Source organism: Leguminivora glycinivorella, chromosome 8, assembly GCF_023078275.1.
Source record: "Leguminivora glycinivorella isolate SPB_JAAS2020 chromosome 8, LegGlyc_1.1, whole genome shotgun sequence".
NCBI classification, from domain to species: domain Eukaryota; kingdom Metazoa; phylum Arthropoda; class Insecta; order Lepidoptera; family Tortricidae; genus Leguminivora; species Leguminivora glycinivorella.
Genome location: NC_062978.1, coordinates 14357359 through 14419681, shown reverse-complemented (window position 1 = coordinate 14419681; position 62323 = coordinate 14357359). Strand labels below are relative to the sequence as shown.

Sequence of the window (62323 nt, the reverse complement as noted above, 5' to 3'; positions counted from 1 at the left end):
ACTTTACAAACTTCATACGAAGATTAGAAACATACATGAAACTTAATATCTGTGAAGATTCAAGAACCCGCACGCTTATGCTTTTAAGCTCTATACCCCCGGACTTACACCAAAAAGCCTACGATTTATGTGCACCTAACAATCCATGTGAAATGGATTTCAATGATGTTGCCAAAATTTTGAAAGAATACGTAGATCCAAAACCCAGTGTTTGGGCATGCCAACATAAATTTATTACACGAATTCAAGATACGCAAGAATCAATCATGCAATATACTTCAGAATTGAAACGTTTATGCCAAGACTGCGAGTTTTCATGTAGTCATTGCAAGAAATCAACCTGCGATCAATTTCTTACTCTACAATTTATACGAGGTCTGCGTGACAACGATGTAAGAACAAAACTCTTACAAGAAACAAAAGTATCAAGTTTCACAGACGTAGTAAAAACTGCTACTACACTTGAACTGGCAAAATCTGACAGCAGCTACATGTCACCTGCGCACTGCTCCACACAGGAACCTCAAAGTCAACACTTAATTAAAAGCGGACAAAATCGTTTTAAACTTAAAGTAAACAATAAACCTCTTTCGATTAAAGATTTAAAAGGAAAATGTTTTCGGTGCGGAAGTCAAGAACATCAAGCAAATACTTGTCGAAGCATAAATGACACATGTAACAAATGCAAGCAAAAGGGTCACCTAGCTCGAGTTTGTTTACGATCTACGCGAGAAACAAAACAAATTGAACAGGAACTCGAGGAGGAAAGTGATCCGGACCCGGATAGCGCATCCGATACAGTCGATGACAATACACCCTGGGATATGAACTTGATCGAATCACATAATACAGAAAAGTTTATGATAAACGTGTCTCTCAATAACAAGGAGACCGTCATGGAAGTCGATACAGGCGCGGCTCTCTCCACCATGTCTTACAAGAACTTTCAGAAACTAAATACAGGTTGTAAGATATACAAAACTAAAACAACGATGAGAACATACACGAAAGAATTATTCGTACCATTTGGCGTTGCCTATGTTACATGCAAATACAAAGATATAACATTTGATGGAAAACTTTACATTATGAAGCAAGATTTTGACACCATTTTTGGCCGAACATGGATACGCACTATTAAATTGTTTGACGTGAAAAATATTAATCAAGTACATTTAGATACACACCCAGAAATTGATCAACTTATCTCTGAATTTTCCGACGTGTTTGACGGTACCCTAGGTTGCATACCTAGCTACAAAGGTCGCTTCATCTTGAATGAAAATGCAACGCCAATCTTTGTCAAACCAAGACGCATTCCATACGCTCTAAAGGATAAAGTTGATAAAGAGATAGAACGATTGTGTCAACAAGGAGTCATTACAAAGATTGACAACTCAGAATGGGGGACACCCGTAGTGCCGATTGTCAAACCAAACGGGAGCATACGGTTGTGTGCAGATTATAAAGTCACCCTTAATAAAGCCATCAAAGATGAACACCTATTATAGAAGACATTCTAGTAGAGATGAATGGAGGAGAACTGTTCTGTACATTAGATCTTAGCCAAGCCTACCTACACATGATGATGGACGAAGAAAGCGCCATGATGCAGACCCTTAGCACACACAAGGGAACTTTCAAAGTAAACAGACTCATGTTTGGGGTCAAAGTAGCCCCAAATTTATGGCAAAAATTTATGGATCAACTACTTCAAGGAATTACAGGTGTCAAATGTTTTTTTGATGATATCATCATCCAAGGAGCTTCAAAACAACAACTGCTGGCGAGATTACGACAAGTACTACAAAAATTAAAAGAAAACAATCTGAAACTTAACAAGGATAAATGCCATTTTATGAAAGACAGTATTGAATATTTAGGACATATTATTGATAAAAATGGTTTACATAAAAATAAGAACAAAGTAAAGGCTATTGCAGATACTAAACCGCCTAGTAACGTAAACGAATTAAGAACCTTTCTTGGCATGGCTAACTACTATAATAAATTCATACCGAACTTAGCTTCAATTTCTACACCTTTAAATGACTTACTCAAGAAAAACGCACATTTTGTCTGGACACGACAATGCGATGAAAGCTTCAATAGAATTAAAAAAGAAATACTCAGTGATAGGGTTCTGACCCACTTCAATCCAGAAAACCCACTGGTTTTAGCTACAGATGCATCACCTACAGGACTGGGAGCTGTCCTATCACACCGCTTACCGGATGGTTCTGATAGACCAATAGCATTCGCCTCCCGCTCATTGACAAGTAGCGAGAAAAAGTACAGCCAAATAGACAAGGAAGCTACATCGATATTCTGGGGCCTTAAAAGTTTTTCCACTATTGTTACGGGCGGAAATTCATACTTGTGACTGATCATAAACCACTAACCACTATTTTTCACCCACATAAGACCTTACCAGCAATGAGCACAATGAGGCTGTTTCACTACGCACATTTCTTATCCGGCTTTGATTATACAATTGAATATCGGACTTCTAACGATAACAGCAATGCAGACTATTTGTCAAGATTCCCAGTAGACACAATAGCTCCTAATATAATTGATGTACACACTGCATTTCAGCTAAATCAAATTAACACAATCGCGGTTGATCGTTTGAGAATTGCTGAAGAAACTAGAAAAGATACAGAATACAACTACATATTACAAGCATTAATGGCAGGTACAACCGTTCGCCGATATGGTTATAATGACAACGAACTGACCATTCAAGATGGTTGTCTGTTAAAAGGAGAACGAGTTATGATACCGGTAGCGCTGAGAAAACAGGTATTAGATGAATTACATTCAGGACACCTCGGTATGGTGAGGATGAAATTACTAGCTCGAGGCTACGTTTACTGGAGAAATATCGACAAGGATTTAGAAGATGTGGTAAGAAACTGCCGTGAATGTCGACTACATCAAAACGAGCCCCCACCAGTTACATTACACCACTGGGAACCTCCGACTGGCCCGTGGCAGCGACTCCATATTGACTTCGCGGGACCCCTGAAGGGATATTCATTATTTATAGTGGTCGATGCCTTTACCAAGTGGGTTGAGGTCTTTCCAACCAAAACGACAACCAGCTCCTGGTGTATAAAAAAATTACATGAAATTTTTATTACTTTTGGGTTCCCATTAACACTTGTTTCTGATAATGGACGTCAATTTATTTCATCGGAGTTTGAAGATTATCTTAAGGATAAAGGAGTGGTACACAAAACATCCGCACCATATCATCCGGCTACTAATGGTCAAGCGGAGAAATATGTACAGACCATTAAAAGGGCTTTAAATTGTATGAAAGCTGAATCAGGGAATCTGCATGACAAGGTCCTAGCCATAAAGGAACGTTTATTAAGAACACCGAGTACTACCACCGGCAGGAGCCCGTATGAACTCATGTTTAACAGAGCTATAAGAAACATGTTGCAAGTGAAGTTCAAGACCAGGGGGGAGAATGCGGGGCAAAGTCCCGAAGAAAACCGACCAACAGTGCGGTGCTTTGCCATTGGTCAGAGAGTTCAAGCAAGAGATTATGCTAACGGACATAATAAATGGCAATTTGGAACAATAACTAAAACCTTAGGCCGGCTTCATTACGAGATTAGAACGGACGCTGGAGATATTTGGATAAGGCACATAGACCAGACATTGGCTACCGTAATACCCATTCAAGCCGCAGAAAACCGACCTTAGGGATTTGTGAGGGAGGTGTTATACCAATTTCGTTATGTTACCTATTTCGTACTATGAAACCTCTACGGCCGGTAGAGAAAGTATTGTATGTCATGTCAGAATTGTCACACTTGTCATTCAATTAAAATATTGTAAACATTAAGTATGTTATTATTTATATAGAAGAATGAATACACAAAAACGACCGTGGCCATTTTATTCAATTTTCGATGTGGATAAAATGTGCGTAATAATTTAGACGAATTTTGTCCCATTTGTATGTCGTTTTCTATTAAAATATGTCACTACTAAGACATTGTTATTTAATGTAGCTTTGAAATCCCCAAAATTTTAATTAAACCACTTTAAGAACTTGGTATTATGAAAGAATGTACGAAGGTCATCTATCTACTTTAGCTTTCGCATGCCTTATTTGGAACTCATCTATTTTTGAAAATCGGAACTTTTGTTACTTAAGCCTGTGATAATACATATATCTTAAGACGCTCTACAAAACGAGTATATAATTTCAAACATATAATTGATAAATAATAACGAAACAAGATTTCAAAGTTACCTCAGTTTTTTTACGAGACGGATTTCATACCCAATTTTAATACGCTTGTAATTATGTAAAATCTCAATGCAAAAGTGTAATTTTATTACCTTTTCTGATGTATATCCATGTATATGTTTGTAAAAAAAAGTGTTTTTCTTAAGAGTAGTGCTTTTTCTGTATTTTTTAGTCTGTTTTATACAAGAATCCGGATTATTTTTCCTTGGTTTAGGTTAAAATGAGGATTTGCTAATTACTTACATATCGACAGCAAATGTTTGTCAGTGTAATTAAAAGCCTATTTTATGCACATATTAGCGTCAAACTTTTTATATACAACTTTCATACAAAAATAAGAAACAATCATTAAATTTGTATCTCCCGCCAATATCTCGCTGATCACCGTTCAGACCAACTTCAGACCCTCTGGCACTTGAGCATTTTCGCGCGAAATGGCGCCGCCACCTGACAGCTATTTGACGTATCCGTGCTGCCACCCGAAGGGTTATGAGGGCTTTCGTGTTAAAAATAGTGAAATCGCAACCGAACGCTCGATCATACTGTGTGTGGTATCAAATTAAAGGGCTTTGCGAGTAGTTTATAAATATATATCACATTATAGGACTTTTTCTACTTGGTCTAACAAAATATGAGAAAATGTCCAAAATTGGGCTGATGTAGCAACACGCATTAGATTAAAATAAATATGTGTCTTTGCTAACAAATAAATATGTATGTAACGATATATACGTAAGCCTTTAAATAAGTTTGAATATTTGTTGCCTGCGCGCCTCGCTCCCGCGCCGCGCGATTTGAACTGCTCGGTACACTTCGGGCGCACTCGTGATAACTCGTGCGCGCCCGGCATTCCCTTCATCCCTTTGCTGGCCCTCGCCAGTCGGTTACGCTACTCGGCGCCGGAAGGCTGCGCGCAGGCTATCCGATCTGTGTTACGAATTTGTACGATCGCGTTAAGCACTGTAATATCTATAAATATTAATAAACTTTTAAGTATCAAGTACTGTTCATATTTGGTAGTATAGTACCTACAATTTGGTGACTTTCCGACGTTTAAAAACTGAGTGCAGTGCAGTGTATACTGTGTATAGTATAGGTGGCCGATTGAACATTGATTGCTATAACTAAATACGAAACGCGTCATTATGGGACCGCCTATAACTATAACCGACACTACGACTACGACAACTACGAGTACAACTACTCCGCCTGTTGTTACTACGCCGAAGACTACGGATTCGAACGTTAGTGCAGTTGGCGTCAAAGTGCCGCCATTTTGGCCAGAGGAACCAGCTTTGTGGTTTGCCCAGTTAGAAGGCCAGTTTGTTTTGGCGAATATTGTGTCCGACACGACCAAGTTTTACCACGTAGTGAGTAACCTCGAACACAAATATGCCGCGGAAGTCAAGGACATAATTACCAAACCGCCGACAACGGAAAAGTACGAGAAGTTGAAATCTGAGCTAGTTTACCGTCTGTCCGTGTCCAAGGACAAGCGAATCGAAGAGTTGGTGTCTCAAGCTGGACTGGGAAACCGCAAACCCTCGCAGTTTTTACGTCATCTTCGCGACCTGGCCGGTGCCGACTTGTCAGACGATTTTCTGCGCAGCATATGGGCTAAACGTTTGCCGCCGCACGTGCAGACCGTCATTGCTACGATGTCAGATGCCGGTTTGGACAAGATTGCTGCGCTGGCCGACCGAGTGAACGATATTGTGATACACACACCGCACGTCGCGGAGGCTTCGGGATCAGCTGTTCCGGTTCTCGCGCCGTCGTCTATACCTAGTACGATGGAGGAACGTCTCAACCGCCGTATAGATGACCTCGTGCAGCAGGTAGCCGCCTTGGCGACTGGCAATTTCCGTGGGCGCGCTACATCGCGTTCGCAATCCGAAGGCAGAGGTCGTCGCAGCTCTAGCTCAAGAAGTCGCGCGGGGAAAGATGGCAGATGCTGGTACCATGATAGGTTTGGACCCCGGGCGACCAAATGTCGCGCGCCGTGCAATTGGACCGAGGGAAATGGCAGTGGCGGTCACTAATGGCGACTAGTGACTGCCCAGTTACTACAGGTCGTCTTTTTATCATGGATAAAAATACTAAATTGACATTTTTAGTAGATAGTGGTTCCGATCTATGTGTATTTCCTTTTACGTCTGTAAATCCGCAATTACGCAGGAAAGATAAATATCAATTGTTTGCCGCAAATGGTACTCCTATACCTACTTATGGCACTATTAGTTTGACACTTGATATCGGTTTACGCCGTGCGTTTCACTGGCGTTTTGTTTTGGCTGAGGTTACGAAACCAATTATAGGTGTAGATTTTCTAGGCTATTATAACCTGTTAATAGACGTAAGGCATAAAAGACTGATAGATTATTGTACTATGTTAACTGCTCAGGCCTACTCAGCCTCTTCTTGTACTGTGGCCAGTGTTAAGTCGATTTCAGGTATAACAGCGTACCACGCGTTACTGCAGCAGTTTCCCGAAATCACGAGGCCGGCGGGTGAACCGACAGAGCGAGCAGTGAAGCACAATACGGTTCACTACATCCGTACCACTCCTGGCCCACCAGTGTACTGTCGCCCTAGACGGTTGGATGCAGAAAGGCTCAAAGTAGCCAAGCAGGAGTTCGAAGATATGGTGCGAACAGGTATAGTACGTCGCTCCGATAGCCCTTGGTCGTCGCCCCTTCACATGGTTCCGAAAAAGAACAACGGCTGGCGACCTTGTGGCGACTATCGCGCATTAAACGCGCGCACCATACCTGACAGGTATCCCGTTAGGCATCTTGCCGATTTCTCGCACAACTCACAGGGCTGTCAAATTTTTAGCACGTTGGATTTGGTTCGTGCCTACAATCAAATTCCAGTTTTTAAAGATGACATTGCTAAAACAGCAATCACGACGCCCTTTGGGTTGTTTGAGTTCGCGTTTATGGGGTTCGGATTACGCAATTCTGCTCAGACATTCCAGCGATTCATCGACGAGATCCTCGGTGACCTGGAATTCTGTTTCCCATATTTAGACGACATTCTCGTGGCTTCTTCTTGCGCCGCTGAGCACGAGAAACACCTTAAGCAAGTATTTGAGCGACTACGCGAGCATGGCGTTCTAATAAACACCGCAAAGTGCGTATTCGGGGAGCCTGAGGTTAAATTCCTCGGCCATCGTATCTCCAGCACAGGTACGTCACCTTTACCTGAGAAGGTGAAAGCTGTCATGGACTTTCCCCGTCCCACCAACATCAAATCACTCCGTCGTTTCTTGGGCATGCTGAATTTTTATCGACGCTTTATACCACACGCAGCCCAGAAACAGGCGCCGCTAAATGGTTTGTTGGTTGGTCATCACTGCAAGAGCTCTGCTAAGATCGAGTGGAACGCTGACCTCAATGCATCTTTTGAGGCTTGCAAAGCGAGTCTAGGTGAGGCTACTCTTCTTGTCCATCCACGTCCGAATGCGGTTCTGGCTCTGGTCAGTGACGCCTCGGACATAGCGATCGGTGGTGTGGTGCAACAGCTGGTAGGTAATACGTGGGAACCATTAGGCTTCTTTTCACGTAAACTGAACCCGGCCCAGCGCAAGTACAGCCCGTACGACCGCGAGTTACTCGCAATTTACGAGTCTGTCAAGTACTTTCGGCACATGTTGGAGCTGAAGCCGTTCAGAATTTACACAGACCACAAGCCTATCGTGTACGCCTTCAGCAAGCCCTTGGACAAGTGCTCACCTCGCCAGTTTCGTTACCTGGATTTCCTCGCACAGTTTTCCACCGACATCCGTCACATAGCAGGTGAGGAGAACGTAGTCGCGGACGCACTCTCTCGTCCTGTCGATGCAATCAGCAGCAAAGTCATTGACTACAATGCGTTAGCCGCTGCTCAGGAACGCGATGCCGAGTTCCAGCAGTTGCTAAAGACCGGATCGTCGTTGCAACTTAAAAGGTTAGTCGTTCCTGGTCAGTCTGGTGACGCTGCAGTCAACTGTGACACGTCTGGACCAATGGCTCGTCCGTAAGTACCTGACTCCAGAGTTCCGTCGACAAGCGTTCGATACCATACATGGACTGAGTCATCCCAGCGCCAGGGCTACGACGAAGCTTGTTACGGAGCGATATGTTTGGCCTGGGGTAAATAAAGATTGTCACACTTGGTCTAGAGCATGTCAACACTGCCAGCGATGTAAAGTGTCAAGGCACGTACGCTCGCCTGTAATGTCATTCGCGACTGAAACAGAGCGTTTTGCACACGTCCACATTGACCTGGTAGGTCCACTACCGTATTCACAGGGTTTCCAGTATTGCCTGACAGCAGTGGACCGTTTTACAAGATGGCCGGAAGTGATACCAGTTTCCGACATTAAGGCAGAAACTGTCACTCAAGCGTTCTTCTCCGGGTGGGTATCGCGATTCGGATGCCCCAGGCGTATAACAACTGACCGGGGAAGGCAGTTCATTTCTGAGACTTTTAATAGTTTAGCGAAGTCCATCGGAGCTGAACACATTCAGACGACTGCCTACCATCCGGCAGCAAATGGCATGGCGGAGCGTTTCCACAGACAGATGAAGGCTGCCATTAAATGCCATACGAGCGAGGATTGGCTTGAAGTCCTGCCTCTGGTTCTGTTAGGAATCAGAACGGCATGGAAAGAGGACTTGGCCGCTTCCACCGCGGAATACGTGTACGGTCAGCAACTACGCTTGCTAGGTGATTTCTTTGAATCCTCTGGTCAAGATACACCAGCTGATTACACTGACTTCCTCACTCGTTTGCAGCTTATCATGCGCAAATTACAGCCTTCGCCAGTGGCCCGCCATGGATCACACAAAGTGTTCGTACATAAGGATTTAAATACGTCAACGCATGTATTCCTTCGTAACGATGCCGTACGAAAGCCCCTGCAACCAACGTACACTGGGCCTTATCAGGTGGTCGAAAGAGGAGACAAGTTTTTCAAGATCCTTATCAAAGGTAAGCCTAACAATGTCTCTATTGATCGGTTGAAGCCTGCTTTCATGTTAGACGAACCTGATAGTCCAACTCCTGATCAGCAGCTCGCAGCGCCACACGTGCCACCACCACAACCAGCCACACACGTGCCGCAACCACAGCCAGCCAAGGCTGAACGTAAGACTCGCTCAGGACGTGTTGTACGTTTTCCTAGTCATTTGTTATCGACCTAAAGGTCTCCGAAGGGGCTGATGTAGCAACACGCATTAGATTAAAATAAATATGTGTCTTTGCTAACAAATAAATATGTATGTAACGATATATACGTAAGCCTTTAAATAAGTTTGAATATTTGTTGCCTGCGCGCCTCGCTCCCGCGCCGCGCGATTTGAACTGCTCGGTACACTTCGGGCGCACTCGTGATAACTCGTGCGCGCCCGGCATTCCCTTCATCCCTTTGCTGGCCCTCGCCAGTCGGTTACGCTACTCGGCGCCGGAAGGCTGCGCGCAGGCTATCCGATCTGTGTTACGAATTTGTACGATCGCGTTAAGCACTGTAATGTCCTATATTGATAATAAACTTTTAAGTATCAAGTGCTGTTCATATTTGGTAGTATAGTACCTACAGTTGTTAATAATTGTACCGGTGAAGGCTCGTTTTCAAAAAATTGGCAAAAATCAATAATAGAAATTTATAATCACTAAGGCATAACAGCAATTTAAGTAAACGTTGCAGATTAATTTAGTACAAAACTCACTTCGATGTGATGTAGATTTTCAAAGAAATTGTCACTTAATTTTAGGTAATTTCTGAAAAAAATTGAATTCGTCTTAGGCTAGTTTACTCTTTTTCAAAAACTTAAAATAAAAATCTAGTCTGAAATGATTGTGGTACAGGATATACGAATTATAAATTTACCCGTTTTAATATTCAAAATTGTCCAAATTTTACAAATAAGATCGACTGATTCAGCTCTATACGTGCGTTTTTCTAAACGTGCATTAGAGAAAAATTCATAATAAATTTAGTGAGTTAGTTTTCAAAAATCCAGTCTTATAAAAATCAAGATAATAAGATGCTCTAACTGGAACTTGATTTAAATAAATCTATTGGATAACGGAAAGTGTAGTATTTCACCGACTAAAACTATCAATTTTACATTCTTTTGACGTTTTTTTTGAAAGCAGCCTGAAAAGTTGCGTCTTGCGTCGCTTCGTGAACGCACTTTCATACTAGCCCACAAAAAAGTCGTTTCGAAAAGTCGCCCGTGGGTGCACCCTCTTAGGGTGGGACAAAGTTGCTCTGCGACTTTTTTGTCGCTCACATCCAGTCTATGGGATAGTATGAGAGTGGACAGACCAGCAAGTGTGCGCACTCTCATACTAGCCTATAGACTAGATGTGAGCGACAAAAAAGTAGCCAAGCAACTTTGTCGCCCGTGGGCGCGCACCCTTAGTCAGAGCTTGCCCGTGGATCTTGCAATGTCTTGAATATCACCGTCATCGAAACGTCATCTCTATCTCTAATGTTGACAGATTCACTCGCTCACCTCATCTAATTTGCTAAATAAATTTTCAAGATAAAAAATATTTGTCGGACTGAATTTGGTGTTTTGGAATTTTATAAACGTGTAGATCAAATAATTTTTTACAAAAGTTTTGTTAAATATCGCAACTTTATAAAATGTAAGTTAAGTCTTGTAGTGTTCAAATCGCATTTACATCTTGGATGTTCCCTCTATTTCAAGAGCTTTCATCATACCTTTTAATTAAATCACACCGGTGATGTTCGCAAATTTGTGGGATTTAAAACACTCCTTGCGATCGAGATGTAAATCGACACAAGTTCAATAAAAGAGAAAACATGCATTCGTGTGTTATACATAATTTTGTTTTACAACTCTATAAAAATGCTGTGAAAAGTAAAATATCTATTTCATTATATTTACAAAAATAAATTTCAGGTCATTCCAATCACCAATGCCTAGCCGGGAGTTCTTATGGGATATATTTAGAAGGTAAGAATTTGACTTTTGTTCCTATTGACAACATATTTTAGTTTTATTTGTTGAACGAAAATAATGTAATGTTTCTTTTTTTCTTTAATAAGTTACTTGTAGTTTTCCATCAATTTTATTTTTGTAAACAGAGTGGACAAAGACCGCAGTGGGTATATATCAGCTGATGAGCTGCAACAGGCTTTGTCAAATGGTACCTGGAATCCGTTTAATCCTGAGACAGTAAGACTTATGATTGGTAAGTTTAATGTATTTTTATGTTGATAAAAAATGTAGCCTCTTTCAAAATATACAATGTGTTGGAGCATGAATAGGACCAACTTATATAGCACATGCAGTAAAATTTATGTAAATGAAAATGAAATATTTATTTTTTAAGTAGGCATATCACAATATGCATATGAACATCAAATAAAGCTATGCTGGCTCTAACCCTACGCCTAAGATTACTGGAAGATTATGGATTATTTACCATTGCATTATTTTGTATTGTACCCAATTTTTAAATTATTAATAGAAAGGCCTTGAATTGAGGATTTCGTCAATTTTACCTATTAAAGCATTGAGTAGATGGATCACATATTTTTCCAGTGTTTCTTGCAAAGGACATATTTAATTATTTACAATCATGGCTGTGTCCTACTTGACATCCTCCTACTCTCTTTAATTGTTTTGAAGAAATCAACTGACATAATTGAGATATCTTACATTTTGTCATATATGTATGCACATATAAAGTAAAACATACTGGTATTTGATACATGTATTCTAACTGTAGAGCATATTAATATAATAGACATATTGTAAATAAGTATTAGCTTATCATTACTGGACTGGGGTTAACATTTCCTTAATTACTCTATTTATCTCAATGAGAAAAATACATCACAAAATATTACTTAAACCAATTGTTGTCAAGCAATCTTTGTGTGATAAAAAAATACATATGGTAAAGGACTTCCTCCACTTTGAACTAGTTTTAAGCAGGATAGCTATGAGTTTTGTTAAGTATATCCAAACATTATTTTCAGGTATGTTTGACAAACAGAATAGAGGTGTCATATCATTTGAAGACTTTGGAGCACTATGGAAATATGTCACAGACTGGCAAAACTGCTTCCGTTCCTTTGATAGGGATAACTCTGGGAATATAGACAGGCAAGAACTGAAAAATGCACTCACAGCATTTGGGTATCGGCTATCTGATGAAGTTGTGGGCACCATGGTTCAGAAATTTGATAGATTTGGACGAGGCACAATTTTGTTTGATGATTTCATCCAATGTTGTGTAACTTTATATGTAAGTATCATTACCAGTTACTGATCCACAAAGCAAGTCATCTTCTTCCTAATGCTAATTTCATTAAACACAAAATTAGTTGTTTGGATCTAACTTTAAAATGATTATTTTTTCTGATATATTGATAACATAATGAGTGACAGCATTAAGAAACAACCATTATTATGAGGTTTTATTTTATTACTTGTAGATATTTCCAAGTTTTATTTATATTACAAATTGTCATTTCAGACATTGACATCGGCATTTCGTCAATTTGACACAGATCAAGATGGAGTGATCACAATCCACTATGAACAGTTCTTGAAGATGGTATTCGGTCTAAAGGTATAAAGTGTTAAACATGGTGATGATTTAAACCACCTAGGTTTCTGTAAAATACCTACATTACGACAATCAAGCAAAATCTTTTTATACAATTATTGAGGTTTACACATTTATCAATGTTATTATGCGAGATGTCTATCCATCACAACCTCTTTTTATAGCACAACGCATTAAGAGTATGTATTTTTTTCTATGCCATTTTTATATTGACAAAGAGAATAGAGTAAACAGAGTTTGATATTTTTTTAGTGACATGACTTTGCTAACTATAAACCATCTAAAGACGCATGAGAGGATTTACAGTAATCCGCCCTAATTTCCGAATTGTTTGGAGCATATTGCGGAGCAAGGGAATCCATAAACGCTTCTGCCCATTCTAGAGACGGTGGGTGGGAACGGGATGAAATTTGTTGACAGCCTCTAAATTTTCTTATGTTGTTCCATAAAAAGCGAGCTGGAGTGGAGGGAGATAACGATGAGCAGAAGGACTTCCAACCCTCTCGTTTCTTTGAACGAAGAAGGAGTTTTGTTTCCGCAATGCATTTGTTAAGTTCAATGTATTTAGCCATGCAAATGTTGTTACGATATTCTAATTCGCATTTCTTCCTTTTTTTAATTGCCAGTGTGCAATGCGGATCCCACCAAGGAGGGGAGCTAATTTTCCCTGAGGGAGGGTTCTTTACTGGGAGGACTAATTCTGCACATTGTAGTAAAATTTTAGAAAAAGCCTCGGCACAGTCGTTAATGTTTTCTGGGAAAATCGGAGGAAGAAGGGAGGCAGATTTGTTTAATTCATTTTGAAATTCAGGCCAATCAGCATTAAGTAGATGAAATTTGAGGAGTGGAAGAGATGGAGTTTGGAATTGTTTAGACGGCACAAGTGATTTAATTAGAATAGGAAAATGATCGCTGCCAAAAGATGAATCAAGAGTTTCCCAGGAAAGAAGAGGTGTAAGACTGGAAGAACAGAGAGAAATATCAATCGCACTAGCTATCTGACCAGGGCGGGAGCGTCTCGTAGGAGAGCCAGAATTTAGGATACAGAGATTTAAATCATCAATTATTTTCAGAAGTTCGTTACCTAACACGGAGTCAGACTTGCTACTACCCCAAACTTGATGATGGCAGTTAAAATCTCCTAGAACTATAAGGGGGGAGGAAAGGATTTTAACATGGAGGATAAATGGGAAAGAATTGTTATGGAAGGATTAGCTAAATAAACCGATACATAAGTACAGTTAGCAACACGAGCAGCCACCACATCAAAATCAGCAGGATGGGTAACATTAATTTTATTTGGTATAAGAGAGTTCCTAATTAGTAGAACACAACCAGCGTAACCATCAGGTCTGTCATCCCGAAAACATGAAAATCCAGGAACTCTGAAATGATGTTCTGGTTTTAACCATATTTCCGAAATCGCAAGAATGCTAAGATTATATTTATTGATTAGATAAATTAACTCCGACTTCTTATTTTAATTACTCTTACTATTCCATTGGAGAATAGTTTGGTCCATAATCAGGGGAAGAAACAAAAGAAGAAAAGAGAGAGGCAACGTGGGACATCATACTATTATTATTGGGGGCTGAAAATAAATTCGTTAAAACAGATAGCAGTTTTAGAATAGCAGCAAGCACTTTTTCTCCCTCTGAAGAGGAAACGGGATTGTGAAGAGCTGTTCCATTAAAAGCTGATAACGGGTTATCATTCACCATAGCCCTATGGGCTTTTTGATCATAACCACTTCTACGAGGGGGAGGAGAGCGGGCTCTGGAAAAAATCGTTTTTTTATAGGAAGAATTGTTGGTAGGAGAAGCTAGGATGTTGGCATAAGACTTGCCTCTCATAGGATGAAGTTTGTCAGCTTCTAAATATGAAATATTTGTCTCCGCCATCGTTTTTTTAATATTGCATTGCCTTACGTATTCCGGGCAAGATTTACTTGAAGCTAGGTGATTAGCTTCTCCTTTACAATTAATACATTTAGCATCCTCAATTTGACAAGTCTCACCAAGGTGGTCTCCGCTGCAACGGAAACAATGAGGAGACGACCGACATTTTTCTTTAGTATGACCAAACCTGCAGCATCGGAAACACTGGGTGGTGGGAAATGTATAAAACTCCACCTTTAAAGAATTATAACATACAAATATCCTGGGGGGAAGAATTTGACCATCAAAGGTGATAACTACTGTCTCAGAGGGGACCCAATTAAAAGTACCGTCTTGATAATTCGTTTTTTTATAGTTCAGTCTACGAGATTTCAACACTCGACCGCATCCCTCCGGAACCTTCACGAAATTGATGATATCTTCTGGAGACCAATCTGTCGGGATACCTTTCACCAAGCCCACTCTGGTTACGTTTGAAGAAGGGATAAATGCCTTAAATTTTTTGTTTCCCAAGGTGGGGGATGTCAGGAAATCATTTGCGTCCTGATAAGTGTGGAAGCTCAACGACACTCTGTTGCGTCCCAATCCTTTGATAGAGCCATCAATGACGTTAGGGAACTGTCTTTGATGGAGATGTATAAATTGTCCGAAAGAGACAGGGTGAAGCGATGCTCCGGGGGATATGTTGTCATATTGAACGTGGATGGTGAAGGGACCTGGGTCACTCTGTTCATACCTGTCTCTTTCCTGAGTCGTAATCGAGGCAGATATATTAGGAGTTGTCACAGCCGATGATGGGGGGAAGTTTGTAGATAAGCAGGAGGGGTTACCTGCGATGGGCCAACTTGCGAGTTGGACTTTTGGCCGAGGGCTAATTCGGACTCTTGAGAGGAATCTTGACCAAGAGGAAGACCCGAAAAAGAATTTTTATAAATACCTTCAGTAATTCCACTGCCTATTTCTTTAAAATCCGATTCGGTATTTGGGGAACTGCGAGAACGGGAATTTGAACGTGATCTATTCTTTGTATTTCCAATTCCTGAACCTGCTAAAATTTTATTCTTCGTGTTAGAATTAATATTATATCTTAGCTTGCGAGCCAGAATATCACGATTTTCAGTTACGGTGACATAGGCGCCGGGAGAGGGAGGGGTACGACCGACTGAGATTTTCGACCCACCAGGGTCACCTGGGGAATCTTTCTCCATTATTGGAAAAAATTATTGTTCTTGTGCCCAACTAAGCAAAAAATATATGACAGCTCAGAAATCTAATCAATTAAATTAAATTTCAAATTTGATATTGAAAAATAACAGTATTGACGTTCCGCCAGTGACAGCCACCTATATTTATTTTCTATTATTGTTTAAAACGTTGCAAAATATTTTCTTCTCACTCAACTGCCAAAACCAAACGAAAAAAATTTTATTTTCTTCGGTGGAACTAAATATGGTCCTAAACCGAGTCAAAGATTCATCTCCAGGACATGACGGTATCCCCTACTCATTCATTAAGAACGCTCCCCCAAAATTGACATCATATTTTCTGGACCTCATCAATTCTATTTTTACTCACGGCGTAATCCCTCGACTCTGGAAGCAACAGCTAATAATTCCCATCCTTAAACCAAACAAAGACCCTCTCGACCCTTGTTCTTATCGCCCTATCGCCTTGTCTTCTGTACTCCTTAAAATCTTGGAACATTTGATTAAAAACAGACTTGAGTGGTTTGTCGAGTCTAATAACCTTCTTTCCTCCTCACAATTTGGCTTCAGAAAGGGTAGAAGTACAATGGATAGTCTTGGAATATTTACTACCGACATTCGTATTGCGTTTAGCCAAAACAAATCTGTGGTTGCTGCGTTTCTGGATCTCAAAGCCGCTTATGACAATGTACAACTTCCTATCCTTCGTGAGAAGCTGGTTAAATTTAATCTTCCCCCCAGATTGAGAGATCTTGTTATTATGATTCTCTCAGATCGGTTCATCTCCTTCAGAGGAAACGATCCTTCTATTGCCCCTTCAAGATCCATATGGAAAGGACTACCTCAAGGGTCAGTCCTTAGCCCATTGTTGTTCAACATCTATTCGGCTGACCTTCATTCCGCCTGCAATCAAGCAAATGTCCTCCAATATGCTGATGATATTTTATTATACTCTCTCAATAAGTCGATCCCTTCTGCTACTGAACTTCTCTCTCGCTCCCTAGAATCCCTTAATAAATGGATAGAACTCCACGGTTTTGAACTTTCTCCTTCCAAAAGTAACATTGTTATTTTTTCCAGAAAACTGTCCGTCCCTGCTATACAAGTTTCCCTTAAACATCAGAGCATTCCTGTTAAACCCCATATTAAATTCCTTGGCTTGGTGCTTGATTCCAGACTCACAGGACAAGCTCATTGTGACTATATTGCCACAAAATGTGAGCGTAACATCAACGCTCTAAGATGTCTTGCCGGCGTTTGGTGGGGTGCCCATCCTTTTGCATTAAAGTTGTTATACAATGCTATAATCAGAAGCCTATTAGACTATGGTACATTTCTCCTGGAACCTGCTAATGAGTCTTCTCTGCAAACTCTCAACCGCATACAGGCAAAAGCTCTTCGTATAATTACAGGTGCGATGAAGTCTAGTTCCACCATTGCCCTCCAAGTGGAATGTGTTGATCCTCCTCTTGACTTACGCCGCCAATTCCTCTCAGACCGTTTTCTCTTCCGCACCTTCCAATTTTCAATGCATCCCATTTACCCGAAAATAATTCTTCTTAATGATCTTTACAATCACTCGCCATTTTGGGCCAATAAAAACCCTCCTTGCTTAGTTACAAGTTTTAGAAGGTTTAAGTCCATTAAAGACCCTATGTTTCACTCTCCTAACCTTCCCATGTTTGATCACTCATATCCTGTGACCATATTGCAGCCTCGTGTTCTTTTGAACTTTGGTTCTTCCAAAGGAGACATTTGTGCAAGAAATCATTTTCAGTTTACCTTAGGAGAAAACTGGAAAGGATGGCACACTTTGTTTTCTGACGCTTCCAGATTGTCTCCTGCCGGCTGTGTCGGAGTCGGTACTTTCCATTCCCAATACGGAATTGTTCAGAAGGCGAAGTGTCCTCCGGAAAGTTCGGTTTTCTCCGGAGAATGCATGGGCATTCTGAAATGCCTAGAATACTGTCGTGTAGCAAATCTCAATCGTTCTCTTATTTTTTCAGATTCTAAAAGCGCCCTCCAATCACTTCTTTCGGATCCCTTTTCTTCTAAATTACACAGTCCCTTAATCTTCCTCATTAAACAGGAGATTGCCAACGCTTACTCTCGAAATTCGAAAATTGCGCTCGCTTGGATACCCAGCCATTCTGGTATTCCAGGAAATGAAATGGCTGATCAAACGGCTAAAGAGGCTGTCTCATGCGGGGACAAAACCCCTTTTAAAAACTGTGCCTTTGATCTTTTGGCTATCCCAAACAAAATTCTTCGCAGCTCTTGGAATGCTCGCTGGCATATTCGCAGCAGAACCCAGGCAAAATTCTTTGCATTGTTACAGCCCGACATTGGACAAAAACCTTGGTTCCATAAAATTCCCTTGAGCAAGAGGACTACCTCATCTATAATCCGGATGCGTCTGAACCACTGCCTCTCTCTAGTTCGATTGCATAAACTTCATCTCCGGGACTCATCCCTATGTGAGTGTGGCCTGGATGATGGAACTCTCAATCACATTTTTCTTAACTGCCCTCGTTTAAATCATGTCAATCTTTACTCTGGCCTTATTTTTCAAAAAATCCCCCTTCCGACTCATATGCCTTCACTTTTAATCCCTAACCCGCCCATATTTCGACTTCTTTCCAATTTCATAACACTTAATCACCTTAAATTATGACTGCTCATTAATATTTCGACTTTAATTTTCTTCAACTAATTTTCCAAAATCATTGACGTGATGCTGGCAAATGCCTTCGTGGCGATAGCCAAGGAAAAAAAAAAAAAAAAAAAACTATAAACCATGAGACACTGTGTGACATAGGCTCATCAGCTGAATAGCTGCTGGTCTATAATTTTTGACGTCCCTAACAGATTATATTACAGTGGTGATTGTATATGTGATATGTGATGTAGGTATATTTTTTCTAATTTTATCAACATACATTTACGTATATTCACTATGTAGTCAAAGAAATAAGATATGCTCTTTTCATTTAAGTATTATCTGTTCTGTTACGACACTGGATCAATAAAGCACTACACCACATTAGATTCTATGTTGAGAAAAGGGCTTGAATTGCTTTGGCAGTATTTTAGTGTATTTTAATGTTATTTTATTACAATACACAAGAATGATCATGTAAATTACACTTACATTTTCTAAATTATTATACCTATTTATATTACTTATAAAAAACGCTAAACGAATATTAACCTACTTGATTTTATAAATGTTATTAGATGTATTTATTGAATGTTTCATATGACGTTGAATATCGTAAGGTATAACTTAAATATGTTGTCTTACTATAATATTCACCATATTTTAGGTAGGTACGACATTGACATATTACATTATAAACGCACAGAATCAAACAAAATTACCTTTATAAATATGACGCTGACAATGACCAAATAGAGTTGTAGATAAGCAGGATTCAATTTAACCAAATTTGAAAAACAACCCTATTTGTACTAGGACACGATTCAGTTTGATAGAATTTATATTTTACCATTTGTATGTCGTATCGTAATTAACTATAATATAAGCCATTATAGCTTCGCATGGGGACAATTTGATCTCTATATTCGTAACATTTCGGCCAAGTCGTTTGTCTTGCGGATGCTGGTCTAGTTTTAGCCGAACGCTCGTTCGGTTCTTTTGTATGATTCGGAACTTAATGAGTGACTTTGTAGTCAAACGGCCGGTTTTCCTACGGCTCTCTCCGGCAAAATGGGTCCAAAGGACCCCTTTTAATGAGCCGCCTTTTTTACCGATATTGTAGATTCTACGTATTATAAGAGTTAAATGCTTTATGTCGATTGTTAGTCTGTTGCTGCTGTTAGTCTGCAGCTGTAAATGGTAGAGGTTTGTTGGTATACTTATGTTGTGTACTCTAACCGTGGACTTTTTTCCGTCCAGTGTTGGCCGTAAACTCCGGATTTCAATGTTGCGCCTTCAAGACTTGGGAACACTCCAACATGCAAAAAAACTAGATGCAAAATTTGCACCACCTACTAACTGGTATCTGGGATATTATATTCATAATTTTGACATGTGGTCTTTACACTTTATCATAATTAATATACTTATTATTGTAATAACCGCCTAACTGGTCACTAAGACACGTTACCTTAATCACGTTAGTAAATGAAGATACCAGTCCCTATTTAAACCTAATTAAGTACCTCTTTCAATTTCTAGATTTTTACACAATTTTAATGAATCTACATTTACATGAAATATGTAATTAATATTATAAAGTTTGACGAAGACATTTTTATAACATGCCTAAACCTTTGTACCACCTACACAACAACCACTTGCATTTATAAATTATTACTTTGCTTATCCTCATGGAGTATCTATTTCTATTTAAATGTTTATTTTCGTTATACATTATATAGTATGTATTATGTATTGCATTACTTCTAAGTGTTGTTTATGTCTCAGTCTCAGCTCACTTTGCCAAATTTTTGCGTAGAAAAGCATTTTTGTATGTTGCTCAATCAATGAGCTTATGTGCACTAAGTCACATTATATTTAAGAATCTCTTTCGCGGATTTTTTGTAAGTACATATTTTTGTATTACCTACCAATGTCATCCAATGTCGTGACTATAACACGAGCTAAATTGTACTGAAAATTTTATAAATTTCTCAATTAAGACTGCATGTTATTGTTCTAAAATTATATATTGGTAGATTATTAATTTACATTGAAAATATATGTTAACTTTCGATTAAATCGATCTTAAACGTTTAAAATTTGCGTTTGCGTTTAAATAAAAAGGAACATGCAAATAAAAGATATCTAGACTTTTATTTATTCCGGTGATAAGAAATGATATCAGGTCCTAGAAACAATCATCTGCCGCTGTCGTTTATCGCGCAACTGAGTATTTCGTGATTCATACCACCTCAGCAAAATGCACTAATGTACCCCTAATCCTAGTATAGGTACCTAACTCGTGCTGCGTCCGTAAGGCACTGGTCCCACCGCGAGCTAGTAAGCTATGAGCTATCGGCTATAAAAACGAACAAAAGATAAGCCCTCCCGTGCAAATAAAAGAGACACGGCGATATTGATAGCTCACCGCTGGGCGAGTAACTATAAACATCGCCGTGTCTCTTTTATTTACGCGGGAGTGATTATCTTCTGTTCGTTTTTATAGCCGATAGCTCATAGTTTACTAGCTCGCGGTGGGACCAGTGCCTAACAGCCATTGAACAAATAGAAGCACTAAGTACGATAATAAACAATTGCAGGAGCACGAGGTTTCTTATGGCTCTTACTCGAGGGGCCAATCCTTTTTGCGTAAATAGTTTAAATAGCTTTATTTACTTAAACTAGGGCTCTGGATATTCGTTACTACCCGCCGATCCGTGCGCCCGGCCCCTTAGCCCCGGCGGTGCTAAGCGTCCGAACTACCCGAACCCGCCGAAGTCCGTTCCCGTGTAGTGCCGTTCGCGCGTGTAGTGCCGAATCGGCGTTCGGGGCCGGACGGCCGGACGCACGGACTTCGGCATCGGCACCGTTCGGGTATTGAACACACGAGGCGGCCGGCGGACCGATCGACTTATTGCCGTGCCGGTTTGTATTTAAAAAAATACTTAGGTGAAATTTAAAATTTATATTAATTTAGCGAACGAATACGAATTGGTTTTATACATACTCGTTTTATTTTGATCAATAACGTGTTAACTATATTTTTTGTACTTGTTCCCGTTACGTTGTAGGCTACTCGTACAGATTAGATAATATGGAGTGATATTCAATACAAATATTACAAACGTATTCCTATTCCTATAGGTCCATTATTCGCCAGGCACACTAGTCTACTGGTTTTTTTTTCAATAAAGTTGCTTAAGACAATTGCGAAAAGTAGAGTTTAATGGACTTTATTTGTCTCTAGGTTAACTAATAAAAGTCTAAACAGGGTATTGGTTTGTGTGAAAAATACTATATTAGTTCTATTACTTGATTGTTTTATAATGTTCATGGTGCCTTACTATAGGGACCATACCACCTATAGTATAGTTATATCTATGTCTCATAGTTGTAAAATAAATAAATAAATATTGGGGACATTACACAGATCGACTTAGCCCCAAACTAAGCAAAGCTTGTACTATGGGTGCTAAGCGACGATATACATACTTAAATAGATAAATACATAACTATGGAAACGGATTAAATTGCGTATCCTGAATTTACTATTCATCCCGACGTTTCGAACACTTTACAGCGTCCGTGGTCAACGGGTGACACTCAGTTTCCACAGTTTTATTTCATAAATATCTTTCAAATTAAGGAAATGTATTTGAACTGTCGAGTTATTAGTTTTTATCTAAGAAGTTAGTAGAATTAACGTCGCATGAGAAGACAAAGGTATAATAATAATGACTTGTGGGCGGCACAATAACCAATACCCGTGGTGATTTTTACTGATAATAATGACACTCAAACCTCACACTCGGCTTCCCTTTAACATGGACAAACCTTTTGTTTGAAAAGTTCTAGATGTAGCCGCGCTGTTTTACAAATACCTAGATAAGAATGGTATTTTTTTTGTTATTTTGGAGGGAACCACTTTGAAGTGAATATGTATCCATAGTCCTGGTTCTTAACTTGAGCTAGTCGGATAGGGTGTGACAAAAAGCATGAGATTTGACATGTATATAGATAACTTACAAACACTTAACAAAAAAAAATAAAAGTACGCAGACGCCGAAATGTCAATGTTTCCCCTCTTTTCCCTCATTATATCATTATCTTCAGTTTTTTTTTATATTGTCATGAAAACCGTGAAAGCTATAATCACGATATTTAGGAAAAGTATATTCTCCATAAAAAATTTCTACAATACTGTCTTTTAAGGTATATAGCTTTAACTCATCATTTTTAAATTATGCTTAAGTCCCCCGCATAATAATTGTGTTTAACTACTAGTGGGATGAGTAGGGGTAGCACTACCGACTGTTAGTAATATACTTAAAATGGAAATATTGTAGAGAATTTCATGGTACTTCTCCTAGACATATTTCTGGTAAGTACCTACTCGTAATATTTACTTATCAAAACCTTTAATAGTTTTCGTGAAAATTTTAAAACGCTAAAAATGGGATATAATAGTGGAGGGAAGAGATTGACTCCTCGGCGTGTTTCTACTTCTATTTATTCTTATGAACGTCAAAGCTATGTGCACACCAAGTTTCATGCTTTCTGACATCATAATAATTTAGGCCACTGAAAACGCGTGCCCTATATAATAATACCTAAAATGTAAAACATGGAAAAAAATCGAGTAATTAAAATTTGTCCCCCATTCACAATTGCTCCGCTGTCCCTTTCTCGTTTTAGTTATTAAGGTTTTATCATTTTTGGTTCTTTAAACTGATTTTCATATTCGCTTGAACCAAGAACGCGAACGATCATCAAGCATCACTATACGTCGAGAACGGATCGGACCCGCGGGTTTTTAGAGTCCGTCGATCCGGACGCACGGACTACACGGGTACCCGGACCTTAATTACACGGTCCCTAATTACCCGTTCCAAACGGGCCAGAAATCCGGATTCGTGTAACACGGGAACGGATACCCGGCAACGGGTACACGAAACACGGACGCGACCGGGAGCCCTAGTAGAGACTAGAGACATTTTCATACAAATTTGAACTTGATGCCCAAAACTGGCTGCTAGAATTAGCGTTTAAATGATGATATTGTCATCATACATCTTCTATTTAAAAAAAACAGTCGAATTGAGAACCTCCTCCTTTTTTTGAAGTCGGTTAAAAACTAGCCTATTGACTAATAACTATTACCACCCTCATAAATTATATCATCTCGTGTAAACTGAATGTTTCAGGTTATAGATTTATGTATAGATATTAATTACGTAAGGTGCCAATTATACCTTTTCCAAATAAACGTAAATATCTTCTTTAGTGTTTGTTTTATTATCAATTCATTGTTTTTTTATACAACCGAAAAAAAACTGTCTATCCGTTGTACCATCGAAAGTAAATGCAGGTAATATTCGACCCATCTACCTAAGTGAGTCTTCTGTTATTAATTTATTTTATGAAAGAGACTTATTTGTAAGTAACAAGTTATGAAAGAATGCGTCTCACCGAAGCCGAAAATGGACAATATGCCTATGACGGGTCAATATACGAAATAGTAAGAAAACAATTGAAAATAAGTAAATAAATATATTTGCTCATTATTCAAATATGTTGCGCTTACCTATTATTAGATAACACTATTAAGCTTAATAAATTATTATTATTTTTTGTCAGTTTTGATCTTCCAGGCGCCCAGTTGGTACTTGAGCCAGATCAGGCCGAGGTCGCAGCCCATCTGAATCCAGGAGATGATCGGAGTCACCTTGGAACCCTCGATCTCGGTCCATCTGACAGGGATCTCGAATATGGGAATGTTCAGTTTTTGTGCTATGTAAAGTAGTTCGACATCAAATGCCCTGCAATAGAAAAACCACCAATTATGGCATGTCATTCATGCGTGGAGATAGATGCCCGATAAATCAATTTACACAATTTATCTGTGTTAAAAACACAAAGTAGAAAAAAGTCGTCGTTCTTGTTACGAAACTCAACTACTGAAGTTTATGATCAATATTAGTCCTATCGATTTGTAAAATATTAAACAAGTCCACATAGAACGAGCCCCACGAGCCTTGGTCTGTGGAGACCTCGAGATGTGCCTCCCCCAAGCAACCCGTGGCACGTCTACACTAACGGACATTCAAAATCATTATTCAATCGAATACCTATGAACCCTATGCGTAATTTCTCTGTGACAGGCACCAATAATGATTAAATCATTTTTCTATACAGCTAGAATGGCGAACAGGGTACAGTATGTACTTCAAAGAATCTATGACTAACCATCTATTGACGTGCAGACTGCTGAAGGCGATGGCGGCCGCCCGCCGCGTGAACAGCTTGAAGCCGCACTGTGTGTCCCGGATGCCGCGCACCGTGAACAACCAAACCAGGAAGTGGAAGCCAAACATGAGTATGTTCCTGAAAAATGGGTAGGTAATCATAGGTAGTATATGTACTTATAGTATTGACGGCGACAGTATAGGGTGCTCCAAGGTGTCTCATTGTCAGTATGTAAAACCGGGCTAGCTGTTCATTCGAATGAACAAGTGGCCGAGGGGCGCCACGCGCCCGCCTGTGTAGTCACGACACGTACCTACTATTCTTCTGAGTTTTACGTAGTAACTTACCAGTATTAGTTAAATAAAGCAAATAAACTAAAGGATCAATAAAATAAAGGATCTGTTATGTTAGTAACTTATTAATAATCTGTGGTAAAACCATGATGATCTAGGCTATTTGCATAATACTTAAAACTTAAGGTGCTGTAATTTTCAATGCCTTGATACTTTCGAAGTCCATTTATGTATTCTGGATATTGAGTTGTTCTTAAAAACTTTCACTGTCTAGTGTCCCCACATATCACGGCTATTCCAAAGTTACAGTTTACAACTCATAGACAGCAAACATGTTAAATTGAGTTGGTAATTTGATATAAAATTCAGAAATACCTGAAAATACTTCTTGTTGCCAGGGATTCTTTTTCTAAATGTGCCCTTGATCCAATAACAATGGCGAGGCAGTCACCAACCAGTCCCGGCTGAGTGTTCACATTAGCCTTCACATGTTGGTTTAATGCAAGTTCTAACTTAGTTAAGTCTTCAAACGTTGTAGCACCATCTGCGTCTGCAAATAGTATTGCAGCACCCCTAGCCCGTTGTATTCCCTAAAACGAATTGTCTTTTGTAACATCACAACATGTAAGGCATTCAATATTTCGGCAATTCTAGAACACAAGACTGTAAATTGAGTTCAGATGTAAACATGTAAAGACCTATACCAACTCTGCCAATTCAATTATGAAATAATGAAGGCTGATATATTCAATTGTAAAATATGAAAGTTCTCAATTTGTGTCATACTTTCTAGCGGTGACATGGTATCGTATGGAATCCAAAGCTACATCAAAAAAATGTACGAAAATTGTACTAAATTGTACGCTAATTAAAAAAAATAGTACTACACGCATTTACAAGAAAACAATGATCAATATGTCACCGCCAGAGAGCATACTTTCTGGCGGGCGCTCTCTATTTCACTATGTAACAGTCCAGTTTTCAGCTTTTTTATGAATCAGAAAAAATGTACGAGAATTGTACTAAGCTGTCCGATACTTAAAAAAAAAATAAGTACGCATATTTACAAGAAAACAATGATTTATATGTCACCGCTAGGAAGCAGACTTTCTGGCGGGCGCTATCTATTTCAATGTGTAACAGTCCAGTTTTCAGCTTTTTTATGAATCAGGAAAAATGTACGAGAATTGTACGAAGCTGTCCAATACTTAAAATAAAAATAACTACGCGTATTTACAAGAAAACAATGATTTATATGTCACCGCTAGGAAGCAAACTTTCTGGCGGGCGCTATCTATTTCACTGTGTAACAGTCCAGTTTTCAGCTTTTTTATGAATTAGAAAAAATGTACGAGAATTGCACTAAGCGGTCCGGTACTTAAAAAAAATAACTACGCGTATTCACAAGAAAACAATGATTTATATGTCATCGCTAGGAAGCATACTTTCTGGCGGGCGCTATCTATTTCACTGTGTAACAGTCCAGTTTTCAACTTTCTTGTAAATCTGAAAATATGGACGAGAGTTGTTCTAAATTAAAGTAAAAGTAGTAGTAGTAAAACACTTTATTGTACCAGAAAATAATACAACACACAGGAAAAAGAGCTTATTATAAGTACAAAGGCGAACTTATCCCTTTAAGGGATCTCTTCCAGTTAACCTTTGAGCAATTGAGGGAGAATTGGAGATGGTAGGCATTAAACGACAATTCTAGAAAATGTTCATCACATATTTACAAGAAATTTCACCACGTCAACTGGTACGGTGAGCTACATAAGGTAGGTAAATATACCTGTATTCAATTTTGACCTGCATTCTTCCCAAGTAATGTTTCGATATGTATAGATATTTATAGACGAGACTGTAAAGGCCCATTTGAGTCTTCGAAAACAGATAGCAAAATTGCGTTTTATCCACAAGAGTGCAAAGTAATTTCATACAAAATTTTAACTTGATGTCTGCTGGCTGATAGAATTTACCTGTGTATAAATGATGATTTTGAATCATAAATTATAAATAAATTGATGGATTTCATTTAGGCTGCCTTTACACATGTAAGTTTATACTTACGTAAATCTTTGGTAAGCGACTGATGGTACCATTTACACCTATGAAAAACTTATCGTAAGTTTCGCTTACGGAAGTTTTGTGGTTTTCAACTTACTAAAAGTCTACATTGTTCCAAGCAAGCAAAGTTGAAATGAAAAACAAACGACCGCCTTGTTCGTAAGGCCAAAACTTATCAATTTATTTCGATAAACTGTGAGTCGCTTCCGTAAGCAAACTCGTACTCATCTCACTTAAAAGTTTTCAGCTTACGAAAGTACCAAGTCAAAACTTACCGTAAGCTGCATATACAAAAACCACCATTTGAAAGTTTTACATAAGTCGCTTACGTAAGCGGTAAAACTCACAGGTGTAAGGGCGGCGTGCTACCCACCAAAAACATACCTGTTAAAAAGGGGGCCAAGTTCATATCGGCTAATTGGGTATGTAAAGTTTTCCTGATAGAATACTTTATAACGATCTTGGAAAGGTGGCTTGTTTGTTTTTATTTCTTATTATTTATTAATTATCTTTTTTTAAGTGACCGAAATGACGTTTGTGAAATTTAATGGCGGATGAACTATGAAGTGACAATGCATTTGCGTGTTCTGAATGTATGAAATTTCCAAGAAATTACCACATACAGTTCTCCGTTTCAGAATACTTCTAAATTTGACCTTGGCAGGTTTTCATGCTGTACGTAATTATTTAAAAGATTAAATGAATCTATTTATACAAATAATTAAATTAACCTGCCAAGTTCAAATTTAGAAGTATTCTGGAATGAAGGACTGTGTGTAGTAGCGCTGGCGAGTCTTGAGAATGGAATAGGAACTGAGCTACAGGGGGTCAAAAGTGGGTCGAAACGGTTCGTGTAAATAGTGCATGGCATGTGCGCCGCCTGTTGCTGGAACTTGGCCTGCGCACTACCATGCGTGTGTTTTTGTTGCATAGTAACATAGCAGTAACCTATAACAATTTATTAGAACAAACTTGTAATTATTTCTACGCATGTCAGGGGCACCATTGACCTATTTCATAATGGTTATATATATAATTATCTTCGTCAAGTTAAAATTTGTATGAAATTACTTTTGCACTCTTGTGGATAAAACGCAATTTTGCTATCTGTTTTCGAAGACTCAAATGGGCCTTTACAGTCTCGTCTATAAATATCTATACATATCGAAATTTAAAAATGCACTATTCAAATGGCTAATGGCAAAACTGTTCTACTCGATTAAAGAATTTGTGGATAGTAATGGGGAAGTATCAACAGAGTAAGATATGCTGTAAATGTTGTACATATTGTATACCTTAGTTTAATAATAAGTAATTAAGTTAATTTTTAATGTAGTTTTAGTTATTGTATTATTTGCATGCTGCCAAAACACAGCTAAAAAGTTGGTACACACAATTTATGTAAGACCTATCATGTTAACACTTTTTAAATGCGAATAAAGAATTATGAATTATTACTTGGGAAGAATGCAGGTCAAAATTGAATACAGGTATATTTACCTACCTTATGTAGCTCACCGTACCAGTTGGCGTGGTGAAATTTCTTGTAAATATGTGATGAACATTTTCTAAGATTGTCATGTAATTTAGAACAATTCTCGTACATATTTTCTGATTTACAAGAAAGTTGAAAACTGGGCTGTTACATAGTGAAATAGATAGCGCCCGCCAGAAAGTTTGCTTCCTAGCGGTGACATATAAATTATTGTTTTCTTGTAAATACGCGTAGTTATTTATTTTTAAGTATCGGACAGCTTAGTACAATTCTCGTACATTTTTTCTGATTCATAAAAAAGCTGAAAACTGGACTGTTACACAGTGAAATAGATAGCGCCCGCCAGAAAGTTTGCTTCCTAGCGGTGACATATAAATCATTGTTTTCTTGTAAATATGCGTAGTTATTTTTATTTTAAGTATCGGACAGCTTAGTACAATTCTTGTACATTTTTTCTGATTCATAAAAAAGCTGAAAACTGGACTGTTACATAGTGAAATAGATAGCGCCCGCCAGAAAGTATGCTCTCTGGCGGTGACATATTGATCATTGTTTTCTTGTAAATTCGTGTAGTACTTTTTTTTTAAATTAGCGTACAATTTAGTACAATTTCCGTACATTTTTTTGATGTCGCTTTGGATTCCATACGATATCATGTCACCGCTAGAAAGTATGACACCTCAATTTATGGAGAAAATTGTGTTTCTTAATTTTTTGAGGACAACTGTGCAAGTTTAAAATTTGTTTTTTTTTTCGTGATGAAAGGGGGTATATACAGTTTTATGTCATTAGGTCAGGGTCGAGATAGTCATGATGAAATTAGTAAAATACATTTTAAGGAATTTTCATAACACATACACTTCAAGCACATGTTGGACACTGGCCATCAAATATATGAAAGAGGCGCGTTCCTAGCATACATTCTAAGCTCGTGTAGGTGAACGCGTACTATGCTTGTATGAGTGAGATATGACAGTTCGACTGTTCGCGTTTTTGACAGGCGGTAACTGTGAGGTTACCGAGAGGGGGTGGGCGGCACTTTTAGCGGGGAGCGGGAGTGGCCATACTGTACGATAGTACTCTTTATTATACTGTGCTAAGTTATTCTTTATAGAAACACATTTTTTGCAACTACTAATGATTTTCGAAATAGGTTTTTGTTTTCTCTTGATTTTATTTATTAAAAATCTTTATAAGGTGAAAATGCCCAACAAATTTTATGGTGTTTACCACAGAACTAAATCAAGATAGAAGGAAAAAGTGTATCTACTTCGCGTGCGGAAAAGTTAAATAGCGAGCAACATTGTTCGCCGCGCAAGTCAGTCTGCTCCCGACCGCTGCCCGCGAGTGACATACAGTGAAAAATACAAAATGGGTCGGTATTCGATAATTAACTGTTCAAACACCACCAATAAAAGCAAGGGTGTTAAACAAAGTGTTTCCTATCATCGGTAAGTACCATTTGTCCTAAAATATTTTTTATTAAATAAAAAACACGATTTTCCTATTTTTATCATCAAAACATTAGCTGACGTACGGCCGTCAAACTAGTTTTCCATTGCGGCTTTAATTTGACGAGTCCGACTTGGCGTGCGTTTAAAAACAAGCGATATAAAAATAGGCTATTCAAACTGTCGAGACAAAGTGAAGGTAGATTTGTTATTTTGTCCGTCGAACTCACGTCGAACTTAAGAATAGTGGTGCACCACGGAACTATATCGTCATGTATGCTGCGATTTCCTTATTCGATTTAAATCGATTTTGCGAAGCAGTGGAAATTATAATTATGTTTTTATATTGTTATGAAACTATACATATAAAGTACCAGTGAAAAGTAAATTTAACTTTAAAATAGGTTACAGTTACGGTATTAACGTTGAATTTGTGGTCGGCAGAAAAACAAATACAAACATAATACGCTCTATATTTATTATGAATAAAAATAACTCTAAAAATGTGTTAATGGTTAATTATATTTATATATTACTAAAAGTTGTAACAAATAACATGAGGATAATGCTGTGAGTACATGGTCGATTTTCTTAAAAATATTACGAAATATTAACTAGTATTAATACCTACCTACTAAAATCTTTGTTCCTGGCCTTAGGCAAATTATATACCTACTAGTGAATTGTTTGTCATCACACGAATACAGGTATATACTTACTTCATTTCACAACGAAGATGAACATCCGATATTTTTAACTTCGGCGGGCATCCCGCACGCAACCTCCACAATCGATCGAATGGGTTACGCGGCGACAACGTTCCCATCACTAAAGTACACTCGTGACGTCATAGGCTCGACACAAAACGTTACACGCTCGGTTTCGCTGTTAATCGCCGAGCATTTTCCATCTTCTATCTTGATTTAGTTCTGTGGATCTTTTATACTTAAAAGTATTTACTTACCAAAATTAAAAATGTTGCGGCGCTCAAAACGCCATAGAAGATAAAAAACCATAATAGAGAAACTATGTCCATTGTAAGACAAGGAATGTTGACCGTTTGGGTTAGTTCTTTTAAAAATTAGTCTTCAGCATTTAATGGGAATGAAATATACGGTATATGTTACAATTTGATAGTAATATGCAACTTAAATTGAAACATTTTGCTCTTTTAACGAAGCGAAACATACATTGCCGTATTTGCGGTTCACTTGACGTTTTGTGACAGTGACAACAACCTGACAACTAACTATGACATGTCAGTAACAGACTGGCGTACCGCGTATACCAGATATTGATGTAGCCGGTCAAACACGTTTGTCATTATAAAATGGCGCGAAATTAATTTTTCCCTTTCAAGTGGTTAGCAGTTTGATTGCCTTAAATAACCTGAACCTTTCAGCGAAACCGCTCTAACGATTTCGCTGAAATTTGTTGTGGGGGATTAAGGGGGTGAAAAATCGATCTAGCTTAGACTTAGGTCCCGGAAAACGCGAATTTTCATTCGTTTCTCTTTCGCGTTAGTAAATGCAATGGTCGCTAATTTCGTCGTCCGCGCATCGGCGACGCGTAGCTCCGTCGTAACATGGTCGGGCTAATATTCGCAGGTGGCAGGGTGGTTTCGAATCCCGGCCAGAAAGTTTTTTTTTTGTATGTATTTTTTTTTAAATATATGTAATATAATAGAGAACCGAGCGAAGCTCGGTCGACCAGGCACTTTAATTTACAAAATGCCAGCCCTCAGTCCCACTCTTTAATCGTAATAAACGACAATGGACTACATCATCGTCAAAACAAAGTTGAAAATGGCATATGTGCCTTTTTCAGAAGGGTAGTTATTCTCGGTTGTCAATAAGGTGCTATTTCTATTATAGCCTTCTGTTGAAATCGAACTTATGATCTTATCGTCAACCGAAATGTGGTACCTTTTGATTGAAAATCAACACCCTTAGGAAAGAATAAAGAAGTAAACGTTTACAACAGGTACAAAAGTTTTATTTAAAATGTCAAGGTTATCAGTCGGTTTAAGTAGGCGTTTTTATTACAATTAGGACAAAAATAATCTTTTTAATTTCACTAAGGTAAAAATAAAATAAAATTTACGAAAACCACCATCCAAATTATTTGCTATAAAATGGACTTCTGCTTCCAATTTTAATTTCACTGAGAAGCTTCAATTGACAATTTAACAATTTCAACCCTTATTGCATGGATAGATTCGAAATAGTAATTTTGTAAAAGATTGCTTACTTAAATCATCTTTGTTTGTGGCGGACCATGTTTAAAGGGCCCTAATGCTCTGAGTGCAATAAGGACCCTTTATGCGTGGAATACCACAATTATATTACAATCAATATTGTAACTATATACACATATTTCTAATTGGTTAGTCTTATCTTAAAAATTACAATGCGAACGAAATTTTCCTTAAAATAAAACTATTGAGGCACACACAGTGAATTAGCACCGAACAGAAGTTCACCATAATTTGTAAAGGGGAATATTTGGCCAAGTGAACTGGGAGTTAAGTTTGATCAAAAATAAACGTCTCACTCTACCATTAAGCAAAATGATAGGCACCAATACAAATTTGATGGAATACTACCGTAATTAGTGGCACCATACTTATTGAAGTCAATCATTGGTAGAGCGCTGTTTTGCATAGTTATCTTAATAATAGTGATAAAATTTTATATACATTTAAGGAAGGCGTAAAGCGACCAAACATTCCCTCATTCCTTTCTACTTTCAATTACCTATAAACGTATAACTAGTACCTAAGTAATCTACTTTTTACAAAGAGTGTGCGTTACAATTCACTCGTTATTTCGATGTTATTATACAGTATTGGCACATAGACGTAACATGATATTGATATGTGTATTAGGAAATTAAGCACACAAAATCATTGTCGGTGCATTCCACAAGAAAGACCTTTACGAAATGCTTTCTGCTTGCCTTGAATGGCAGCTACTTCAATCAAATCTGTAAAGCTCGAGAAAATACTACCCATTTGTTAACTGAGTCATGAAACATTTCGAACACAAAATCTCTTTCTTAGCGTTTTCAGAAGTATGAGAAGAATCGCATATCGTAAGAAACATTCTCCTGGAGTGCCCTTGTTACTTATTCAATTGTTTTAGTGATATGTACATTTATAAAGCGGCATCGCGCGTGATCAATGAAAATGTTCCTCGTTACGGAGCGAAACGTCGAAGCGATCTTCGACAATTTTACGTGAGTTACCCGATTTTACATGTTTAATATGTCAGTGTCTCACGGTAGTTTTATTATTTAAATTATAAAAAAGTGATATCATTTCCATATATGTCCGAAAGATTCACACGAATATGAAGGACCACAAAAAGCTGTAATCTGTGGCTTTTAGAGCTCAGCTAAAAACAAAAATTTCATCATCAGAATGTCGATTGATCGAATACAACCGTTAAATTCAATCTACTTAATTTCTACCCAATTTCGTAACAGTGGCCGGACAAATTCACGGACGCATCAGCGTAGCGATGCGCCGTACGCAAAAAAAAAACTAGCCCAATAAAATTATAAAACCGTAAATGGAGTAGGTAACCCGTACTTAAAATTGTCCCTCCCGGTGGTACCGGACATTTTTGCTCGTTATTGGCACCGTGCGTGACAGACTGGCGCTGATTGACATAAAAGCTAGCGGCGGCCGTAGGAACTAATTGACATACAATTTAATATGGAAAACCTGATAAAATGAGGGCAGTGCCAGTCGTGCGCATAGCGAAGAATAGAAAGACAAGATACATATAGCGGAGCTAAGTAGAACACGGGATTCGACGAGCACGTCGATGGCGCTAAGCTGGCGGTCCTCGCTTCACTCGTTCCGTCGCCGGCGCGGGCGCTCAGTACTGCGCCGGGTCGGGCGAGGGCGGCGCGCGCGCGCGTGCTCGGGCTCGGACTCGGCGGCGTCGGTGGAGGCGGGCGTGGGCGGCGGCGGGCGGTTCATGGCGCGGTAGTGGCGGTAGGCGCGCCGCCGCGTCGGCGCGCTCGCGTTGCTGGCCGTGGCCGGCGACGGTGGCGGGTTGGCCGTCGGCCGCGGGTAGCGGCACAGGCTGTCCGATGAGCTGTCGATGTTCAATATGTTTTTAGGGATCATCCAAAATGGACAGTGAGTTATATACCTACCGGTCGAATCGGAGTTTTAGGTCCTTAAAAAAAAAACCACTATACTACCGTTAGGCCATACTACCGTTACGCTAGGCGTTTCGTTTACTTTCAATCCCTTAACACTTTCGCTACCAAGAACCCGACTGTCGGGCACACCGCTCGTAGAAGCGTAGCCGATTACATGGGGAAACCCGTATGTAGCGAAAATGTCGTAGCGCCGCGTAGAGCCCGGTTTCGAAAGTGTTAATTGCCAAAATTAAAGCAGTTTCATATGCTCCGCTTGCCTCATTTCGGTTTGGGAATACAGATGTGAATTTATGTATGATGTGTCATAGGAAGCTCAAATTAAATCTTTTATTTTTTATTATAAATGGGCTCACTCATACTTTAGTAAACGACATGCAACTTCGTGATGAGAAAAATAAGTATAGAGTCGGGTAGTTACATGGTGGCGCTGGCCCCGATGGGTCTGGCGCGCACGTCGGCGTGCTTGAGCGGCACGAGCACGCGCGCGGCGTGCGGCGGAGCGGCGCGGCGCCGTCGCCAGCGCCGCAGCGCCGCCCACGCCGCCGCCACGCCGCCCGCCGCGCCCGCGATGCCGCCGCACACCGCGAACGCGTTCGACGATCGCACGCCCGGCTGCAAATCACTCAATCGATTAAGACGAAGCATATTTGAAAGCGGTCACATAATAAAAACAAACACACATCATTGGCTTTTGTTTTTATATATGAAAGCGGCCCCATAATAACGTACATTTATAATACCCGACATAACACGATAACATAAAAAAAAAATACATAACATAGCATCATATGGAATAAAGCGTAAGAGTAGGAAAGGTACCGGTGGACGCGGATCGCAGTGCGCGGGCGCCTCGTCGGCGCCGTCCGCGCAGTGCGCCCGCCCGTCGCATAGCAGGCGCGCGCCTAGGCACAACCGCGAGTCGCATCTGTAATCAACATTAGCGATTACTTGTTATCATTATCCATGAATGTATTGAATGAATGAATGAGTGAATTTCCGTGACATGCACAAACGACAAACACCACCGGATACAAATACGGCTTACTTACAGTTGGTGAGCGTGCCCTGTTGGGATGTCTTCTTTGATTTGTAAAAAAAAACAGACACCGATGCAGATCACTGGTAAAAGGACCTTTCCTATCTCCTATAGGTACGAAACTGAGCTGATTTCTCGAACTGAACCTGAAGGCTTCGACCAGGGTCTCGCGGCGCGCAGCAGCCGCAGTCCAACACGTCCGAGCCGCCCGGACAGTGCGCCAGCCGTCGCATCTGGTTCACTAATGTTTGACCAAAACAATTTTAGCAAATGTTCATTTTACAAAAAACGTTTCATCAATATAGTAATTGGCAAATATGTTATTCCGCATATGTATCATTTTACAAAAACTTACTTGACAAATAATCATTTAGTAACTAATACATTAGTACAATGTGTTACTTAATAAACTATCAATTGTATATTTTTCATGTTACCTAATAGTATGTTTGACAAATTGATACATTTACCAAATGTCATGTAATAAATTGTTATAAAGGGGTTCCAGACCTTTCTTCTAGCCTAGGCTAAACTGACCCACTTTTTTAGATCAGTTTGGTTTGTGATGGTCACAGTTCTAACCTAACCTAACCAACTTTTCTAGTATCAGTGCGGTTTTGTGTGTATCACAGTTTTAACCTAACCTACTTTTCTAGTATTACTTCGGTTTTGTGAGGATCACAGTTCTAACCTAACCCACTTTTCTAGTATTACTTCGGTTTTGTGAGGGTCACAGTTCTAACCTAACCTAACGCACTTTTCTAGTATTGCTTCGGTTTTGTGAGGGTCACAGTTCTAACCTAACCTAACCCACTTTCCTAGTATTACTTCGGTTTTGTGAGGGTCACAGTTCTAACCTAACCTAACCCACATTCCTAGTATTACTCCGGTTTTGTGAGGGTCACAGTTCTAACCTAACCTAACCCACTTTTCTAGTATTACTTCGGTTTTGTGAGGGTCACAGTTCTAACCTAACCTGACCCTCTTTTCTTGTATTACTTCGGTTTTGTGAGGGTCAAAGTTCTAACCTAACCCACTTTTCTAGTATTACTTCGATTTTATGAGGTTTACAGTTCTAACCAAATCTACTTTGTAGTAGCATTCCAAAAAGCAGGGACTGAGTAAAAAAATATTGTAAAGATTTTCTATGAAACATTAATATGATTTGATTCGCTATTATGTGTTTCGTTTGACCCATATTATAAATTACTATTACAGATTCACTTGTCAAATAATACATTACAGCAAACATTTTTAGGCTAATCGTAGGTTTATTAGTTAAGTTATTTGTTAAATATAAATTTGTCAAAAATATCCCTTATAAAATGTTATTTTGTAAGTCAAATATTTGGTTATGAGAATAATTTGTCAAAAATGTTTTTGTAAAGTGAAGACTTGCCAAAATATAATTTTGCCAGTAGTTGGTTGTCAAGTGTCAATTTGCTAAACAAGTTTTGGTCAAACGATAGGACACCGTTGCATCTGTATCTGGGTACCTGAAGGCGTCGGGTAGCGGCGGGTCGGGAGGCGCGCAGTAGGCGCCGGTGGCGCAGTCCCCGAGAGACTCGGCGCACGAGCCGTCCGCGCAGCGCAGTCCCGCCGCGCAGCCGCAGCCCGCCTCGTCCGAGCCGCCCGGGCAGTCCGCCTGCCCGTCGCATCTATACACGCAACATCTACTTAATAGAGCGTTGGAACAGGTTACCGTTGCATTTTTCTTCAGAGACTTTAAAAATGTAAAATGTATGTTACCTTTAAATAAAAAATAAAATAGATGTCAACAGATTTTGGATTTCATGTAGATTGACTTAGCTTACGAACACTAAGCTAGTACTTTCATGTAAAAAAATACACTTCAAAGAAATAATTAGACAATAATGCCGTAGACCTTTCGCTTAGTAGACAAGCGACTGAGCTAGAAAGCTGTTACCATAAAGTCACATTCCCCTTTATATTTATTTCAATTATTACAAAAGCTAGGAGAATTTAGTTGCGCATTACCTCCACTCGTTGGGCACGCAAACGGGCGCTTGAGGATCGTTGTCGGCAGCGGGCTCGGGGGGTGCGCAGGCGAAGTGCCCGGGCGCGCAGGCGCGGCACGCCAGGCCGCAGCCGCACGCGCCGTCCGCGCCGCACGCGCCCACCGCGCCGCCGCACGCGCGCCCGCCGTAGCACGGGTGAGAGCGCGCCGGCTAAGGGGCAAAACATTCTTATACCAAACATACTGCGCGGCCAAGCCCTACACCGGACAAAAGACGCAACTGAGCCACGTCATCGCCCAAATAATTGTTTATTAATTTTAATATTGTTCTCTTTTTTTGTTCACTAATTTCACTATGTTTTATGTTATGTCAGTCTAAGTTTCGTGACGCATTGGTTTTACTGTCATGTCATGTAAACGTGTTTTACAAAGAAATAAATAAATAGTAGTATTTTACTATGGTAAAAAAACCGGCCAAGTGCGAGTCGGACTCGCCCACCGAGGGTTCCGTACAAACTTTCAATGGTTAAAATAATCATACTACTCATACTCATATTCATTTATTCATTCAACGCCATTTTAAACGTCAAGATTTGATTTAAAAAAATAATATTCATACAACAATAATACTTAGAGAATAAATAGCCAGAAGATTGAAATTACAAAAAGTTAGGCAATATTCACATAAAAAATGCACAAAAATATTTTTCTAATTAGGTAATAAAAAAATTGTCATAAGTGTAGAACGGGTGCTCGACCAGCCAATTTTTTAAGCGATAGGTAGGTACTTAAAGTTCGACACACTTAGGCGCTTCAACCACATATTGCGGCAATTTATTATAGACGGCAGGGTCCATCACGTGTTAATTTGACCGTAAATTGGATTTCGCCAATTTACGGTCGATACCTACTAACTTTCCGGCATTTCGAATGTTGTACTTGGAACACATGTTGTTAGTTTTGTCACAGAATATATGTATAATAGTACAAGTACAGAAGGCTCACTCCTTTGATGTTCACAAAATGACGCCATTCTAAATTCTTACCTACATTAACAAACGGACCGCACGCGAGCAGCCAACATTGAATTTTTCCCCTCACTAGGTCGGAAACACGTGTTTTGTCCTTTAATACCAGCGGGTAAAAACGCATTTTATCCACTAGTGCTTTAAAATTGATAAAAGTAGGTGAATCTAGTAATAAAGATCATTTACCACCTGTGGAACTACTGGAAGCAGTGATAAAAGAAAATCTTGCAGTACAAAAGGCGGACTTATGCTTTAAGGCATTCTCTACTATGTTGATCTTTCTTTTATGCGGGGGGCTTCGCCCCCCGAGCCCTCCTTTATATGCTCTTAAGGGTCTCAAGAAAACCCTATCCCAACTTATTTTAAATACTACGTTGATCTTTCTTTGATGCGGGGGGCTTTGCCCCCCGAGCCCCCCCCTTTATTTACTCTAAACGGTCACAAGAAAACCCTAACCCAACTTATTTTAAATACTACGTTGGTCTTTCTTTTTTGCGGGGGCTTCGCCCCCGAGCCCCCCTTTATTTCCTCTGGAGGGTCACAAGAAAACCTTAACCCAACTTATTTTAAATACTACGTTGATCTGTCTTTTTTGTGGGGGGCTTCGATCGCCCCTGAGCCCCCCTTTATTTGCTCTTGAGGGTCTCAAGAAAACCCTATCCCAACTTATTTTAAATACTACTTCGATCTTTTTAGTAGTTCCAGTTCATATCTTCCGGCTCCATCATCAGACCTTGAAACCTAATCGTAGTCAAAGTTCATTACAAGACTTTTCTAAGAAACCCAAAAACTACTATGATACGATGTTCTATCATGTAGTTCCAGTTCATATCTTCCGGCTCCATCATCAGACGTTGAAACCTAATCGTAGTCAAAGTTCATTACAAGACTTTTCTAAGAAACGCAAAAACAGCTATGATACGATGTTACATCATGTAGTTCCAGTTCATATCTTCCGGCTTCATCATCAGACCTTGAAACCTTATCGTAGTCAAAGTTCATTTCAAGACTTTTCTAAGAAACCCAAAAACTGCTATGATACGATGTTTCATCATGTAGTTCCAGTTCATATCTTCCGGCTCCATCATCAGACCTTGAAACCTAATCGTAGTCAAAGTTCATTACAAGACTTTTCTAAGAAACCCAAAAACAGCTATGATACGATGTTCCATCATGTAGTTCCAGTTCATATCTTCCGGCTCCATCATCAGATCAGTTCAACAGTACCATATTATTGTACTGTCATCAGAACTACATACAGCTGCCAATTATCATTACGCTACGATCCTTGGAAGATGGTTAAATTAGCCTCCGTAGATTCCATTACATAGTTAGTTACATACACGACGACCTAATAAAAGCGTGTTGTAGCGAGACAGAATAACATTACCACGCACGAGCGCGCGGGCTCGAATACTTTCTCACTCGCACACTACTACCTGTCGCGCTCAGCGGACCGACCGACCCGAGCGCGAGCGAAGTAACTACTCCGAGCGGCGCGGGGAGCGCGGCGCCTCGGCCTCCGGAAATAAAAGCCGCTGCGCGGCCACTGATCGTCAGTTGTTAGCTAGTGGTCTAGCTTGGGAGACGGCCTCTGCTATGCCCCAAGTCCAACCAACAAATGAAGCACGGGTCGAGACCGTCTACACGGACCGCCCATAAGCTTCATAATCGGTTGGCCTTTGGTCTTGCAGTGGTCGTCCCTGAGGACCTTCAACTCATGTTTAGCTAGGTACTCCACTTGTATGATGATTATTTGTAATATTGGAAGTTAAACCAATAAACAACTGGTTCCTACTTGGCGTCTTATTCCGCCACCCTACATTCTGGCGCCCAACTTAAAAACAAGTAGGACAATGGAAAAGTCAAGAGGGAACAAAATCACTACAAGAGGCAAAAACTACGCAATTTCTACGAGTATAGTTTTGGTGCAGGGGGAGGGTTCTGGCGAACACCCTCACTAGCAATGCTGCGTCAACGAGAAACTGGAAGACAATTAGCTGTACATGGATCCTGTTATTCCTGGTACTCTTACGGGACGTCACAGAGTACCAGAGGGGGAGAATGCAGCAAGACAAACTAATTCAGTTGTGACCTACCGGTCAAGCATGAGAGACGGCCCATGCTATGCCTCAAGCCTAACCACCAAATGATCACGACGGGTCGAGACCGTCTACACGGACCGCCCATAAGCTCATATTCGGTTAGCCGTTAGTCTATCGACAAAGTAATGCGTACCGCCCCCGATCATAACTTTCGCCCAAGTCCCATGAATGAAATGTACTATCGGACCAGCTTCACTCCAGGGGGAGGGTTCCGAAGAAAACCTTATCAAGCAGTTCTGTTTACATGACGAAACTGAAGAATTTGTTCTACTCACGTACCAGAGCGAGAGACAACAGCTCCTGCTATTCCTGGTACTCTTACGGGACGTCAAAGAGTACCAGAGGGGGAGAATGTAGCGAGACAGAATAACATTACCACGCACGAGCGCGCGGGCTCGAATACTTTCTCACTCGCACACTACTACCTGTCGCGCTCAGCGGACCGACCGACCCGAGCGCGAGCGAAGTAACTACTCCGAGCGGCGCGGGGAGCGCGGCGCCTCGGCCTCCGGAAATAAAAGCCGCTGCGCGGCCACCGATCGTCAGTTGTTAGCTAGTGGTCTAGCTTGGGAGACGGCCTCTGCTATGCCCCAAGTCCAACCAACAAATGAAGCACGGGTCGAGACCGTCTACACGGACCGCCCATAAGCTTCATAATCGGTTGGCCTTTGGTCTTGCAGTGGTCGTCCCTGAGGACCTTCAACTCATGTTTAGCTAGGTACTCCACTTGTATGATGATTATTTGTAATATTGGAAGTTAAACCAATAAACAACTGGTTCCTACTTGGCGTCTTATTCCAACCACCCTACAGTGTTAATATTAATATTAGCGCCATCTAGCTGAGCCCTTCTTCTGTGTGGTACTGAGGTAAGTACGTTTTATTCTTAGACTTTATCTGTCTATACGGAGTTATATATGTCTTTGACTAGAAGTATAGGTACTCTAATGAGTATTATTGTATTTAGCGCCGTCTCTCGGCAAAATTTACTAAGTAATTTACGCGACTTGAGACTTGTGCGAACCTTTAGGCATGGAAAGTCACATGAAAAGTTGTCGAAACTAATAATAGATGGCGCTGCATTTAAATTTCTTGACTGATAACTCTAATACTAAATTGAATATACTCTAAGGTAGAGCAGAGTCTAATACCTCCGCTTTACAAAAGACCGCAATCAAGTAGCACTAGACTTTACTCATTGTTGTGTTCCTGCCGGTGAGTAAGGCAGCCAGAGCTCAACGAGGGTGCGGTACTCCTTCCTTCCTTCCCCCTCCTTCCTTCAGTCGTCGGCACCCAGGCCCCTTCTAAGTACAGGTTTGTACAAGTTTCTAATGAGTCGAGTCGGCAACGCACATGTGCCACTCCTTGAGTGGCAGGCGTCCATATGTAACAGTCACCGCTTTCCATCAGGCGGACCGTATGCATGTTTGCCACCTACGTGGTACAAAAAAACTCTCGACGAATTCACCTTAAACATTAAAAACTAAATCAAAATCGATTGATTCGTTCGGGAGCTATGATGCCAGACAGACATGTCAAGCGTCAAACCTATTATTATTATAATATTTTTGCGTTGGTGGTTAAAAACAAGAAACCTCCTTCAAAACTATAATAAAACACAACTTTCTATGAAAATCGGTAAAGTGCGAGTCGGATTTCGACATTTGCATACAAAAAGGTCATGAGCGCCTGACTACACTAGATTTGTACTTTAAAGATTTTGCGTATATTTTGGAAACTATAAGAGATAGAGCAAATAGACTTCAGATTTTGGTTGTCGGTGGCACAATTTTTTTGTTTTCGTATATATACACCATTTTTTGGACCTATTGCGGCAATATTATGGTCAGTGCAGTTCTAAACAGTCGTAAGCGCCTCTTTTTTAGTAGGAACTTAAGTCATTTTGGCAAATGCTTAAAATTTTTAACAATTTCTAAACAGAAATGAATTTCTTTCTACCTGTCCATGGCGCTCACAAAATTTCAAAACATTTAGTAAGTACTTGCAGCGGCAGTGAGTGAAAAATCTCAATTTGAGTTTTTTTCTCTTAAGTCCGACTTACGCTTGACTGTAGATTTCTAATAGGTTTTCCTGTAATCTACAGGTAGAGGGCTATCTCGTGTATTTTTTTGAAAATTTTCCGCTAAGTAGTTTCGGAGATAAGGGGGGGGAATGGTAATTTTTTGCTTATTTTCTTAAATTACTTCTAAATTACCAAAATAAAAACTATAAAAAAATATATTTGAGATGCTTATAAAATGCTCTTTCATTTGATATGTAACACAATATAGTTCTAATAACTTTGATTTTTAATTGTCAATTTTACCCCCCAAAAGTGGCCCCTATGATTAAATTTCGTTTAATTTCATTTAATTATATTACATGTCCGTCTTTGGGCCACTTGTTTACATACGTGTGCCAAATTTCAAGTAAATCGGTCTAGTAGTTTCGGAGAAATCGGCTGTGACAGAGGGACAGACAGACACACGAGTGATCCTATAAGGGTTCCGTTTTTCCTCTTTGAGGTACGGAACCCTAAAAAGCAACTATTAAAGTTAATAATCTGTCAATAAATTTTACTAATACCGGATAGGAATAGAATCGATTGGCATAAAAAAAATAAAAGTCTCTCATCAGTCATCTCTTTTTATCCTCTCATTCACTCAAAGGTTAACTGGAAGAAATCCCTCAAAGGGATAAGTTAGCCTTTGTACTGTTCTTTACTGTAATAACTGTGTTTTTTGTTATTAATTGTAGGTACAATAAAGAGTTTACTACTACTACTACTAAAAGTTTTCATTTTCAAACAAACTGCATGGGAAAAGTTTTTCTCGGTTTACGGCATTTCTAGGCGGAATTTGTTGATTTCATGCACGGATTTAATCATGGATAATTTGTCAAAAATAACCTTTTTGAATGAAAACGCCACCTAATTAATTTCAAAACGTTCGAAAGACCCCTTTTGCACTGATCCGCTATCAAAATACACCCTGTAACCGCACACTCACCTTAGTAACCGCAAGCGTGCAGGGCAGACGCGCCAGATGCGGCACGGGCGAGGCGGGCAGGTCGCGGCGGTGCAGCGGCACGCGCATGAGCGCGCGCTCGCCGCCCGACAGGTACAGCGCGCCCGAGTACACGGACAGCGAGCCCGCCCAGCCGCCTTGCCATATTATACGTCTGCAGAGGACCCACAATACTTGGTTATTACTGATTTCTGAAAATAATAGCTGATCCAGTCACAGACTTTTGCGTCTATTGCAGAAGATTAGCCGGGTCTACACTGACCGCACGCCTCGCGAGGAAATCGTCCGTGCTCATGCGCGCACGTTTGCCTAGCTAGAGCAAATTCGCTCGCCAAAATGGCGGCGCTCGGTCAGCTGTTCAAAATAGTTCTGCACATAGTTTCAAGTTTCAATTTGTTTATTGCACTCATGTTAGTATACAGTTCTTAAGATTATTACAGTTCCACATGCACCCTGTAAGGGCATAGCAACAATGTTTTCTTACTTAATATTAACTTAGAATAAGATAACATGCATCACTGGCATAAGCCAATTTGTATGGATTGGTGTATGGGTTTTTCTTAAGCCTGTCTGTGCCGGTAAAATTAATCATCTACACTGTTTGTGTCACTAAAGAATTCTTTTAATGAGTAATACGCTTTATTTATGAGGTAAGTTTTTAATGCGTTTTTAAAGTTATTATAATTATTTATTTCTTTTATTTCGTTTGGTATATTATTGTATATTTTTATTGGCATACCAAGAGGGCCTTTATGGATCATCTGTAGAGTAGAGTTTGGGGTGGCTAGTCTGGCCGTAAATGAGCCGGTCGCGAGTATTCGGGGAAGAGATTTCTATTATTCCTTACCAAGAGGCATGCTTCTAATATGTACATGGAGACTAGGGTTAGAATTTTTAATTCTATGAAGTACGGTTTACAGCTATCCAATTGATGAGTATTTACAAGAACTCTAATACAGTGTTTTTGTAATAAAAAAAGATTATTCATATTTGGACTATTTCCCCACAGTATGATTCCGATAATTAATTGAAATACGGTTGTACTCACGTTATTATATCGCTATTGCTGCGACATGTTTCAATTAATTATTTGAATATGTCTCACGGAAGTTTAACGTGTATAGTATGATTCCGTATTGTAGCCAAGAGTGAGCATAGGCGTAGTATGCATTTGTGGCTATTTTTATGTCAGTACATTTTTTTAGGTTGTATAATCCATATATGAAGCTACTTAATTTGCTGCTTATTTTATTAATATGATCTTTCCAGTTGAGGGCTGAGTCCACGTTAATACCCAAAAATGTAGATGACGATATTGATTCTATTTTGTTATTTTTATAAGAGTAATCGTCTAGAGTCTGTTTTTGAGAAGGCTTAAATTGGATAATTTTCGTTTTTTCGAAATTGACTTCTAAGTTGTGGTCACTGAGCCATGCTACAACTTCTTCTAGGGTCGAGTCTAAATCGCTGTTCAGGTTTTGTTCGGTTTCGCACGATATGACAAAAGAAATATCGTCAGCAAACAAGGTACATGGGCTTTTTATTATCTTGGGTAAATCGTTAATGTAGATTAGAAATAAAATGCAACCGAGTACACTTCCCTGGGGTATGATTGGTTTACTTTTGATATTTGTGATGAAGTGATATTGTATATTGTGTCCGTATCGAAGTTGTGATGCTCTATTTCGACATACTGTACGCGGTTTGTGAGGTAGGACGAAAACAAGTCATGAGCATTCCCTCTTATTCCTATATCTTTTAGTTTTTTTAGTAGTATGTTGTACATCTCGGTCGTAAGCCTTGCTCATATCTAGTAGAACGCCTATAGCGTATTTTCTTTCAATATCTGGGCGACCGAGCTTCGCTCGGTTCTATTTTAATATATCACGTCTTTAGATAAAAAAAAAACTCTTAAGACAAAAACAAAAAACAAAAACTTAAACCTACGATCTATCTGCGTACATTAGACCGACCTCGTACGACTGAACTAAGCGGAATCGATGCGCGCGCGGCGAAATTAACTACCATATTTTACGTTTACTAACGCGAAAGAAAAACTCATGAAAACTCGAAAATTCGCGCTTTCCGGGATCTAAGGCTACGCTAGATCGATTTTTCACCCCCGAAAACCCCCACATAACAAATTTCAGCGAAATCGTTAGAGTGGTTTCCGAGATCGTCGGTATAAATAAATAAATATACAACAATTGCTCGTTTAAAAGTATAAGATTTATTATACTTAGTACTTCTCGAACAAATTTGTACACTGCAAGAGTAGTTGATCTTCTCTCGCGGAAGCCGTATTGAGCGTCGTCAAAGATGGCAAATTTTTCGCAAAAGGAGTAGAGTCGCCTTGACATCGCGGTTTCAAATATTTTTGAAAAAGTCGATAAAAGTGGAATTGGTCTATAATATCATATTATTTATTAGTATCAGTGTAGACCCGGCTATTTACGCATTGCTGGTTAGACGATGGGTTTGGTCACTGTGTAGGCCGATGCGTGAGGGGTACGACCAGTCATATTTTAGGCAGAGAAAACTCATGTGGCTCATACTATTTGAGGTCAAGTCCTAGGTTGCTTTCCGCTGACTTTCTGTGACTGTATTATATTGTAACAAATAATGTATAATAATGTATGTGTACTGACTTGTTGTCGGCGTCGAGGTCGACGGCGTGTATCTGCTTGTTCACAGCCCAGTAGACGACCCCGCTGGCCTGGTCCACGGCTAGCGCCGTGGCGTTTGCTGCGCGTGCTAGCTCCGCGCGTCCAGTGCCGTCTGCACGCGCGCGCATTATGGCGCCCAGACCCAGGTCGTTCCATATTAGTATCCTGTGGTAAAAAACGAGCGATAGACTTTAGAAATAGAGTTATATCGACTGCTCACTTTTAATCATATTAGTAGAATCTAAAAGCATACTATTGGAGATATTGTTGAGAGAAAATCACGGAATCGAGAGGTCCAAATTAAAAACACAGTCCCATAGCCCTGACAGCAGTCGTTGAGGCCGCGTGGCTGACAATGAAGTACTTGAGGAGTGTCGTTGGGGTGGAGGAGTGTGACAACTTTACCTTTTAGTCTGATGAAACGCCAGATGCCTGGGCATCATGTTCTTCCCGCGCAGTATGACGCCGGCAGAAGAGTTGTTTTCTATAGACGTGGCGTTGATGGAGTCTGTATCCAGGCAGGTCCAGTACAGCGCGCGTCCTAGCACGTCTAGCACCATGTGGAAGGGCCTGGACAAGTCGCTGACGACGGTGGTGGAGTCCGTGATGGCCGAGGTGGTGGAGTATGACATTGGAACGCGGCGGATCGAGTGGGAGTCTTCGTCCATCCAATATAGCATTCTGTGAAAGTGAGACAGACTTTATTACCTGATTTAAATATTAGAATAGAATAGAATAGAATAAACATTTATTCGTGAACACAGACAAGACAAAGAACACATAATAACACACACTTGTGACAGAAAGTAATGAAGTGCCACGAAATGGCCTCATCTCAGCGTGTTGCTGGTGACTTCCAGCGCTGATCTTCCGATGAGACCATCAAGTGAGAAAGATTCACGGAGGGTAACAGACAGAAGAAATGCAAAATATATGTGATACAAGAAAAATGGACTACAGTTAAAAATAATAAAATTGAAAATATTACAAGAAAAATAACAACAGGCTGTGATATAAGAAAGATCTAAGTATACAAAAGAATAATAACAAACAGAACACATTAAATTAATAAAAAGAAAAAAGGAAAGCGTCATACACCAGATCGCACACACAGCGTTCCATCGTTTGGTCGTACCATACTATGGCTGTTCATTAAGGCGGCCATTGCTAGTTGCAACTAGCGCCAGCGGTAGCTACACTAACTAAAAGGCAGGTTCTGACAAGACAATAACAAACGTAATTTTATGTGAAAGCTAAAAATCAAAAAATCAAATGTATAAGTTTACAGGATGATAAAAAATACTGAATAACATCGACGGCATAATAATCATGCTGCAGAAGGAGCGAAAAACAAGTGGTAAACATATTAAATGAGTAATTAACTACAGACAGCTCGTGTCAAGTCTCAAGTTTTCTTGACTAAGTTGGTGGTTTAATAAGTACTGCTTAAGCAATTTCGCCTGAACAGTACGCAAGGTTTTCCAGAGCGCATATGGATAATTCAGACGGAAAACGCCATGTTTGTGATTTTCTCTTTAAATGTACGGTGTTTATGCGTAACAAATAAATATGTATCATGAATTTATCGTACTTACTTGTTGTCAGGATCGTACTCGATAGCCCTGATATTCTTCAGTCCAGTCACGGGGATGAATGCGTCGTTACATTCGCCGTTCACTATCATTATGCGTCCCACCGCGTTCTTTTGAGCGAATAAGAGAAATTCTTCCGGTTCTAAAATCAAGACACGATATACGATAGTATTAATAGTACATGCAAGTATATGCGAACAAAGAGTGGCACAAAAACTGGTGTTAAGGCACGATGGTTAACCAAACTTTGCTTCAGAGTGAGACCTAAAATGAGATTGTTCCTCGTAAAATGACACAGTGTCTATCTGACCTCGCAGCCAGAGGCCTTCTAAAAAAACCTTTGTCCAAAATCACTTTAAAATGATTAAATGATACCTAAATGCCTTCCGAGATGTAGTCGAGAGGAGTAGTGTGGTCATGAAAAAGGAGTTTAAAGCTTACCGGAACACGTCTGATTATCCTTGTTGAGCCTGTAATGCGTGGGGCAGGCGCAGCGGTAGTCCTCCCTGGTGTCGGCGGGCAGCGGCAGGCACAGGTGCGAGCAGCCGCCGTTGTCCACGCCGCACTGCGTGCCGGGCTGCGGTCGCCGCTGGTACACCTTCAGGTCCGAGATGTAGTCGAGGGGAGGAGTGGTGTGGATGGACTTCCGGTTGGAACCGTCGGCTTTCTTGGCCGCTTGGATTACGCCTGAAATCGGAGTAGGGTTCAGAATGCTGATACCTACAGAAGTAGTGGGTATGATAATGTTTTCGAAGTAACGTGATGCGACGTTATACATGTGAGCATTTTCAGAATTTGGGTCTCCCCAATTAGCAAAAGTTGTTAACAAAAATTAACTCGCTGTCAGTTTTGTGACGATAAATGCATAAAATCTGTCTAAAAATTTACTTTTTTCACATTCTGAATGTAGATTATCGCTTAAAGTTTATGTAATTAACACAAAAACAATATTTTTATTGAAATTTCATGCTTAATTATTGTTACAAAACTGACAGTAGGTTATTTTTTGTTAACAACTTTCGCTAATTGGGGGGCCCCAAATTATGAAAATGCCCATGTAAGAAAATTGATGATATTTTTAAGTGAAAAGTGTACTAAAAAGTTGTAGGTTATTTTGATTGCACTCAAAAACGAATAATTATTAATTACGAAGTTCCGTAACTTCCGTACAGTTTTTCATATTTGAATAAAATCTCTTTTTCCCACCCACGTTTTGAAACTTTAACATGTTAAACTCACCTGTATTCCAGTCTCCCCAAAACACCCTATCACCAAACAGAGTCAACGCGTACGGCATAGTTATATCGTCAGCCAGCACCTTCCGTCCGGTCCCGTTGAGGAACGCGTACTCTATAGTGGGGGGCTCGAGCGCGGCCCAGTACAGCGTGCGTTTATCGTAGTCGATGCCCAGAGCGTGCACTTTGCCTACTTGGTCGATGAGGACGGTGGCTGCCGTTCCGTCCATTGCGGCGCGCTTGATTGTTTTTGAGCCAAGTTCGGACCAGTACATGTATCTGTAATAAAATTTTAAGGTTAGATAGCGATAAACCCATTCTCTTGCTCTTTCGACATCACTTGGTTTTCGATGTAGCATAGTTGTCTCATCATCCACCTTTTCAGATCATCTCTCGCAGCACGCTAAGGGAGATAAGGTATCTATTGCAAGAAACATATATCTGTATTTACCCTTTTTTAGGGTCCAAGGCAATACTCTTCGGCTTTTTAAGGTATTGCCAAATCAGCGTCCGACGGCTGGAGCCATCTAAACGCGCTACTTCGATACGGTTTGTGGTGCTATCTGTCCAATAGATGTTCTGACCTGACCAATCTATAGCCAATCCTGAAATGAAAGCAACATATTACATTTTTGAACACTGAATGAACACTCTGAAACGAAAGAATTCTATTTCGCACAGATATTCTTACTAGATTAGGTCAAAGTAACATTGATGGGTGTGGGATAGGACAAATACATGCTAAATGATTATACCTTCAACCAAGCCCATCCATTCCACGATCTTTTCCATGTGTGCGCCGTTGATAGAGCAGCGATTGATTGTCTTAGCTTTGCTGTCGGACCAATAGATCTTTGAGCCCGAAATATGGACTGCCAAAGCACTGGAAATATAATAAATATGTTACTTACGAAGTAAGGTACGGTCACGGACTTCAATTGTTGATCCACTTCCAGCTCATTTTATACTGGCCAGTTTATAGATTATCTATGAAATACCAAAATTATTGTAGCCTCTAAATGGCTCAACAATTAAAGACCCTGAGTACATACCTAAATTTTTAATTCATAAAAGATTGTTATAATTACCTGACTTCTTTGATATCTCTTACAGGTAATATGGCATGGTTGTCGATGTTGTCGTATTCAATGCTCAGAAGTCCTATAAAGTTTTTGCGACTGTAAATCAGGAAAGCTTCCGGCTCTGCGCAAGTTTTCTTATCACTTTTTAGTTCTAGGCCTGCAATAAAAATTATATGATCAGGTAGCGAATAAAATTAAATATACACATGTTTATTCGTAAATACAGATTAGATTCCTGCACATAAGAAATACATAGAATGAATACTATCACGAATTTTTTTTTTTTTTTTTTTATACCACGTCGGTGGCAAACAGGTATACGGCCCGCCTGATGGAAAGCGGTCACCGTAACCTATGGACGCCCGCAACTCAAGGGGTGTCACGTCAAATGGCTTCTTCTCAGCATGGCTTTCATCAGGGCTGACCTTCCGATGAAAGACCGTGATCGTTATGGCAGATAATTAAGGTGTTGCTTTTGATGCCTCACAGCGATCGATAAAGTCGTCGAGTAGCCTGTAAAGATGGGATCCTTACCTAGTAGGCAGCGGCACACGTCCGGCGGCGGGCTGCTGAAGCACAGGTGCGAGCAGCCGCGGGTGTCGGCCGCGCACGCAACAATATAATACTGCACGTGTAAGGTCAGGAACTAGCGTCCGTTGACCTAGTAATCGCCTATGAAGACGGTATCCTTACGAGCGGGCAGCGGCACACGTAGCCTTCTAGCGGCGGGCGGCTGAAGCACAGGTGCGAGCAGCCGCCATTGTCAGCCGCGCACGCAACAATATAATACTGCACGTGTAAGGTCAGGAACTAGCGTCCGTTGACCTAGTAATCGCCTATGAAGACGGTATCCTTACCGAGCGGGCAGCGGCACACGTAGCCTTCTAGCGGCGGGCGGCTGAAGCACAGGTGCGAGCAGCCGCCATTGTCAGCCGCGCACGCAACAATATAATACTGCACGTGTAAGGTCAGGAACTAGCGTCCGTTGACCTAGTAATCGCCTATGAAGACGGTATCCTTACCGAGCGGGCAGCGGCACACGTAGCCTTCTACCGGCGGGCGGCTGAAGCACAGGTGCGAGCAGCCGCCATTGTCAGCCGCGCACGCAACAATATAATACTGCACGTGTAAGGTCAGGAACTAGCGTCCGTTGACCTAGTAATCGCCTATGAAGACGGTATCCTTACCGAGCGGGCAGCGGCACACGTAGCCTTCTAGCGGCGGGCGGCTGAAGCACAGGTGCGAGCAGCCGCGGTTGTCGGCCGCGCACGCAACAATATAATACTGCACGTGTAAGGTCAGGAACTAGCGTCCGTTGACCTAGTAATCGCCTATGAAGACGGTATCCTTACCGAGCGGGCAGCGGCACACGTAGCCTTCTAGCGGCGGGCGGCTGAAGCACAGGTGCGAGCAGCCGCCATTGTCGGCCGCGCATGCGCTGTGGCCCAACGTCGCGCCCAGGCGGAAGGCCTTCACGCCCATCATGTTCGCCATCTGGTCCACTACTGCTTGACGATTTACACCTTGTGATAAAGGAAATAATTAACTATGAGAATATGACGAGTCTTTATTAATAAGTATCAGTATGCATAAGTATGCAAGCATGTTAAAGCTATCCAAAAGTCAGAAACGCCCCTAATAAAGCGCCAAAGTGACGTCACGGTTAATGCGAAGCCGACAAGTATGAAAACAAAATAATGCCATTTTGAAAGTTACTAAGATAAGTAAGACAAAACACCAGCCGAGTTTTTTTCAGCTTTAAATGTAAGTACATATCAGGGCAGTCTGAAGTGCGAACGCGTGTGCACACTTGATCTAACTACCGTATTTAATATGTCTACAGAAAACTTGATCACTGTACATACCGGTATCTTTATCAATCCTGTCCAAAGTCCGCCGCTGCATGTCGGACCAGTAAAGATGTTGGTCAAGTAAAGTCAGCCCAAATATGTGCAGGATATCCCTGTTATGCAACTCGTTTCTATCCGTGCCGTCCATATTGCAAACCTAAAAATGTAAATATATATAGCACAAACATCCCATATTCATCTCCCGGCCTTGGACCGCGTACGTTGGGCTTCGCCCGACTCCTTTAGACGGGGCTTTATGATCGTATTGGCTAATAATCAGACGTAGTCGTAGCTTAAGTTTTCACATTGTTGAATATTAACTTGTTCTCAAAACAAACATATTATATGTTTAATCATAAAGTGCCAGTCTCATAAAGAAATAACTATCATAAGATCAGTTACATGGTACCATTATATTGTATTGTCAATGTTCTAAACCTTATGAAAAGTTTCAGCTTATTGGAAAATGGGGCCTAATTAAGCTTGCTTGATTACCATACAGTGACTCAGGTGAAGCTTAAAATAACTTTTTAACAAAAAATAAAACCGCCTTCAAAAAAGCGTGTTACAAAACACGGAGAATCTAAAAAGCCAAAAATAAACCTTCGAATTCAGATTTCTTATCGGATTGCAATAATCTAAACATCCAAATTATAAACAAATCAATTATTTTTGTAGTCGGTACCAGACCTGTTCGTCGCCTTGCTATTTCCTGTTTGCCCCACCCAACCATACGCAGGCTGGCCCCGACTCCAAAAATAATTGATTTGTTTATAATTTGGATGTTTAGATTATTGCAATCCGATAAGAAATCTGAATTCGAAGGTTTATTTTTGGCTTTTTAGTTTCTCTGTGTTTTGTAACACGCTTTTTTTGAAGGCGGTTTTATTTTTTGTTAAAAAGTTAATTTATTTGTTGATTTTTAGTGGTTCCTAGTGATATTATATGTATCAGTCCGAATATATGTACAGTAGTGAAAGAATTATCCTTTAACTCCTAACCATTGAGGAGTTGACCTTCCATCATCAGCTCAGCCACATAAAATTATTACCATCAGGCGTAAATACTGGTGTACCTTTGAAAAGTACACTAAAAACATTACATGTGCCTATAACATTTGAAGAGTTCCCTCGATTTCTCCAAGATCCCATCATCAGACCCCGACTTGGTGGCAATGGGACCATTTCGGCGTTATACCCGTTCGATAAAAAAAAAATTTTGAAAATCGGTCCACGATTCTCGGAGATATCGAGTAACATACATACAAAAAAAAAAAAAAAAATTAAGTCGAATTGAGAACCTCCTCCTTTTTTGAAGTCGGTTAAAAAGTGTGGATAAAGACGGGTGATTCTTAATAAATCTACCAAGCCTGTTGAAGAATCTATTCTGATATTGATTCAATTTTATTGTTGTAGTTTGTTGTTTGATATCTACCTCAATCTTATGTGTCCTGGCGTCGCCCCAGTATAGCTTGTTGTTGACGGTGTCCAAGGCGATCCCGTTGGGCCACATGAGCTTCTCTGATACTAGTAGCACGCGGCCGCTGCCGTCGAGACTCGCGCGCTCGATCTTCGGTCGCTTCTCGTACCAGTCCGACCAGAACATCCACCCAGCTGTCGGGTGCACGGCTATGGCTCGCGGCTCGTACAAGTCTTCGTAAATAATAACCTGACAACATTTTTTTTTACAACTAGGGATCAATTCAAATTATTTTATTGAATATTTTTGATTTGTTCTATTTTCAAGTAGTCACACTACTATATATGAAATTATAAATTGAAATAGATATCACACACGAAAGAAAAACGGCTAGGCCCACTGGTGGCCCGAGTCTTTACCACTAGACCACTAGACCACACGCCCGCCCAGCGTTCCCGGCTCGGCCACCACCGGCCTTGCCGTTTTTTCTTTCGTGTATGATATCTATTTCAATTTACATTTTTTTTGTTTAGCGATTACGGAATGGTAGTTATTTCTAAAGTGTTTTTTGATGCGCCAATTTTGATGTTGACTGTATAACATGATTAACATTCCAGTATCGAACATATAAACTTTACATAGATTATCTATTGGCAATTTGGCATGCCCCTAGTATCTACTCTTAAAAGACGTATTTAAATAAAATGTTTTCCTTGCTGTAAATGTGTGCTACGGATACACTAATCACCAGCAGTTTCGTTGATGGTCATACATTGTCACTACTAAGAATACAAAGTGCAAAATGTTACCTTTCTAACACTTCCATCAAGTCTAGCAACACTGATGGTGTCCGTGACAGGGTCGGTCCAGTATATGTTCCGAGCTAGTGGTTCAATAGCAATACTGTCTGGGACTCCGTTGCTGTGGATCACCACTGATTGGTCACTGCCATCTAAACGGGCCCTGGATATGGTCTTGGCCTAAGAAACAGATTTTTTTTCATATTATGTAATACTTAGGCCCATATGGTTCATTTAATTCTCATAAGTTAAACTTTGGAGGGCTTTGAAATACTTACCATGCTATCTGACCAGTAGATATATTCAGTCTTTGGATCAAAATCAATCGACATGGCTCTCTTGAGATCCTTAAGGGGCAGTGTGGTGGGGGTGAAGTCAGGGGAGTCCAGAGATATCTTGGAGATGGCGGAGCGCTGCGCCACAAGGAGGAGGCTTTGTGGAGAGTTGAAGCAGGTGGTGTTGCTGCCTTCCCGGAGCTTCACGCCAGTTGGGCACGAGCAGGTGTAGCCTGGAATAACAACTTGCACATATTAAAAACAGAACGGGGCCACACAAGGAAGAGAGGAAATAGTCAGATAATTTTAAAAAGATAGGCGGAGCGAACTGGCTCAGGAAAGCGAGAGACCATGATACCTGGAAGGCTTTGGAAGAGGCCTATGTCCTCGAGGGACAAGACTGAAGTTGAAGTTGTCGATGGGAAAAAATAGTAATATATTATATAATATAGTTTAAAAACAAATAGAAAATAAGCAAAGATAGTATACATGTAGATGAAATGTAAAAAGCTTCATAAAGGTTATTTTTCTTTTATTTTATTTTATTATTTTTATTTTTATTTGCCCGTGTGGTGACGGGTTAAGAATTTCACCACCCCCTTTCTTCCCGTGGGTGTCGTAGAAGGCGACTGTGGGACATGGGTTAAATTGTGGCGTAGGCGAGAGGCTGGCAACCTGTCACTGCAATGTCACAGTTTCGTTTTCTTTCAACCCCTTATTTGCCAAGAGTGGCACTGAAACCTGAGTAGTTTCATGTGCTCTGCCTACCCCTTCATGGGACACAGGCGTGATTGTATGTATGTATGTATTTATTTTATTATTATTAATAACAGACAGCAGTAATATATTCTCCTTGTCTTTACATAAAAACTTGCTTGTTAGGATATAATTTAGGGATGTGTTCTCATAAACCCCCTACTACTGTTAAGAGAAGGTGCTAAAAAATCTTACTTGGAAATGTAGGAGCTAACAGGCACAAATGTGAGCAACCACCATTATTAACTTTACATGGGTGGTCCTCTGGTGGCGCTAGTTGTCTGCTGCCATCATACACCCTGATATCTACTGGTACTGGCTCCGACTTGATCAGTTCCTTCATGGGGCCTGTGGTTGATATGTCCCAGGAGTAGATTTTCCTAAAAAATAAAAAAAGGAATATAGGCGAGAGCACACCGAGAGTGAAAACAGTACAAAGTAGTTAAAGACAAACGGGATTTAATCCTGTTATTAAGTCCCATTTGCAATTTTAAATATGTGTAAAAATCATGTAAATTTAAATCAGTGTTAAACAGTACATAGTAGTCATAGCTAGATTCACACTAACCAAGCAGCACTAGCACTATTTTGAACAGTCTCAGTCAGCTGTGCATCTTGTTGAGTGAATTGGCTCTTCAGAGCAGAATTTATGTAAAATTAATAATAAAAAATATAATTTTATATCTTACCAGGTTTTCCAGTCTGTCCAATAAAGTTTGTCATTAAAAAATGTCAAGGCATAAGGGTACTCCAGTCCCCCTTTTATAATTCTCTTTCTCTTTTCCCCATTAAAGTCCATTACATCTACAAACATTAGTTTTGCGTCTACCCAGTAAATTAAATTATTGTTATAATCTATGGTAATGCCATTAGGCCAAAAAATATTTTCTTTAACTATGACTTTACGTGTGGCTGGGTCACCGTTCATGCCAGCTCTCTCGATTTTGGGTACTTCTCCCCAATCTGTCCAAAACAGTAACCTGAAGATAAAATAATAAAAAATAGTATTATTAAAAGGTTATTTGAATATAAGGTGCATTAGGGTAATTCCGATAGTCGTCTAATTACGAGTCACATCAAAATCACCATTATTTCCATCATATTTATTAAGATTCCCCTTTCGGAATTATTCGAAGATTTCTGTCATTCGGAATTACCCTAATGCACCTTACTTGCTTCTTAATACGTACAATACAAAGTTAAGGAGTCAGAAATGAACCAGACAAGTTGGAGATTACTCCACTGACAAGAGCACAACTCTTAAGTGTGAAGAAGAAGCCTCATTTCTATAGATAAGAATGAAAGATATATAGTGACATGTAAAAACAATACAAACCCTTCCTTAGGAACAACAGCTATGGCTCTAGCCAGGTCCACTTCAGACCAAAATAAAACTTTCCTATACTTCTGGTCTATGCTTATCACTTCTAAACGGTTTGTGTCTCCATCTGTCCAGTAAATTTTATCTGTGTACCAGTCTATAGCAATTCCAGTAGGTGTGATAAGGCCTTCTGAGACAATTCCCATCTGCAATAGTTAAGTTATATACAGTATTATTAAAATGGCATTAAATTATAATTACTGATCATTTGTTAGTTATTTATCCGCTTGACCGTCCTATGATAGCATAGTATAAAAAAAAAAATATGCAGCAGACCATCCGCAGATACCTTACCATCCCAAGGAGGGGAAGGGGAAACAGTTGATTAGTATTCTATTATTAAAACCGAAATAAATTACACATATGAAAGAAAAAGTGACCAAGTCCTCTGGTGCCTGAGGCTGGAATCGAACCAGCGTACTCTCCAATCAGAGGACTTGGTCACTTTTTCTTTCATATGTGTAATTTATTTCGGTTTTAATTTATATACATAGTAGTGTGACTACTTTAAGACAGCACAAGTTGAAATATTTTCAATAGATTATAATTTAACTTGTGTTCATTAGAATATTCTATTATTATCAGTTGATTATTATCTAGCGAAATATTGCAACATTATTTACTTATTCTCTTGATACAATAATGTAGCCTAACTACATAGTTTGCTACTAAAAGTATAGATGGTAGTGTACGCTTGTTACAGTCAATGAAAAAATATATCTGGCAGTGCCTTGTCAAACTCCGCGTGTTTGTGTTTGATTTTGAATGTTTAATTTTTTTTGATATCTTCATGAGAACTGTATGTGTTTTGGTTGTGGTATCATTATAAAGGTGAAATAGTATATTTCTCTAATACATAATAAAAAGAGAGGGTCGTCTCTCAAAATTTCCTGTAATAAGTAATAGTCAAATAAAAAAATTCTTAAATTTTTTACCGAATACATAATTTTAACCTTGATTATAATCATAGATATTTATACTATCACTATAATTGTATTTTAATTACTGTACGTTAATTTATGCCTAAGTTGTTTTTTTTTACTCTACCTTGTGTAGTTTAGAAGATACAGACATTTTTGTAGAAAGTTGTGGATGCACAGCGCACATAGCTTAAAAAACCCGGACGGTTGACCGGAATATGGTCGCACAGGCTGGACAGTCAAGTGGTTATTGTCAAGCATTAGGGCAGGCTCACACAGTGAGGCAATGTCCTAGCATGGCACAGTGTGGGATCAGACCTCATTTTTGACCATGGTCTTTTTATTGTAAAAACCGGTAGTCTAGACTAAAACAATGCTACGACTAAAACTCCCGAATGTCAAATATGACTAGTTTACGAGAAATTATTTTTTGAAATTTAGGGCAAATGTACCCGAAAATTGACTAAAACTCAAAATATCCTGAGAACGGTATCGATTATCAAAAAACACTTTTAAGAGAACTTATAGAACTACCAATATACTATCGTATGAAATAATCAGCACGGTCCTAACATCATTCATATCGGTATTAGAACCAAATTAGTTATTTTCTATTTTGATTTTTTTTCTCGAAAGTTCCTGTATATTAGCATTTCTTTTATTTTTTTACTGAAATGTGATTAGCTTCCCTATATGCTATAATTTTTGCATCAAGCAATTCCATAGGATCTAGAAATTATGGTGTGTTTAAACGTCCCATATAAAATCCCCATAGAGTAATTAAGCACACCATAATTTCTAGATCCTATGGAATTGCTTAGTGCAAAAATTATAGCATATAGGGAAGCTAATCACCTTTCAGTAAAAAAATAAAAGAAATGCTAATATACAGGAACTTTCGAGAAAAAATCAAAATCGAAAATTACTAATTTGGTTCTAATACCGATATGAATGATGCTATTACCGTGCTGATTATTCCATACGATAGTAAATTGGTAGTTCTATAAGTTCTCTTAAAAGTGTTTTTTGATAATCGATACCGTTCTCAGGATATTTTGAGTTTTAGTCAATTTTCGGGTACATTTACCCTAAATTTCAAAAAATAATTTCTCGTTAACTAGTCATATTTGACATTCGGGAATTTTAGTCGTAGCATTGTTTTGGTCTAGGCTACCGGTTTTTACAATAAAAGACCATGGTCAAAAATGAGGTCTGATCCCACACTGTGCATGGCAAACAGTCAATGCAGTGCCTGAGCCAAGGCAGCATTTTCCTTGGCTGGGGAACCTGCCTTGGCATTAATATATATTTGAGAGGTACGGCAATATACAGAAGCGAAAATAAATATTTTAAAGTAAAAAATACCTTGTCCCCTGAATGTGTTCCATTGTAATTCATACATTGTATCAGTTCATCAGTTTGGTCCGACCAGCATATAAGGTTTCTTTTATACAAAAAGTCAACTGCAGAGCCCTGGACTAAGCCCTTGATAATAGTGTTGACTTTGCCGGGCTTTGATATGTTCGCTACTCTGATATCTGATCCCGTCGAATATAAGAGCACTGGGTTACTCGCCACTGTATAAAAACCTGAAACAGTACAATGTAATGTATAATTAGTATAAAACAAAATACGATGTTGATTTCTGCTAATTTTGCTATTCTCATTTTACAGCTTATTTTGGTTGTTCACAAAATACAAACTGACTGTAGACATTGTTATTTTTGTTTAAGTTTGTCTATCATGATCATGGTTTATAAAACAAACGTATAATTTGAATATTACCTTTAAGTTGTAAAAACATTAACAAACAGAATATGTTAACAACATTTTGTATAATTTTGTCGGCATAAAGAATTCTTCGGCGTTTCGTCATAATGAAAACAAATGAATAGCACTTGAATGGTTCATATGTTTATTTTAATGTTCAATGCACCGATACATTAAGGCACTAGGTGGCAATGAACTTAACATATTCTTATCGCACATATAACATTATGATAATTTGAAATCGAGGCAAATTCTAAAATCAACACATATTTTGAGATCAACAAGAGATAGCTGCACCGCTTGTAAGCGACATTTTTATTTTCTTTTATATTTTTTTTTTAAACTCAAGCTGACAGTGTTGCCTGATTACATTTTTGAATTTTTAAGACCCGGTTTACACGAAAATTTATATCAATAACAGAAGAGCGTACGAGATGTTGATTGAGTAGAAGTCCGTCACCCTATTCGTACCATTACGTTTAGCCCGTTAAGGGCTAATTAAATCCACATGTTGATAGTACAAATATAGCGCTACCACGCTCCGAGCTAAAGGGAACAAATTATGGGACGCGTCACACAGATGCGGCTGATGCGCCAGATCGGACAGCCGCCAGATGACGTCCAGACGTCCGTGCGCTCAAGGCCATGTCCACGGCTTACGTCCGATAGTTTGCACAATTCAGTGTATATTCATTAGAGGGTGCGCCCACGGGCGACTTTTCGAAGCGACTCTTTTGTCGCGACCATGGGCTAGTATGAAAGTGCGCACACGAAGCGACGCGACTTTTCATACAAATACGTAAGTCGCCGAGCAACATTGTCGCCCGTGGGCGCGCACCCTATCGAGGCAGTGCCCGTGCGTCCTCGGACGCGTCTTGTAATTTGTTCCCAGCATAAAGCTAGGAACACACTACGCGGACGTCCGTCGTAAATCGACCGCGGACGGGAATCTGCGGGCGAAGCATGGAAATGTGATAGAGATAATTTGACAGTTAGGGTTCAATAAAATGACAGTAATTTTCGATATATATCGCTCTTAACATGCTGGCTCGTTAGAGTATGAAGTTAGTTATACATTTATAGCAGTAAGTGACCGAGCTGATAAACGTCAATTCGCATAACATGCTCGTTGGATACATTTGACAGATCGTCCCATTTTGACAGTTTGGGGAGTTAATTTTAACTAAGTGGTTCTGAGGTCACGATAAGCTTTATCGTCGAAGTAAAACTAGTGAATTGATCTATTTTAAAGTATAAATATCCGGTAAGCATCCGTTTTCCATGATTATATTGGAAGTTTATTAGTTAGAAAGTTCGGCTATGTATTATAGTCATACTAGTTATGAAAAAAAAGCTGCACTTTTGGATGGAAGCAAGCCGCTTTGCATGGTGATAGTAGACATCATAGTAAACGATTTTTTCCGAGGATATCGAAATTTCATCCCTTAGGAAGCCGAGCGTAGCGAGGTGTTTTATAAAAATGAAAAAAATTCTATCTTTTTATTGTATCGTCCGATTTTGACAAAACGTATCTCAAATGAAAGGTATTGATTTGTGTAATTAAAAAAAAAATACAAAGAAAAAAAATTGAAAGAAAAGTAACAAAAAAATAAAAAAAGTTAATTTACGTCTCGCACTGAATAACTTCAAAGAATGACAGACAAAATGTACAATGTCGATATACGAGTTTTTTTTAATCGAAGACAGATACATTTTTAGTTGAAAACTGAAGACCGCATCGAAATCAGATTAGTATTTTTTAAGATACAAGTTGCCAAAGTTGGGGAAGATCGCTTTATATGGCCACTTTGAAATTCCTTTACCAGAAAGTCAGAAATAATATGTTTTTCTGACACAGAAAAATACACAGTAACAGTGCACATCAAAATAAAATTAAAAATTCCGAGGATATTATAATTTCATCCCTTAGAACGACGAGCGTAGCGGTTGGTTACGAAAACCGAAAAAAAAAATCTCATTTTTTGTACGTCGTCCGATTTTGACAAAACATATTTCATTTGAAAGGTATTGCTTTATGTAACTTAAAAAAAAATAGTGAAAAAAATTGGAAAAAAAATGTAAGATTTTAAAAAAAAAACCTTAATTTTCGTATCACACTGAATAACCGCAAAAAACGGTAGACACGGTGTATAATTTCGATATATGATTTTTTAAAATTAAAGACAAATAAATGCATGATTATAAACTAAAAACCGAATCGAAATCGAATCAGTAGTTTTTAAGATGCAAGTTGTCAAAGTTGGCTTAGTTTGTTTATATGGTCGCTTATAAATTCCTTAGCCAGAAAGTCAGAAACATTATATTTTTCTTACAGTTAAAAGTATGCACAGGTAATAGACATCATTATAAACATTTTTTTACAAGGATATAAAAATTTCATTCCTTAGAAACCCTTAGAAAGACGATCCAATAAAAAAAAACTGCCTTTTTTTGTTTTTCGTAACAGACATCGCTACGCTCGGCTTTCCAAGGGATAATTTTTTTATATCCTCGTAGTTGTTTATTATGATGTCTATTACCTATGCATACTTTTAACTGTAAGAAAAATATAATGTTTCTGACTTTCTGCCTAAGGAATTTATAAGCGACCATATAAACAAACTAAGCCAACTTTGACAACTTGCATCTTAAAAACTACTGATTCGATTTCGATTCGGTTTTTAGTTTATAATCATGCATTTATTTGTCTTTAATTTTAAAAAATCATATATCGAAATTATACACCGTGTCTACCGTTTTTTGCGGTTATTCAGTGTGATACGAAAATTAAATTTTTTTTTAAAAAATCTTACATTTCTTTTTCCAATTTTTTTCAATATTTTTTTTTAAGTTACATAAAGCAATACCTTTCAAATGAAACATGTTTTGTCAAAATCGGACGACGTACAAAAAAATGAGATTTTTTTTTCGGTTTTCGTAACCGACCTCGCTACGCTCGTCGTTCTAAGGGATGAAATTATAATATCCTCGGAATTTTTAATTTTATTTTGATGTGTACTGTTACTATGTATTTTTCT

The 62323-nt window shown here is 39.4% G+C and overlaps 3 protein-coding genes across 5 annotated transcripts; 1 reads left to right on the top strand and 2 right to left on the bottom strand.

Moving 5' to 3' along the window:
• The first annotated feature begins 10751 nt into the window (after window positions 1-10751).
• On the top strand, window positions 10752-20781 carry LOC125228576 (programmed cell death protein 6). 3 transcript variants are annotated; one of them, XM_048133197.1, is made up of 6 exons: window positions 10752-10915; window positions 11194-11247; window positions 11379-11485; window positions 12279-12547; window positions 12779-12874; window positions 19894-20781. In XM_048133197.1, coding segments are annotated over exons 1-6 (540 nt in total). In that variant the 5' UTR covers window positions 10752-10913; the 3' UTR covers window positions 19906-20781. The 3 variants fall into 3 exon arrangements, with proteins under 3 accessions (XP_047989154.1, XP_047989153.1, XP_047989155.1); XM_048133196.1 differs by lacking the exon at window positions 19894-20781 and adding an exon at window positions 13945-15774; XM_048133198.1 differs by lacking the exon at window positions 19894-20781 and having other exon boundaries at window positions 12779-15774.
• A 3393-nt stretch (window positions 20782-24174) lies between these two features.
• Window positions 24175-27532, bottom strand: LOC125228733 (dolichyl-phosphate beta-glucosyltransferase). The gene is made up of 4 exons (XM_048133394.1): window positions 27521-27532; window positions 25554-25768; window positions 24886-25023; window positions 24175-24458 (listed from the first exon to the last, which is right to left on the bottom strand). The coding sequence occupies exons 1-4, from the start codon at window positions 27530-27532 to the stop codon at window positions 24263-24265; spliced, it is 561 nt and encodes a 186-aa protein (XP_047989351.1). The 3' UTR covers window positions 24175-24262.
• Window positions 27533-33651: 6119 nt separating this feature from the next.
• On the bottom strand, window positions 33652-59585 carry LOC125228610 (low-density lipoprotein receptor-related protein 6). The gene is given in 25 exon segments (XM_048133253.1): window positions 33652-34119; window positions 34122-34297; window positions 34786-34979; window positions 35187-35292; window positions 36900-37061; window positions 37402-37592; window positions 43522-43693; window positions 46188-46370; window positions 46611-46886; window positions 47801-47939; window positions 48239-48484; window positions 49037-49311; window positions 49484-49637; window positions 49788-49915; window positions 50121-50271; window positions 51467-51637; window positions 51980-52121; window positions 53399-53632; window positions 54193-54363; window positions 54462-54691; window positions 55410-55594; window positions 55904-56194; window positions 56551-56741; window positions 58881-59104; window positions 59301-59585. Coding segments are annotated over 25 exon segments (4527 nt in total). The 5' UTR covers window positions 59392-59585; the 3' UTR covers window positions 33652-34075.
• Window positions 59586-62323: the final 2738 nt, after the last annotated feature.

Bases quoted from the DNA above. Each gene is read 5' to 3' on its own strand.
- LOC125228576 (XM_048133196.1), top strand. The intron at 11,486-12,278 runs GTAAGTTTAATG...CATTATTTTCAG, and splicing joins GACAGTAAGACTTATGATTG to GTATGTTTGACAAACAGAAT. The intron at 12,548-12,778 runs GTAAGTATCATT...TTGTCATTTCAG, and splicing joins AATGTTGTGTAACTTTATAT to ACATTGACATCGGCATTTCG.
- LOC125228733 (XM_048133394.1), bottom strand. The intron at 25,024-25,553 runs GTATTTCTGAAT...CCCATTTTTCAG, and splicing joins GCAACAAGAAGTATTTTCAG to GAACATACTCATGTTTGGCT. The intron at 24,459-24,885 runs GTTAGTCATAGA...TTTCTATTGCAG, and splicing joins AGTCTGCACGTCAATAGATG to GGCATTTGATGTCGAACTAC.